Source organism: Castanea sativa, chromosome 11 (genome assembly GCF_040712315.1).
Source record: "Castanea sativa cultivar Marrone di Chiusa Pesio chromosome 11, ASM4071231v1".
NCBI classification, from domain to species: Eukaryota; Viridiplantae; Streptophyta; class Magnoliopsida; order Fagales; family Fagaceae; genus Castanea; species Castanea sativa.
In genome coordinates, this window is record NC_134023.1 from 21,464,209 (window position 1) to 21,534,553 (window position 70,345).

Genomic DNA, 70,345 nt, shown 5'->3' on the forward strand with positions numbered 1-70,345 from the left:
TAAAATCAAAAGTATTAGGGTTGTATCCTTTTCCACTCATCCCACAATTTCACATCTCTCTTGCGCATTCTGGCATTCCCACAATAAGCATGAAATATTATGTTCAAGACTCTCAGCTCCAAACTGAACCCCATCTCAAGAGGCTCATTACTTCCCCACCATATATTACCCTCCTCACAATGCCCTACAATCAACTGGGACCATAACAAGTCACAGCTCATTTCTTTTTGCTTGGACTAATAATTGTGCTTCTTCACAACTACTGTTCATACTAACAAAAAATTGTTCCAACTTCATATATTTGATGAATCAAAAAATAAATTAAAATAACGGCTCCATCGAACAAAACAACAAAGGGTGCACCATTCACTACTGTATCCTTTTTGTTCATTTAACTTAACAACTAATATCATTTTACTCAATATGTCAAAGTGCATATTTTCAATTGTCAACTAGTACTACATAACCATAAAAACAGAAATAAAAAAGAAGTATATGTCAGCATTCATTGAAAAAAAAAAATCCAGCACCAGTAACTCACAAAACATGGCAGAAAACAATCTAAAAGCACAAGAATCCTCAAAAACAAGGACATATGATAAATTATCATTAGTAAACAAAAGTTTAAGCTATTAGAAAACTGTAAATTTAATCATTTAACTATAATAAGACCATGTATAAAAAAATACATACCACAAGATCAACACCGCTGTGATCGTAATGCCTAAATGAATTGACCTTATTGACAACGAAAGAAACATGAACTGTCCCCATCATACTGTACATTATGTGACAAGCAATCTTCTCTGTCTATCACAAACCTTATGCCTTCTGTTCCTTTTGTTGTGAATAAACACAGCACCACTATGATCACCACTGCATACATGAAAGCCCACCATTCCATTTCTACTAAATATTTAGTTTCTAAGCTCTGGTTACTGATTTTATTACAGATAGAGAGACAGACACGAATGTTATGTTAGAATGTGCTTCTTTTGTATGAGAGTGACGATGACGAGTTCTGAGATAACTATGTGGTCAAACCGTACGATGTCGTTTGCCTTGGCTTTGTTTAAATCCGGCGTGGCATTTTATGATTGGGTGAGGCAACAGCCTTGACCAACGGAAATATCCCATGTTGAGATCGATCGTTACGTCTAATTAGTTGTCTTATAGATTTTTTTTTTTTTTTTAATTTTTAAAGGAGTGACCTTATACACTTGTTAAGGAAGCTTCAAAAGAATCTCATCTCTATTAAAAAATAGCAAAAGTTAATAAAAATTGTAGGGGTGCAGTCACTGGCGGAGCCAGAGGGGTGCCAGGGGGGGCACCTGCCCCCTGGCTCCTAATATTTTTTTTTTTTTTTTTTTGTATTAATAGTCACATGGAGGGAAAAAAAAAAAAAAAAGACTTCTACATGTTGAAACTTGAAAGACCAAACCACCTATTTCATTATTTTTTTTATCATTATTTACACCATTTTTACTATTTATGATACTTTTCACAGCATTTTATCTTTGAATAATGCTAGAGATATTACAAATTTTACTACTTATGTCTTACAAATTGGCATGTCACCAATCACAAAAAATAATTTCAAACATTTATTCATTATATTTTTTAAGTAACACTAATCATATTTTTACTTCATCAGTTTGTAAATCTTTTAGTGGCTATGAATTGATTGTTTTTGTTTATTTATTTTAATAATATGAAATATATTCATATTTGCTTACAATCGTTTATTTATTTCGTTATTATTGTTGATTAATGTTTTTTAGATAAATTTCACTTTTAATATCATCTTTTAATTTTGCTCCCTCTAGACTAAAATCCTAGCTCCGCCACTGGGTGCAGTCCACGACTGTGTGGTAATCGTTGTGCTAGGTCTCCCAATTAATATGTGTAATACTTAAGGTATAGCTCACAATTGGAGGTCCCAAGAAGAATTGGGTTGATAATTGGTGGTTAGGAATGGCTGTGTATTGTCAATTGGACTGCCTGAGGAGGTTCTCAGGTTGCCGAAATGCCCTTGAAGTATCTCGAGCTGGACTACTTCCCAAATATAATGTGATACCCTTTCGTTCACTCATGTTTTTCTCTTCAGAAAAAGTTCCAACCCCTTCTCTAATGAGCTTCTCCCCCCTTATACTACTTCGTTAGTAGATTGGTAATGATGAGAATATTTCACCTCTGTGTGGGTCCTGCTATTTGCAGGATATGAGTGGCCTTTTTGAATCTGACTCTAGACAATTGTTCCAGCATGTCTATCTCACATCAAGGGGTGGTTCCCTTAATTCTATCACTGTAATGATTCTCAAGTAACTTGAACCTAATATCAAGGTCCCTGCTCTGATGGCAGACTCCTCTAAAGAATTATTTCTCAACGGCATTATTTCACCTCCTAAGGAAGTAGGTGGGGTCTATTCAAATCCTAACATAGTCACTTGGTAACTAACGTGATGGTCCAGTTCGGACCTGGTACATGTGTATTAGGCTAAATGTTGATGGGCCTCAGCCCGAGTTTGGTTTGGGCCAAACTTTGTCCACCCACAAAAATATTAACTTTACTGCTTTAAGTTAAAATTGACTCGACCCATATAAAAAGTAACTCACTATGACATAAAATTTTACCTTACCTTGTGCTCACATAGCCTTTAATTTATCCATTTTTTGATGACCAACTTAGGATATTTGACCATTTGGATACGAAGGGTGCTCTATGGAGGGGATAATTGCGTCGTTTATCTTTTTGTGTTTTGTTTTTAGAGAAATGATAGGGATAATATAAAATTTGATGTGATAGTATATAAAATCATCCATGTTTATTAATGTTGTAATTCACTAAATCATTTAACCAAAGTTACGTGACTATTAAGTACATCATAGGACTAAAAGTATACTTTTATAATTTTTTGAGTAGTCACATAGTCCGGGAGTAACTTTCTACTAATCTGGTTTGGAGAAAAAATTTTGACTATTTTTTTAATATCTCTTAAAGATGACAAATTCTAAAATTTTAGCTCCCAGCTACTTGAAAATTTTCATATAACTAGGTGTGCTCTAATTTACGTATGATTAATAAGTTTGTTACAACAATGTAAAGTTGTAGAGTTGTATTGCTTTATATAAATTATATTTGGTCTTTACGATGAATGATAAAAAATTTTAAAAGTGAACCCTAACTGCATAAAATTTTCTTTAAATCAATTTGGAGGAAAATTCCTCCAATCCATACGTGACAATTTGAAAAACTATCAACTTATATTTTAGGTTATGTCACTTGTTTAAATATTGGAAATTGTTAAAGGTACTATAAATTTTATTACATACAACTTCCAAACTAATATGACAATAGATATGATTAGTGAGCCTTAACTATCTTATAACTGAATATTTAAATTGCCTCTGTATGGTGGATGACACAACAAATAATTTATCAATTTAATGATGTAGTAAATCCTATAGTACATGTAGCACTACTCATAAATAATTAAATGAATTTGATGATTTAATACATATAAATGGTCTTATAATAGTCATGTAATGAGTTAGAGAGTATTCCACCAACCCAATTTGAAGATGGAGTTTTTCCATATCTGCATGTACACAAAATTATGTAGTTGAAGCATAGTGACTTCAATGCTCAATTATGAACTAGTGCAGAGCATTTACGCTCAGAAACAACACTCCTATAGAGAGGTCAAATTATTGCTTTTTCCCCTGCAGATGCCAACCAGAGAAAGCAAAGTTAATGGTAACAGAACCAAATGCACTTCTAAGCGAATAGAGATCAGCACAATATATTCGACAGAATAATCCCGAGATAAAGATAGCTATGTTTGTCACAGGAGTGCAAACAAAGATCAAATACATGAGACCAATTCCTTAAAATTAGGTGTTTGTGAGGAGAAAGCTTTTAAACTCCCATGCAGGCAGTTGCCACAACAGAAGGGCAGTGATCTAAACAGACAAACTGTTTACAAAGCATCCTTGATTCTAATCTCAGGCATACAAGCTGTACTAACTACTGCTATGACAGATTTGTTTCACATGAAAACTCCAGATTTCTTTCCCTTCCTATTCTCTACAAAAATATGGCACCTGGGGTTGGGGAACACTGCTCAGATTAGTACGTAAAACCTGGAAAACCTTTTCTCTTTCCACCACGTACAGTTTAGTCACTTGCAAACATTCATTCTGCAAAAGGGAACACCGAGTGATCATAGACATATTCGTACTCCATTATAAGTTCAGCCAAGAGTATCCAGATATTAGCAATAGACAACTTAAAACAAATATATCAATGCACATCTTTGGATAGAAAATTGCTGAGTACATTTAGTTTCAAAAATTTGTACGCCAAAAACCCCATTTGTGAACAAGTACATTGGAGTCCGAAGGCAACTACATGTGCATAAGAGATGGTGCATGACAAACTAAGTGACTCATTTACATTGATGCCAGCCTAATCCGAAGCATATGAACAAAAAAACTGAATTTGAGCTCAGCAGTTACAGTGCTTGATATAGCTGCAAGATATTTTCAACATCCAAGTCTAGCTTCTCGCGCAGTCGCTTTTGATGATTAAAAAATTCCACAAATAAATCCTTTAGCAGCTTAGCCATCTTGTGTTCTTCAGTTCCAAAATGGACAACCTTTATTCCGTTGCTACTTCTAAAGCTCGTATTCTGTAATGTTCTCTGCAAATTGCAAATGCCAAATCAATTACTAATCTGAACACCCCCCACCCCACACACACACACACACACAAAAAATAATATAATGTTAAGTAGAGAATTAAATTTTGTAGTTACTGTTAAATTTAATCTTGCTTTTGTTGTTGGGGTGAGGAATCATTGTTAAGAACTAAAGAGGTCATGTAGCACAAATATGTACCCGAACCAACAAAAGGCTTGTAATTATCTACTCGAACCGAGTGCTCTTGCAGGTAAAAGGTGAGATTATATGCAGAGATTAGTCAAACATACTATAGTACAACTAATTGATAATGGGGCTGTATGCCACACACATGCTGCAAGCCTCTAGTGCTTCAGAGTGCAGCTTATCTTTCAATACCAATATAACTGGATATGATCTATCACTTGGCAATAACATATTCTACCATATAGGCCAAAATGCTGAAATGCAGTGCTTGCCTGAGATTGGATCCCAGTTGATGCTCTCAGTGGATTATGCCTTGTCATTTTCTCAACTATCACCCATGGCCTGCAGATTAAGTAATGAATACTAACTCTATAGAGATTAAACTAAATAAAATTAACCCAAAAAGCACGATAGCGGGAAACAGAAAAGGGAAAGGGATCAACAATGAACCATTTGACTAGCACAGGGCATTTATTTATTTGAAGCATGGAGTAGAGCACACTGTTATCATTTAATCAGCCAAAAAAAAAATGTGTCAATTAGATACAAAACTGCCTATGGGAAAAGAATTCAAGGAAGAAACAAAAAGACGTACCAACCTTGAAGCTACAAAGGTGCAACTATAATGCATATGACATTACATACCTTCCCCCTGACGACATGATGATGTGCTTGGGACTATCCAGGAAATCAGTTAACTTTTGAAATTCCTTTTTACTATCCAATGAAAGCACTCCCTGTGTTGATTTCTCTGAAGAAATATTTGGGAAAATGTATACTTCAGGAGATACAGAAGTTGCTCTTTGTATGAATTCTGCAATCATTGAGGGAGACGATCCTTTATCCAGATTCTCAAGTAGTATCACATACTCATTTCCTCCACCCCCAAAATCCATATCCAGTATACTACTATCCGAATGACTGCCAATCCTCTCTGCTTCAGACACACATATACACAAAAGAAAAATACAGGAAGAATCAAAATGGGGAACCGGTTTCTAAAACACTATTGCATACAATGGTAAACCAATGCAAATGACAAAAGGCAATTAATACTAAGGGACATTCATCTTGGACAGAATAGTCATATAAAATTAAAAACAATGAGTATGCTAGGAAAAATTCATAATTTAACTCATTTCAGTGTTATTAAAACATTCGGAAGGCCAAAGATACAAGTTACAAAGTCCTCTGTTTAAAGGAGGATATTGCCCTAGCTAAAGCTGAATAACAGGAAAAGACAAGACCAACGGAGCCCAAGTGTTTGGGATTTAGGACTCTTGCGATCAGTCTAGTGGAATCTCCATGGTGGAAAAGGACAAACCTTCAGACGAGCAGATTTTACTCACAGACAGCTTGGCACACCTTGTGTCCTACAAACAAGCATGTATTATGTCAATACTAAAAGATCATCCAAGCAATTGAGTATGCCGTACAATTCTAAGTAGTCTCATTAGTCATTTATCAGGTTAAGAAAGATTTCTTTGTGCTTTCTACACAAAATGAAAGAACTCCATACATTAAGTAACCTACCTGGTTGGCAAATTGAGGAAAACTTTGCTTGAGCTTGACGTTTGGGCTACTGTCATCTTTAGAAATCAAATCAGGGTCAGATGTCATTACTAATCTCTCCCCAGCTCTTTTAAGAAAACAATCCAACTTGGGATCTATTTGTTTACATGACTGGACTTGACAAATGTTTTCAATAGTAGTAGAAGTCAACTTCGCAGCATTTGGACCATGCATCCATATGAGGATAAAGTTACATAAGCACTCTTCTTCTCCTCCTTCTTTACGAGCATGCGCATGCTTTTCAACCTACTAAAACATGCCCATCAGATCACTTGTAAAATGACAACCCAAATAATATAATTCGAGATGCAGAGAATAGGATAACCGTAACTGATACAGGAAACTTAGTTCTCAACAATGACATGTTGTAACTGATAAAAGACAGCAAAACTGAATTGATATTTGTAGTACAATACTGTAAATCAGAAACTATGTGTAGGGAACCTAGCCTAACCCTATTATGATTTTAATAAAACTAGGCAACTTGTCCTACAAGTAAAGGTTTACAAATATGAGTTGACCTGCAAATACAGGCTGCAGATGGGATTGCAACAGATTTGGACCCAAGCGCCCTAATATATCTAATAGTAACCAACCAGCTAGAGAGACCCCAAGGGGCACCATTTAACCAAAAATGAACTACTAATATGAACTAATCAAGAGAAAACTCCCAGGCAAACTGTTTTGGAAAGTAATTGATTAAAAATACATATAACCAATACAAACAGTAAGTAAAGTTAACCCCCAAATTATGCAAATTCACCAGCCCAACTCTATAGGTGAAAGAGAAACATGGTCAATATAACAAAATAGATTAAAAGGCAATCCAACCCCATCTGATATATGACCCACATGAGATAATCTGAGATTGTTATACCATCAAACCACATGTTCATTGCAAGTAAATTAATATTTACATACCAGCCACAAACTAATCAAATGGATTTACCCTTTACTGTTGAGGTTAAAAGGAAAGAGCAATCTTTTCTTTGCCAATAATTCAAACCAATTTTTTTAATTTTTTTTTTACAAAATACAATAGAACCTTGAAACTTATAGTGTCCACTCTATGATGATTGCTCTAACCTTCATTCTAAGACACCAATTGGTTTCCTTTTTGTACATACGGGATTCGAATCTAGATCGCCTATTCAAGGATCATTCCAAGACACCAATTGGTTTCTTTTTTCTGTATACAGGATTCGAACCTAGTTCCTTATTCAAGGACAAGAAACTATAATAGTTGAACTAAGTGGAACCCATCAAACCAAAGTTGTATCACAATAAAGAGGTAAACATTCTCAAACTTGAATGCCGCAAAGACAAAGACCACAAAGAATACAAAGCTTCCTACCCATTAACTTCCTAAAAAATATAAATTACTAGTTAAGCTACCAAAGTTGTATCACAATAAAATGGTAAACTTTCTCAAAATTGGAATGCAGGAAAGACAAAGACCACACAAAATTCAATTATTTCTACCCATTACTTTCCTACAAAAGCCACACACACACACACAAAAAGTAATTTCCAAACCCCATTTCCAAAAATCACATATACAAGCCTAGTTAAGTTTCCATGGACTCATCTTTAAAAAGTAAATTCAAATATTCCAACCCATTTCTTCCCTTGGGAAAAAAAAGGTGATTTCCAAGCCCCATTTCAAAAATCATATATATAAGAAAGTTCTATCACAAAAAAGAAGTTAACTTTCTCAAAATTGAAGTCAGGAAAGACAAATACTACACCAAATTCAAATATTCCTTCCCATTACTTTCCTTAAAAAAAGTGTGATTCCCAAAACCCGATTTCCATAATCATAAATAAAAGCTCAGTTAAGTTTCCATGCATTCATCTTCAAAGTGCAAAAAAATATTTTTCTACCCATAACGTGACTAGTTGACCTACCAAAGTTATATCACAATAAAGAAATAAAATTTCTCAAAATCAAATGCAGAAAAGAAAAAGACCACACAAAATTCAAATATTCCTACCCCTTAATTTCCCATTACTTTACTAGTTGAGCTACCAAAGTTGTATCACAATAAAATTTCTCAAAAATGAATGCATGAAAAACAAAGAAATACCCATTAATTTCCTATAAAAGTACCCAAAAAAATAAAAAGTAATTTCCAAACCCCATTTCAAAAGTCATATCTACAAGCTCATTTCATGTATTCATCTTCAAAAGTGGAAACAAGTATTCCTACACATTACTTTCCTAAAAAAAAAAAACCAAACAAACAAAAGTAATTTTCAAAAAAAAAAGCTTGTTAGCAAAACAAGCTTTTGGCTTGAATGACTACTGTGCTTGGATGGAGGAATGTCCTTGCTTCTTAGAACAAGTCCTCATCCATGATGTTTCTTGTATTAATGAATAAAGTTTTAGTCTGTTCATCAAAAAAAAAAAAAAAAAACCCATTTCATAAAATCATATAATACAACCTCCCCAGCTAAGTTTCCATGCAATCATTCATATTTAAAATGTGAAATCAAATATCACAACCCGTTACTTTCCCACAAAAGCACCCCCCCAAAAAAAAAAAGTAATTTCCAAACCCCATTTCAAAAATCATACAATACAGCAATCTCAGTAAGTTTCCATACATTCATCATTAAAAACTGATAGCAAACATTCCTCCCCATTACTTTCCTTAAAAAACCCAAAAAAAAGAAAAAGAAAACATAAGTAATTCGCAAACCCCACTTCAAAAAATCATATAATACAACTACCCCAGCTAACTTTCCAGGCAATCATTCATATTTAAAAAGTGAAATCAAATATCACAACCCATTACTTTCCCCAAAAAGCACCCAAAAAAAAAAAAGTAATTTCCAAACCCCATTTCAAAAATCATACATTACAGCAATCTCAGTTAACTTTCCAAGCATTCATCATTAAAAACTGATAGCAAACATTCCCATTACTTTCCTTAAAAAACCCAAAAACATTAAAAAAAATAAGTAATTCCCAAACCCCATTTCAAAAAATCACAAAACACAACAATCCCAGCTAGAGAGAGAGAGAGAGAGAAGAAGACCCCATCAACGAGAGCATCATAGAAGCGAACGTCGTCTTCACGGAAACCAAAGGAGGCGCAAACGATGTCGCCTGCGGAGACTTTAGAGCAATCAGAGTCTTGGACCTGTACGGAAATGGGTCTGAAGCGCTCGCTCAAGTTGTGAATGTCTCTCTTGCTCTTCAACTCGCTTCCTCTCAGAACCTTGTCGAACTCCTCCGAGAATCCACAGAACTTCACCCTCAATACGTCGCCGTTTTCCTCCGCCACCACCCTCACGCTGTACCAAGCGTCGTCCACGTCCGCTCTGTACTCCATCTCCGCCTCCTCTAACCACGACGACATGTCGTTTTTCGACTCTTTCGTGTCGTTTTTTTTTTTTTTTCCCGAACTTTGACACCAACCAAATGGTAAAAAAAATTGTACTTTTTTCTCTTTCTTTTGAATTTTTTTTTTTTTTTTTATAGAAATGAAATGAACGACAGACGTGGTGTTTGTTGCAAAAAAAAATTGTAGCACCACAGAAAAAAAAAACACAATTTTTACTACAACTCTCCAAGTGGCTAAATGTGATTAAGGGTTTGTTTGGATACTATTTAATGTTGAAAATTGAAAATTTATTATTTGTAAACAATGCACGGGATTTAAGAAAAAAAAAAAAAAAAGCAAAACGCTCACGCCTGCCGCTACGAAAACGCACACTAAGAGAGAGAAAGTAATGGATACATTTGAAATTGACAAACAACTATACTTTTGTGTAAAAGTTGTGAGTTTATTTGTAGCAGTAGAAAAACTCCATTTATTGGTATAAGGGCTTTTTAAAGATAATTTCAACCTATGATGTCCGCTATTAATGATAGCTTTTATTCATTCATTAAAGATTTTATCAATTGAACTAACCTTTTTTTTTTTTCTTTTTTGAGAAAGACCAATTGAGCTAACTTTTTTTTTTTTTGAGAAACAATTGAGCTAACTTAAACCCACTATTGGCATGGAAATTGTTATTACTTTTACTCTAAGATTTTTCTTATACTCTCTCATTTATGGCACATTGGCATATATCTATTCACATTATGCTATTTTTTACTGACTGGTGGAAAAAAAAAAGAAAAAAAAAAGAAAAGGGTAATAAATCAATGTGAAAAAAACAGGACAACTACGTAAAATAGTTGTGACCATTAGGCTAGTTCATGGGCCGCTATATTCGCCACACGATAAACCCAGCTAAAGGAAACATAACCAAGATCGATAGGTATAGAGTTAATACTTAATAGCCGATACAAAACTAAGTTATCCCCAAGGAACTTGACCAATAGGAGCTCTTATAGAATCTATGCATATCTTGGAATCACTATCGACTACGAAATGGGAGGCATTCAACTTAGTAGTAATATTAACCGCCAATCCCTCGTGGACAACTTTGTTTCACACTTTCACCACATCCATATACGGTCAAGACTCAAAGCTCCAAACAAAAGGAACTTCTATTTTTAGCAAAAGCCATTATAATGATTTGCTCCTATATATTATTTTTTTTGCTTTAAAGTTTTGACTAAAGGACAAAACACAAATCTTTTAAGTGACTTAATTTACGTTTTCAAATTAAATTCATTAAATTCAACCATCTGGCTGTATAAACCAAAAAAAAACTATATGATTAAATTTAAGAGTCATGTTAATGGTTGCTTGTAAGATAATTCTTAACAAACCATTTTAGGAAAATTTTAACACAACTTTTATAGAAAATAGAAAAAACTGTCAAAACATTTTTTTTTTTTTTTTTGCCATAAAACCTTTCCTAAAATGGTTCCCTAACAAATGCCCTTAGAGCATTCATAAACATTTCCCTAAATTTAATTGCCACGAAGGAGATGTAATAGCATGATTTCCACAAAGGAGATGTAATAGCATGATTAAATTTCAATCGGCTAACCTAAGGTATAACAACTTAGGTACCACCCACAATACAAGGCAGACTTGATGTGTAATTTTAAAATATTGGGCATATCAAAGGCTGACTAGCCAAAGGGTAGACACGACATGATATTATATGGGTCTGTATGACTTCCTAGTGAATAATGATGAAGAGTATTTGGCATTTATGCTTGAGATAAGTTCTCGGTTGATTACAATAATGCGACTGTGACTCCGTGACATGTTGAAAATGCACTCAAGAGCATGTTTTGTACCATCAAAATGCTCTAAAAAATAATATAAAGACATTCCTTAAACAAACAAAACACACTAAGCGTTTTCATGTTCACTGATTTTAATTACATTTTAGCTTTTCCATTACACAAATGCAACTTCAAGCAAAATTTATAGGACAGCTAGACCACACATCCTTGCTTTATGCATAATCAACTTTAGTATCACAAATGCCACTGGCATTCTTTAGAGATACACGTTATTCTACTACACTTTTGGAAACTACATGGGGATACAGCCATGTGGGGGGGGGGGGGGGGTGGGTGTTAGGCAGAGACACAGAAACTTATGGTCACAAATGAATCTGCCACTTACAAAAAAGGGGTGTATAAAACATTCTAATTTGGACTCAAAGAGATATCTTTGCCAAAAAGTCCAGCTATTCCCTTCCCAGGGTCACTTTGTTTCACGATTGACTCTCCAACCAAAACCTGCAGAGGAACAATAACAATTTTCAGCTAATTTACCCAAGAAGGTTGTAGGATGAGGCATATTCAGCTAAATTAATGCATGAACGAGCTGTTACGTAGGTCAAAAGCCTTTTGGCTTAGTGACACCATCTGGTCTTCCCATGAAGAGAACCTGAGTTCAAATTCCCACCACTCTCCACTTGTTGTAAGCAAAAAACAAAAACAAAAATATTGAAACTTACTGCTCTAACACCAGCTTCTTGTACAAAAGCGATATCATCCGGCGTAAACAATCCAGATTCCCCAACTACCTGAAAAATCCAAAAAAGAAAAGAAGTCAACGAAATAATACAAAGTTTAACATCTATGTTTTAGTGAGTTGCCATGAATGGTAAATAGAGCACTTACCATTATGCCTTTGTCACGGATCCTTTTACCACGTTCTCCTTCGATAAGCCTCTTTGTAATACTTATATCAACCTCAAAAGTTTCTGCAGATAGGCAAAAATAAGAGTTGTTGGTCATTGGTATTGTGAGAATGTTTGAATAGTTATGCATGTAGGTCTGATTCTATAACCCCAAGTCTTACATATATGGCCAAGATGTCCTAGTGCCAATCAAATAACTAAACCTATAGCATATTAACCCTATCAGTTACTGCAGTTTTACGATGCTGATTCCCCATGCAGAAAACCGACATATAGTGGAAGCACACACACAGCCTTAGGCTATCATGACAATAGCTAGCAATATATATAATGTGTTTTACTTAATAATTGAAAATGTGTTAACTCTTACTTGACTGATGCAGACATAAGTGGTTCATTAGAAAAGCAGCAAAACAATTAATGTGTTTCTTGAAAATGAGGCCCAAAGCTATAGAACTTGGGTGTGGGTCTTTAGTCGAAATGTAATGGAAGGAATAAGGGGGCAGGGGCAGGGGCAGGGGTAATGAATCTTATCATGGAAAGTGACTCAACTGAAAGTTCAAGCACAAGTTCAAAATGACTTTATTCCCCCATATTTTGAGAAGCTAAAATTCAAATTAAACTTTAAAATAGTCATAGATTGACTTTCACTAAAAAAGAAAATGGGAGTAAATTACACTAACCTCTGTCAGATATATATATATAACCCCTTAAGACTAGGTTGAATTTTTTTTTTTTTTTTTTTTTTTTTTGAATATTGATAAAATGATTAAATTCATCATTTTTTAATAGCTTAAGGTGGTCCTAAATTCGAACCTTGTCTTTGCTCTACCTCCTACTTCAAAAAATTTCATGTGTTGGGTCCCATTTATTAAGGGGAAGTCAAGACGCACACCGAAGGGGGAATATTAGAATATTGGTTAAATGATTAAATTTATCATTTTCTAATGGTTTAAATTTTTTGGAGAATTGGTAATTTATTAGGACCATTTGCGTGTTACTACAAGTTGAGTTTATTCAATTTGAAATCTCATTCAAAAATATGTGTTTACTAACCAGCCTGGTAAAACGATAAGGACAATCATAAAAAATAAAATAAAAGTAATAACCTTAGGTGGCTAAGTGTCATTTCTAAGAATAGGAGGAGGTTTCTAACATTTCCCCAAACCTCGAAAAGGTGAGTGTAATTTACCCAGAAAAGATACTAGTATCAGATGTCATATATAACTTACAGAAGAAAAAAGTTAGACATGATATGTTTAACTAATAATTATATTAAAAACTGAGGAAAAAAAAAGAAGAAGAAAGAATAAGAATAAGAGAAGGAGTATGCCAAGTCACAATAGCTGAAAAAATTTACCGAGATTCCGGTTGTTGATGCCAATAAGCTCAATTCCTTCAATTTCAACAACGCGATCAATTTCTCTCTCATTGTGCACCTAAGGACAGACAACAGAAGCAACAATAGCATGTTCAATAATCCAATTTGTGAGGAAAAATGTTATCTTTATCACTTCAACAAAACTAATAAACTCAAAGTACTAGGAAGAAAAGAAAATAGGAAAACCAAAACCATCCCATTCCATAAATTCTTGCATTCAAGATAATGACAATGACAACTAACAGCATAAAAAAACTGTTGTGAAACCAAAACTATATTACAGTGACATTTTTTTTTTATAGTAAGCTTTAGCACCAAAGGGAGTGAGATGAGAAGATTTGACCTAGTGACCTCCACTTCATGAGGTCCAAAGCCGATTGTGCTACCCATTGGGAACAAACATTTAAACCAACAGTCAAGCATATGCAAAAGTTTGCCAAATCACGTTCATATAAAAACTAGTCTGGAATGGGTGTTACTTTCAAATAAAAAAATTGGTCATAAAAGAGCAACCTAGTCACAACTTGAATCGCATCTCTTTTTTTATAAATAAACCTTTATGTGATATAGAAGCTCATTATTAAGTCAAAGATTATGGTAATCATATGTTTTACCACATGAAAGGAGAAGACTACATCAAACATTTTCAATTACAAGAAAATTTGCAGAAATATAACAAAGAATAAGAAAGCACCATCTGTACCTCAACAAGTGTTGCCAAACCAAGCATCTTGCAAATCTTAGTCATGTATTTGATATCAAGATCTGGCAAAACAGCAGCAATTAAAAGGATGGCATCTGCGCCTTTTGCTCGAGCATTGTAGATCTGCCATGCATCTACAACAAATTCTTTGCACAAGAGAGGGCACTGCGTATTTTGCTAGTATTAGACACATAACTCATACCAATTACTAAATAACAGCTTGCACCCTATTTTAGACTAAGCAAAACAATTCCGGGAGCAAACCTTTACTCCAGCATGCCTTATCAACGCCAGATTTTCAAAGCTTCCCTACATTGAAAATTCAAAAGAAAGTATGAGGGTTTTTAAAAAAAATTAATTAATTCTTTTAGCTTCAAGAATACAAACTTCAAAAAATAAATTTATTCTGGAAACTTTCAAGTCATAAGAATCCCCAGAAAGATTAAAATAGATTTATTTACCTTAAAATACTTTTCATCTGTCAAAACACTGAGACATGCTGCTCCACCTCGCTCATAAGCTTGGGCAATTTCAACCTATCATGAGAAAAATGACATAAAATTTGACAATCACAGAAAGATACAAATAAATATAACCTCGAATTCTGCACTGGTACATTTCTTGAAGGACTTATCAGGCTAAGAGATGGAAGAACTATAAGACTAATTAATCTTACTCAGAAAATCAAGAATCTGGCCATCTCTATAGTGCCTTAGTTTCAGATAATTCATTCTCCTTTAGAACTAATACCATTTTACATTTACAGATATAGGACTTACCTAAGCAGGAACTGCTGTCCCAAAGCAGCACTGCATTCAAATTCCTAGACAAGTAAACTTTTAGTACGTGATCAAGGGATGGACTTTTTATCACTTGAACCAAGCTAGCAGAAACTCTTAACCATTTTAAATAGCATTCAGCAAGTAAGGGTGTGAAGTTCAATAACAATAAAATCCAAGCAATATATTTGTTAGAAATTTCATGTATGGTAAAATCCTAGCAAAACAACTGTGGCCTTCAACAGTACCATTTCAAACAACTTGGGTGGAACAGATGATGATGATAAAAAAGGCATGAAAAAAAAAATCAGGAGTTGTATTCTTACAAACATGACATCAATAAAGGATCTTGTAACAGATACCTCCAAGCACATCGATAAAATTCAAGAAAAGACAAAGAAAGGATGTAGGCTCACTGGATTAAAGTCCTCTCTTAGAATTCCTCTGCTTGGAGAAGCCTTTTTCACTTCAGCAATCAATCCAGGCAGTCCAGTTCGTAGATTTGCTTCCCTAAGAGCTCCAATAAAGTCTCTAGGAGGAGGAGCATTCTCAAGTTCTTTCTTCAGTGCTAAGAGAGGCCTTCTCTCTCTTAACTGAAAATGTTAGCTATTGACATTAGAGGGAACTCATCAAAATATTAAAAACTGGGAAAAAAAAAACATTTTATATACAAGTCAAAGAAATTACTCTTGCGACTTCCGTGTCCTTGTGCCAAATGATTTCTTCCAAAATGTTGCGAGGAGTATTGCCCTCATTCTGCAACCGAAACTCGAAAGGTCCCACATAGTGCAAAGGGGGTCCAGTTGGTGGCCTCCTCCTAATCCTTATACCCTGACTAGCAGCTACTTCATTTTGGAACATCCCCACTTCCCACTCCTTGACTTTAAGAGCTTCTTCAGGTACAGGTACTGGTGCAACGGTGGCAGAACCATCCTTGGACTCTATCTAAACAACATTAAGAACATAATTCAATCCCAAAAGAATTGTACATTTTAATATCCAAATACAAAAGGACTTCAACAATCACAAAGATCTTTTTCAATCCCAAATATTTGCAGCTCAAGGAATTCTCTATTGCTCAGATACAGTTACTGCCTTACTGGTGGAACTGTAGCAGAACCAATCCTTGAACTCCTATCTAAACAACATTAAGAACACAATTCAATCCCAAAAGAATTGTACATTTTAATATCCAAATACAAAAGGACTTCAACAATCACAAAGACCTTTTTCAATCCCAAAAATTTTCAGGCTCAAGTAATTCTCTATTGCTCAGCATATGATATCCAAAGAAGCTAACATATTAGACATAATCCAAGTATATTCTAACTTGGCCCAATTTTTCTCAAAAAACAAACAAACTATTCACGTTCTTCAGCTCAGAACTAAATAAAACTCACCATAAAGAAGATAACTTTAGAAACCCATTACAGAAAACTCAAACACCCACATGAAAACAAGCTTATATACCACACGCATTTCACTATAAACATTGAATTATCCAAAACCCAGAAAGGAATTGAAGGGAAAAGTAACTATAATGAAAACAAAACAAACAAAAAAAGCATAAAATCACAGAGAAACTGAAATATAATCCAACCCCATTACTCAGAATTGAAGCATTTACACAAAACCAGTTTTAAAAAATTAAAATAAAAACTTTTGAAAACCTGCTGAGCTCTAATGGAGGAGGAAGAAGAAGCAACAGAAACCGAATTTCTTGTAGGCAAATCCATTGAAATGGACTTTCTCACAGATAATTTGTTGGGTCTGTGAGTTAGAGAAGGAACTGTTGCTCTCAGAGAAACCAAAGCCTCCATTTGTGTTTTTGGTTGAATTTTCAGATTGATTGAATTAAAAAGTGTCGATCTATATACTAGTGGCGTGTGTAAATTTTTTTCTTTTTTTTATAGGATTTCTAAGGTCGAGACTATGGACTTATTACGTCGAAAAAAAGAGTCCAGATTGTTGTTATAAGTTATGCGTTATGGAAGATATTTGTTGCGGCGCCTATGAGATTTGTAGAGACTATGTGTGGTCACACTAGATAACAAAAATATTTAAACTTCTGTAACCATTTCATGGGTTTTTGAAGTATATCACTTACTTTTATGCAACAAAAAGTGTCTGACGTAGGTAGTGATGTTTGAACTTTTGATTTTTGATTTTTTTATTTAAGGGAATCTTTTGATTTAAGTAATACCCAGAACATTAGATTTGACAAATTAAACTTTTTTTATTAGTTTTTTTAAAAAAAAAATCTAAGTGATTTTAAAGTGTATTTAATTTTTTTTCACATTATCATCTAATTATTAGTATAATATATGCATATCATAATATCATATGACTAAATCAGTTAGATTTTAATGAAAAAACTCTCACAAAATGTTTAATTTGTTGCGTACCTAGTGTTCAAATGACAAAGTGTGCTTTTGAAAATAGCTTTTAAATTGGCATTTAGCTTATTTTATACATTATTTGAGAGTTTTTACGCAAGTACTTAAAAAAAAGATTTATTTCAAACTTGAGTTAGCTTATTTCTACCCACTATTGTGGGTTCCACTTAAGCTTGTTTTTTTTATCAAAAAGTCACTATTTTGCAGTGTGATTAGATAAGACTTGTATAATTTGGTGACATTATCCAATTACGAAGGCAAACAACATGGTCATAAAAAAAAAAAAAAAAAAGGCAAACAACACAATATTCAATATTTATATTATTATGATTGTTGTTAGTTTCAGTTAATTCAATTGGTAAGATTTTTTATGGTTGAATAATAGATTTACAGTTCAATCTCCGTCTATACTAAAAATCAATTGATGTCTTAATTTGATAATAAGTTATCATTAACAACAAACACCGTAAATTAAAACTCTAAAAAAAATTATTATGGTTGTTATGGTGATGACATCATAGATGGTATAAAGTTGTAACGGCCCAAACTTCTGATTTGACAATTGTCAACACGTGTGAACTCTATAATGAACTTTCTGTAAAAGAAAAAATAAGAAGAAATGTTAAAACCTGTTGAGCTCTAATTGAGGAAGAAGCAAAAGACACTGACTTCCTTGTATGCAAGTCCATTGTGGGTCCTGGAACTGACCTTCTGATTGAGAATTTGTTGGGTCTATGAGTGAAAGATGGCAGTGTTACTTTCAGAGAAACCAAACCCTCCATTTTTATTTTTATTTTAATTGAAGTTCAGATTGTTAGAGGCCTTCACAGTCTGATTTTGATGAGAGAAAAGGCAGACTGAGAGCCTGTTATATGGGAGGGTAAAATATGTATGTGAGTGTGGTAAAATTGATGTACAGAATAGTTTTTGGTTGTGCTTCAACATAATCTTCCATACTGGGCAAGAATTTCATAGTTGGTTCTCTTTATTGGATTGTGGTAGGTGGTCAATATTTTGCTATTATATTTATGATTAAAGGAAAGTGATAATATTAGACATGGCAACTACTCGTCCCAATAAGACTACAATCAAGTATAAAAATAAAATAAAAAAATTTAAAAATGTAATCTGTATGCCGCATCTGTTAGGTAATGAAAATGTGATTTTTGGTGGATTGGACTACTCAAATGAAATTTAGAATCCATGTGACTTTCATTTATCACATGCAGATGTATGTGCTGATTGTTTGGCCAAAGAAAATGAATCTTCTGAAAGGGACAAGTTGTATTATGATTTTTATGGGGTGGTATAGCTCAGCTTCTTTGTATAACTTTCTATGATAACGAACTTCCTCAAAAAGAAAGAAATTAAAAAAGAGGGGGAGGGAAGTGTCAAAGAATACAGGGAAAAAACTATATATGGAAACGAATCTATCTCCCTGAATGCACCTACTTTTTTCTTTTTTTTTTTGCGGAAGAAAATGTACCTACCCTTTGAAACATGGAATTTGAACATTTAAAAACCCTTTTATTTTGCAAAGGTTGTCCTATGTGGAAAACATGTTTCACACTACTTCAGCAACTACTAAAGTCTTGTGGACAAATACGATAGAATTTCAACTTCTAGTGTCCTCTCCAATGCCAAGCAATGTTACAAGTAGGAGAAAAATTGTGGTTTCAAATTGGGAGAAGTCTGTTGATAATTCAAGGTCATTCTTACCCCCCCCCCCCCCCCCAAACAAAAATCTTCGTTCTTATACTTCTGTATAACAAGGAAGTGGTAGTCCAATTGCATACTAAGTCAAATAACAAGCTTGATGCTCTAATTTCAGTGATTTCTCAAATTTTAACAGTGGAAGTTGGTTGTGCAACATCAAATAGAACTTACATGAGAAAATTAACAGAAACATTAGGCTCCAGGGTTTTTTTTACCTTATATTTTGGCAGCACATATAAAAAAAATAATCTCATTTAAACATAGTTAATAGCCCCCTCCAAAAGTGTGCTGATCTTTGAAACTGTTGCTTGAGGTAACATGAGAAACCTGCCAGGTATTAATTGAGCCAAATCCCATTGCCACATGGTCCCAAAAACATTCATCAGAACAGCCGGAACAGACTGCATTTGGAAATTCCCTCATTTGAATAGCTTCCTCAACCCATCAAAGAGTCTTAGAGCTCTCAATTCACCACTCCTTATATCCCTCAATCTCCTCCTCAGTATCTGGAGCCAGAAATAAAAAAGCAAAGTTAAACAGGAACCTCATATAAGTGATGCACCATAATTGAGTTATTAGGGCAGATGAATGGTATTGTACTCATATGAAACCATATCAATTCGTAAAATGTTTGTGCAATGGGCATTGTGTTACTCAAGGATTCTTCTCTTCTTTTCCATTGGTTCAAAGGGATTAGAGAAACCATACAACATGCAAATTCTCATAAACCACATATCATCAAAACGTGAGGCTTATATTAATGTCCTAGCTTCATTAATCCAACTTATCCCCATACTTTGATGTCTGATTACCAGCCACATCAGAGCACAACACCAGAATGAACAAATTAACTTCTTGAGCTAGAGGATTGCCCATAGACTCCCTCACTTTAGTTGAAGTGTCATGGCTTATATACTATTACACGGGCATTGTTATTGAAAATTCAGTCAAAACAAGAGAATCATTAACAAGAGAGAAGCTATGGCCTAACTTCTTTATATGTCTCCAATAGCAAACTATTGATAGAGCTTCAAGTGGAATGAATATCAGACAAAGCTTTAGCCAATAATTGACAATGTGCTTCATACTTTTTGTGTACAATGAAAAACATTTGGCAGAAGGTGAAATGGTTTTCTCTTACATATTGTGCACGAAATAGTATTCTCCGCTCGCTAGTACACAAATCCACTGCTAACTGTTTCAGAAACAGCCGTCGGTTAAGTTGCTTTGGAGATGTCACATCCAAATCCATTGATCCACTTGCCTGTCAGGATATATATAATGTATATATAGGCTGATTCATGAGGAATCATAACAAACTTTGGTAACCATACTATACATTATTGAACAAAATAATCCTCACCTGCAAGAATCTGTTGTACTTTGATATGCTAGATTCACAACAGTCCAATACGAATTGCAGTGCTTGTTCCTCTATTTCAGGGTATCTTAGATCCTTCTTGGTGGTATTTTTATTTGATGCTGCAGCAGCCATCTGGAATAAATATGTTTGAGACAGGTTATGCAAAACTGAAATTTTGATTTATAATTATGAAAGTTAAACAGTCAAACCTCTTCAAACTGTCTGCTCATACTTGGAGGGCTGACTGCTAAAAAGGCATATGCCATTAACTCCCTTGGCCAACCAGTTATTTGTATAGGAAAACACTGAGATCTGTTAAAAACATATACACTTTATTGAAGTAAGAAGAATATCATAAACATAAGTAGGAACTACAAGTTGAGTAATCATGCCCAAGAATTCAAATGCTATCATTATATTAGAAGAGGGCACAATCACTTACAAATGTCTAATTTCAGTTGTAACAGAAGATTACCAAATAAACATAACAAAAAGGTTTTCAATAGTCATGTCAAAATTTGACAAATTTTTTTATGTTATCTAAACTGATAAATCAGGTATTCCGGCAACATAATCCCATTAGGTGAGTCCCACTACCATTAGCATCTCTTTTAGTGCTTGAGCTAATCCCTCATTGTTTTCGTCCATCAAGCTTAGGAAATGCTTGAGAATGACTATACTAAAGAAAGATTTTTTTTTTTTTTAAAAGGACTGGAAACATTTCCATTGACCTATAAGGCACTTACCCTGATAATTCATACTTCCTCAGAGCTTCCAGCTTCTCCTTATAACATTTGTCTGATTTTTTAAGTGACAGTGACAATTCAACTGAATCACTTGGGTTGGTACCCTCTTTCGGCACAAATCCATATGAAAGCAATAGCTCTCCATTAGACTTCTTGCCATATGAAATGAAAACCTGCAGAAAGTGATAGAAGGATTCAAACATATGATTCCTGCTTTAGATGGCATATATCAACTATTACAGGTCTAAAAGATTATTTAGAAATTCACAACTAACACTGCGCTTGGGCTATGTGAACACATTTCCCCATGAGAGAATTCATTTGACTTTGTGGCAGATAACATGCTGTTACTGTGGTTATTTTCAATGAACAAAAAATGACATAACCCATTTGGTTGGTTTTTTCCCACCTTGATGTCCCAGAGTAAATCCAAGTATCAAAAAAAAAAGTCCTAAACTTTCTTATCAAGTCATTAAACAAAACCAAAAAACAACAGGACTTATTTTTCTTCTAACCTTCCCCTCATATGGACATTATGAGAGGATTCTTAATTACAAATGCATCAGAATTTTTGGTTTGTGGTCCAAGCAGTTCCTACCTAAGAAAGGGTTTGCCATTGGTGGGATTACATAAAGCTTGTTTACCTGCTCACCTGGCTGATATGGCCGATCTGTTGTAAAGACAACTCCCTTTGACGACTTATCGTAATCTAAAAAGGTTTCCACCTAGAACAGTCAATAAAAGATGCACTTGATTAGAGTTTAAATCAAGATAGTTATATATCTAATAACAATGTCTCACAAAGTGGGAGCTTTGTGCAATGGGTACAACCTTTTAACATTACTTCACAAAGTGGTAGATTAGTTTTTTCTGTGTAAGAAGGGTGGAGAGATTGTAGATCATAGACTGCTGCACTGTGATTACACTAGGGAGTTATGGTCTCTTATTGTGTGTTTATTTGGAGTGCACTGGATCGTGCCTCACTGGGTTGTTGATTTATTGGCATGTTGGACAGGGCAGTTTGCAAAGTATTGGATTGGAAATAGTTGGAAGACTGTCCCGTTGTATCTCGTGTGGACCATTTGACATGAGAATAAATAGCAGAGAATTTGAGGGCCTCAAAAGATTTACAACAGAGCTTAACAAGCTTTTATTATGTTCTTTGTATGATTGGATGGCAATTTTACCAGGTCATCCTAGTGCCCATCTTTTAGAGTTTTTTAGACTCTTGTAATTTCTTATGATTTTGCTATTCTAGTACACACCTTGCATAGTGGCTGATGTCTTTTCTTCTTAATAAAAAATTTTCTCATCAAAAAATCATACCTCACAACTGTGATTCAGCATATCCGCCCACGGAACCAAGGCAACCCTTCCATCCATTGAGGGTAACCGTACCTGTGCTTCAGAGAATAAGGAAGTCTAAGAGATTCATTCATATAAACCACTGCATGGCTTTTGAGCTTCATAAGGAAGATCAAAATATCAAGCTTCGATCTCAATGACATTTATTTATCAAAGATATGGTAAAAATACAAGACAATAGTTGAAAGGTGTTTGGACAACATAAACAAAAAAATTGAATATGTCCATACACCTTATCATAGTCTTCTTTCAGTGGATTGGGCAGAAAATTTCAAAGGTCTCATAATTAAATTTACTTACCAAGCGTGAGAAAAGAATGCCAAATGACCATTTGAAGGTTTCAATATTGAATACCTGTAAAATCATTCATGCTGATAGGTCAGGCAACATGCTGAAAAGTCAAAATAAGTTATGTGTTAAATATACAGTAACAATAAATATGCATATAAGGAGATCCAGATACAACTAGTAGTTTGGAATGTTCTTATCTTTTAAGCCCAACTTAATACCAAAGACAGTTTTACTTAAATCCTGATTCTTTATGCAAATGGAAATATTGAAGTACAAGTAAACTAGTCAATCATTAGAGTTATAAGAAGGAAAAGGCCAGATAAAATGAAAAGATGAATAAGCCTTCACACATGCTTACAATGAAATCATCAAGCCATTAAATTAGATGTCAAATTTCACATAGAGATTCAAAAATATGAAATGAATACCTCCTCAGGGAATAGATGAGGGTATTTGGAAAATATCCTGAGCCTTAAGTCATTGTATCTGCACAAGAGATGGAATAGATATTTGACTTAGTACAGCCCAAATTGTTTACTCAGCAAAACATAGGCACTAGGCTAAGAATATATATCAACAAAGGCAAATGAAAGAAAAACCAAGTTTAGCAGAAGCATCATACGTTCCAATGACATTTGTAACCCTCTCAATTGCCCGCTCTCTAATCTGTGATGCTTCCAAATATCGATCCAGTTCTTCGCGTGTCCTGAAATAATACAGAGAAGCTGTAGGGAAAAAAACTGAGAGTAGACCCTTTCCATAATAGAAGAAAGACTCGTAAAGACTCCACTTGGAACAAGTAATTAACAGTAGAATTTACCAGTACAGAAGTGAATAGGGCTGTCGAGGTAAGGCTGAAATATAATTGCTCCATCTCGAAGATTCCATGAAGTTTGCTTCACTGATCAGGTAAGTTGCAATCAGTGGCCAATCTGGTACAGAATTCTGTTTTAGCACTTCACCAGCTTCTGTGCAGCTCCACTCCTAGCATCCAAAACACACATATACACAGACAAGAATAAATATTGCAGGTAAATGTGACAGTTAAATCAATTTAGTGAAGAAAAATTACAGGTCTCATAGAAGACCAGAAGATAACAATAATTCGGAAATGCAGATTGAAGAAGCATGAAAAAGGCTGATATATATATACAGAATTTGGCATTCCAAAATATTTATGCACGGGACAACAAGCTAGCCATGTTAAATGCTGCAATCTGCAATGGCACAAAAAGAATTTGGTATCTTCTTTTTGACTGTTTCCTTCATTGATTTGTCTGATTGTCAACATTTGTGGTTTGTGAGCTAGCTTATGCTTTGGATTAAGCATGGGATTTCTCTCGGTGGTCAATGAATTCTATCACTCACTCAACCTTCAAAGTTAGATAAACTTAAGAACTTTGATGTAGAATGAACAACACAGACTTTTCTTGAATAGAAAAGTACCAGCATAAATTGTCGAAGCCAAAGACAGAATCGCATGAAATTTGGCGGCTTGAAGGGAATCATAGTGAAGATCAAAACACATCTTCATTGGTGGCGACCTACACTGCTTCAGGAAAGTTCCTTTGTTTAGGCTCTTGTTTAGTTTAGTTTGTTATATATGATAATTTTTCCTTTTATTTTAGTTATCCATTTAAAAGTTAGACTAAGGTCCCATCAGTTTTGGGACGTTTCCTAAAGCCCATAAGATTTGATTTTGTAATGTTGTAAATTTTCCTTTCTTTTTTTTTAGCCTTATTTTGTTCTTAACAAGAATCAAGGTTTTCTAGGATTTCCCAAGGGTCTCTTACCCGCCCTAGGATTTCTTTCCTATAAATTAGTGGTTGTGGAATACTGAGTATTCTTACTTTTCCTATTAAAATTGATAAATTACAAGTTGTCCTAAAAGCTTAAGCTTCTAGAAAATAGTAAATTTAATTATTTAACCATTATTCTAATATAAGTTTTTCAGAGAGGTTTTCTCCTTTAATTTTTCCAATGGATTTCAGGAATTCTCTTTTGTCTATTTATGGAACCCCTAATGGGTTCAAGGGTTATGGTTTTACTTTTAAGAAAGACATTTATGTTTTTTGTGGCCTTTTAACTTTCATCTGTGTCAAACTTTTTCTCATCTCAGTCTTGTATAAAGCATACATTTGGACTAATCAAACAAATGTAGCACACCTACATAATGAATATATGTTCCAATTCCAACTAAGTCCAAAAACATTATGGAAGCACTCTTGTATCACTTGGTTTTCAACTACATGCATAAAAGTTCAAGCATATACAGTTATAAAACGCAGATAATTTTACAGAAACACACAATTAAGCAACTTTCCTACAAACTTTCTGTCAAGGAAATCTTACCGAGTCTGCAGTGATGCACAGTGAAGGAGGCACAAACAGCAAATTTTCACCCTTCCTTATATTCTTCAAAGCAACAAGTCCTCTTTCTCCAACTTCCACTCTTTGTATGGCCATTTTCTGGGGTGGGAGACCTGACTCAGACAACCATTTCTGCAAAGCTGACGCATTTTCCAAAGAATCGATATCACATCCCCAAGGGACTTTCTGGGTCACTGTGGCTTTTGTAGTGTCACTTGTAGAAACTGAGCAGTTAATTGGGCGCTTATGAAAGATTATTGGGGGAGACTGAGAGTATGAGTAAGGCTTGGTTTTGTGGAGTGGATTGAAACTTGGTATCAGTGTGGTGTGAAAGAGTCTTGTAGCTTCAGCCATGGCTGTGCAGAGAGAGAGAGAGCTACCTTATCTGCTGTCTGTTAAGGTTGTGGATGGGTTACGGTAGTTGTGGCAGTTGTTTGGTTAGTTTTATTATTTTATTTTATTATGGTAAATAGGCTTTATATTTTTGGCCGACTTCTATTTTGGCCACTTTATTTCCCACTTATAGTCCCAAAATAATTTAAAAAAAAAAAAAAACCATTCTCATTTTAATCTCTATCGTCTCACTAACAAAAATAAAATAAAATACGTGATAGATGAAGTGCATAGTTGGCACATATAGCGCCTACGTGGTCATTAAAATAATAATAATAAATTTTAATTAACATTAAAAAGTTCAATGTTAGCATTTAAAATGAGTTTAAAATCAAAAATTTTAAAAAATAGAAAAAATAAATAAATATGAACATTCTTAGATTTTTCTTGCGCTTTCTTAACAACCAAACAAGATCACAAAATCACAATCTCTTTTATTTTTCGGATTTCGCTTACTTCTAATACTTTTTTAAAATGAATTTCCTTTTATTTTAATGAGAGACTGTTATATCACCCATTAATTAAATAAAAGGTGGGAATTAAAACTCACTACTACTTGTCATTGTATATTTAAAACAAAATGACTAGTCTAGTTAAAAATGTATTGAAAGTAAGCTAAACTCTAATTTCTCTCAATCAAACCCAAACACACACACACACACACACTCTCTCTCTCTCTCTCTCTCGATAAAACCCTATGGCCAAAGCTCCCCCATTTCCACCATTCATCTCAGCCATTTGACACCGCCGCCGCCACCATTCATCCTACAAAACCCCCCTCTCAATATTCACTTATTTGTTGTTTATCTTTGTTGTTATATTTGATTTTTCTAAAGTAGGTGTCTTTCCTTCTTTCTTCTAAGGTTGTCAGTGTGACATGAGTCCACGGCTAGTGATGGAGGTTATTGATTGCTATTGTTGGAGTAGTGTGGGATCGGCAATTGGGTTCGCATGTGGTGGGTCGGTATTTTTGCTATGGTCGTTCTCACCTAAGTAGGTAGGGTATTTTGGTTTTGGCCAGGTAGATCTGAAGGCCCATGTTTTCCTCTCCCTCCTCACTTTCTCATCTCACTCTCTCTATCTTTGGATTGAATTTGAGATGGGTGGATTTGCTATATTTGTTTTAGGTTTTTGAAAAATTTGAAAAACTCGTTAATTAAAGCCCCTCATTTGTTGTATTTAAGATTAATTTTCTAAGCGTTGGGAATTGATATTATGAGTTTGTGAAAGGGAATTTTTTGGGTTTGTGAAAGGGGATTTTCTAGATTACCAAGTAGGAGAAATAAATGTTTAGGTCATGAGATTGACATACATTTGGGTGCCAAGAAAATGCTTAATAAAATGTTATTTTGTTTACCTATTATTGATCTAACTTTTGATGTGTTTGGTTATAAAGAAAGTACAAGAAAGACAAAGAAAAGAAAAGAAAATATGGATTAATTATGAAAAACATGAACACGAACAATCATGTTCTAGGGAAGAACACAAAGAATATGAACATGTTTTCCTTAAAAAAATAATAACGCAAAAGGTTTATCTCTAAACTTGTCCTATATCTTTTTATTCAATAAACTTATTTTTTATGTATAATTTTTTACCACAAAAACTTTATATTTAAATTTTGATAGTTGATCTTTTTGAAGTTTTGCAAACATGAAAAATATAATAAGAACATGTATTGAGATCAAATTTGAGAACCTTTGCTCATACTGATATCATGGGTAGTATTGAGAACACCAAGAGATTAGTGGTACATCCACAAATTGTTAACACGTCTTAAAATGGTTAATGCATTCAAGATAGTAGCACCACTTAAGCCTTTTTTTTTTTTTGTTTTTGTTTTAGAAGGAGGTATAGCCGTATAGGTATTAATTAGTTAGTTATTTCTATTTTTCAAGATCTCTTTGTGTCGACTTAATTGTTAAGAGGGAATTATGAAGAAGTATAACCTTTGAAAATTTTAACACCAAATTTTAACTATATTTACCATAAACAAATTAACTAAATTTATTGTTAAAAAATTATGAACCAATGCCCCACCCCCCCTTGATCCACAAGTAATTTCAACCCTAATTTTATTAGTGATTTCCAACTTTTCTCTACTCTGATACTAGTTAGAATATAAATACTCCCGGACAAAGATTTCAAATAAAACCATTTCACAAATATGATAGTTTAATTGACAAAATTGAAAACATAACTTAATCTAAAATATAATGTAGGCTTTGGGTCCTAGGTTGCCTTGTCTATTTTTGTATGGCAGTGATTGTTTGAGGTCCAATAGTGTTTGTATTATTTTACATCATGTTCGCATTCTTTATATCATGTATAAAATATGAATATTTGATGTAAAAGCGTGGACACTATGTAAAACACTTCACATCCAAAGTATGAAAACTATTTTCCCATTTTGTCTTGGTGTGGAGAAGCATTTTGTAAAATTGTATCTTGAGCCTCACATGTACATAGGTTGGGTTAGGTGGTTTTTTCAAGCCACTACAACCCAACATAAATTGGGCTGGGTTGGGTTAAGTCGGTAAGTTGTATTTACATATGTAATGCATGTAAAATATTAAACTCTCATGCATTATCCAATTACTTTTTATAAGTAATTATTATAAATTACTTAATATGCTTAAATTATCATTATAATGCAAAATTATAAATTTATCAACAATAATTCATAAATTACAAAAATAAATCAAACAAAAAAATTTAAATAAAGTAATAAAATTCAAACTCAACCCAATCCCACTGCACGAAAATCAACTTAAGGCAATGGATTAAATTTGGGTGGAGTCAATTTTATTAGATTGATAGATTGAATGCACACCTTACTTTAGAAAAAATTATTTTATAGGGTTTCTCTTTCACAATATACATGGTCTCACAACATACCTTGTCATCATATGCATATTTTTATGTATAGCTTTTTATTTATTTATTATTGTTATTTGCTGTTTTTGTTTTCAAGGTGAATTCTATTCTATAGATCACTTTAAAAGGGCAAAATTTGCCAAACAGTATAATTCTGAAAAAAATTTAGGCCGATGGCATGCGTTCAAACTTTATTAGTTAGTCGGACTCTTTTTTGAAAATCGAGTACAGTAAAATCGACTTTCAGCCAAAATCGCCAAAATCGAGTTTAATATACTCGACTTCCTATCGAAAATTAGCTCTAAGATGGATAAAAAAGGAAGTCGAGTATAGTAAACTCGATTTTGGCTGGAATTTTAGCTGGAAGTCAATTTTGCTGTACTCGATTTCCAAAAAACAGTCCAACTAACTAATAAATTTTGAACGCATGCCATCTGCCTAAAATTTTTCCAATATTATGCTGTGGGGCAAATTTTGCCCTTTAAAAGCTACAAACAGTCCGCGGTTCGATTGGAACATCTTTCAAATAGCCTCATATCTTCAACATGTTAGCTAATGCCAACATTATCTCCTGCAACTTTTCGTCCTTCACATCTTCTACTCTCAATGACCCAAAACTCAGGACTTCACTGCAAAGCCAAAACCTTAAACCCAGAATCTCATTTCTCAAACCAAAATTAAAATTTTCAGCTTTTCTCAAACCCCATAATCATGCAAGTTCCATCTTGGAATATCAGAGAAAGGGTCTTGTTCAAATTTGTCATGGTAACTTAACAAATCAGAACTCAGAAGACCCAGCTGTTGAGAAAGGAGATTCCTTGGAAGGTCGGGTTGGTGGGAGTGGAAATGGAGGAGAGGGATGGAACTGGTCAACCTCAATTTTGCTCTTGGTGTTGTGGGGAGCACTCATGTACTATGTTTTCAATCTCACACCAAATCAGACTCCGGTATTATTGAAAAAAAAAATTTATTTATTTATATTATCAAATTCATAATATTTGGTTTGCCTTGTTATAATATCTTCGTTGCTTGTGTACATGTGGTTCATTCCAATTAGTCTCTTGAGGATGCATAGCCAACTCCAAAGTTTTGGGACTAAGGCTTTCTCTTCTTTTGCTTGGTGTTGATGACAGCGTTTCTAGTGTTGATTTTGTATGTTTTGGCTTGTTATGTGTAAAATGCTAATGCCCATTTCTTACTAGTGTTTTTCAATCATATCTTCTACCGGATTGAAACAAATAAATAGAATTTAAAAAATGAAGTGATATGTATTCAAAGTTAGCATAGCAAAGTCAATATTTTTTAAACAATCTTAATCAAAATAACCCGTTTCTGTTTGTTCATATTGTTGTTATAAGCAGAATAGTCAATAGCCATTTTCATTTTATTCTTAACATATTGTCTTTTAACTGTATTCAGTCTAGGGACATGTATTTCTTGCAAAAACTACTGAATTTAAAGGGAGATGATGGATTCAGGATGAATGAAGTGCTTGTGTCTCTGTGGTACATAATGGGTCTGTGGCCTTTGGTTTATAGCATGCTGCTGCTGCCAACAGGTAGAAGGTACCTGCCATTCCTTAGCTTAGTCAATCAACGATCTCAAGTACCTTTTCTCCTGCACATACTTTTTCTTATGTGTTACTAGAAACAGTAAGGTTGGTTAGAAACTTAGAAATAGAATAGGCCAATATCTAGCCAAGGAGTCCACCAATGCTTATTCCTCAAATTATTTTTATTCCTGTAGAAAAAGAATTCTGTGGCCAATATGACAAAGTGACTCATAAGTAATTAAAATTCTACTTGGTTGCATTCTTTGTCATAGATTTTGGTTTGCCAAATGATGCGAATAAATGGAATAATAGAAGTGTTAACATGTCAAGTATATCTGATGATTCATGCAAGCTAATAAGCTACATTTAAGGTGGCCTGGATGTGGTTGAGATGAAGGGAACTCACAAGCATTTAGCTATGTTTTTAAATTTCTTGACCATTAGTGTTTTGCAGCTGATTTTTTATTTTATTATTTTTTTTTTGTATCTGCAGCTCAAAAAGCAAAATTCCAGTCTGGCCATTCCTAATACTTTCATGCTTTGGCGGGGCATATGCTCTTCTTCCCTATTTTGGACTTTGGAAACCACCACCACCTCCTGTTGAAGAAACTGAGATCAGAAGATGGCCTCTGAATTTTCTGGAATCAAAATTAACTGCGGGGGTGAGAAATCTGTTTAACTTTAAAAAACTCAAACTAACTCTCTTGATAACATATCTGAAAGTATATTTATATAATTGTTTTGTGAGCTTTTGAAATTTGTTACAAGTAGCTAACAAGAAGACTAAAGATATAAGACTAAACCATGCACATATCAAAACCATAGTCCTGTTATGAATGTGATACCAAAATATTAAACAGTCTTTGGAAGCCAAAAAAAATAGTGGATGCTGCTTCAAATCTGCACAGTATCCTATCAATGTCTGAATTATTTGATTGAAGATTACCTGTAGATATTGACCTCTAAATCTTTCTCCTGATAAAGGCATGGAAGCAAAACAAGTGAATATGAAATTCTACCTTTTTTTTTAAGGGGTGTGGGGGGGAGGGGGTTATTTGATGCAGGATGGAATCACTTAACAGGCTTTGATACCAAATTTGATGTAGGATCTTTAATAATTCAGAACTAAATTATATATCTTAATCAGATCTTGAAGGGTTCTTAAATAAGGATTGGTTTTTAAGAGGTTATGTAAAAAAATACTAAATCTTGAATATGTTGATGGCTGTTTGGAGTTAAAATAAGAATAGAACAAGAATAATACTAGATAGAACAGTAGCTTAAAATAAGCTGCTTTAATTTTTTTTGAATCTCTCACAATCAATTTTATTGACTACAAAATACCTTTATATAGGCTATTGTTAAATCATTTCCTAGGAGGACTAGAACTCTAAATAACCTATTCCTAGAATGATTAGGATTATAAATAACAAACAAAAATACTTAAGAACTTCTAAACTAAATAGGGAGAGGACTCATAATATAAAATAAGACTCATGATCCCTTGGGCAGCCCATTCCAGAAAATTTGAAAATTACCAAACTACTATTTTATTAAAACTTTACTATAATTAAACCAGCAACTTTCTAACCTAAGAACTTATACCAACACTCAATGATAACTAAAATAATGTATGAAATGTTCCAATAAAGCCCCACATCAAAACTAGACCAAAAATATTGAATCTTTTGGTATTTAATCTTGTTTTTCCTCAAACTCTCTGTTATCCACATCAGTAGTTTTCACCTTGTTAGTTTCAATTTGATTTTAATTGAATCAGGCAGCCATTTTACTGACAGCTTTTAATGATTAAGCCTTTAGGCTGGTTGAGAGCGAAGCATTGTGTTGAACTCAAATAAAAGTCATTTTTGTTTTCCCATATATTTTTTTTCTTCAAAAACTAAAATGGTTATTATACACTGACTTTTGGTCTAGTGGTGGCACCTCTTCCATGTAAGTAGGACATGCCTTGATCAATCCTGTGTATGAAGTGTTACCCTTTGTTGGCAATTAGTTTAGTTTCTTAATTTTATATTGGAATTGCAAGTTAACTCCATTACACATCAGATATCACTTGCTGCAGGACTAGGTATAATTGTTTATGCAGGTTTGGCTAATTGGGATGACTGGAAGGAATTCGCCCAGTACTTCAGGGAAAGCAAATTTGTAAGTGTTGTGTGAAGCATTTATCCATTCATATCATAGATATTCCTATAGTTTGGAGAAAACCATGCCCATTTTGATAATAGGATACCAAGTCATGTTGAATAGTGAGTTGGTTTTCCATGACAACTAATTTCAGTGGAGGCTTTGAACCTTCAGTAGCAGTCTCAAAATTTTTAATCATAAAAGTTTTGCCCATTGATGAAACTGATTCAAGTCCAGAATGCAAGTCCAGGTGTCATGTGCACCTTCCTCTTCTTCTTTTTTCTTTTCCTTGAGGAAGTACCTTATGTACGATCTATTAGGTCAATTTTAGACAAAAACTTACCATATACTTTTTTTCATTGGTAATTTTGTATGGTTGTTTAGTCATGAATCATGATATTTGCATTCTCATAAACCTACAAAAACTTACCAGCAGCACTGGACCTTTATGCTGCAGATCCATCTCACATCCCTTGATTTCACTCTACTATCTGCATTTGCTCCATTTTGGGTCTACAACGATATGACTGCCAGGAAATGGTGAGCTTCTGGAAACTCTTGAGTGCTTCTTTCTCATTTTGAAATCCTCTTTTGGACGAGTTTATGTAGCATAACATTCACACGCTTATCACAGGTTTGACAAAGGTTCTTGGCTTCTTCCCTTATCAGTGGTACCATTTTTAGGTCCGGCGTTGTACCTTGTCCTAAGGCCATCACTAACAACAATGCCTATTTCACTCAACCCCACTACATCCAAGTCTGAATGAGAATCACATTCTTTGATTCACATAAGACATTCACATTCTTTGTGCTAATGTCAATCGCTTCGCTTGGTGACTTTATCATTGTATGAAGAATGAAGCATAGCCTGTGTTTAATATGTAAAATCAGCCTTTATGGGAAAAAAATTGAAATGCCATAATTGATACGTGCCTGAAATGTTTACAACTGGTTTAGGAGGGAGGAATGGAATAAAATGGATTCATAAAGAATATTTCATATATTCTTTTGTGTTTGAGAGTTTTGTGAGAAGGAATGGAATCCCCATTCTATTTCGCATTTTCCCTATGTTTGTCGTTCCTCCCAAAAGTAAATGAAATGATCAAATCCCCAAATTTATTGAGATGAAATTACATTTTTATCCATATTTCTTTAAAACGTCAATAAAATTTAATTAACGTAATAGAGAAAGAAAATATATTTGCTTCATATACTTTCCTTCTTTTAGTCTTTAATGCTCAATGTCGAGTTATTTTCCACATTGTTGAATGCTAGATGTTCTCAAGTAAGGATGGTTACAAAACGCAATAACTCTAATAACAAAACAAATTTCACAATGCTTTTCATGTTAATTTTTGTTGCAGACACTTAGTTATACACTGATATACGCACACGAGTTGAAATCGTGTTTTTACAATTTCAGTTGTGTCTTGTGCATAGTGTAATTTTATCTTCTTTTTTTTTTTTTTTCATAATAGTTGAGGTAACAAATTATGATCGGTGAACAATAAAAGTGATGTTAACTGTAGTTACATGAAGTGAAGTTGCACTAGTTATTCAATAAAAAAAATGTTTCACTAATCATAGTTTATCACCTAAACAAATTGTAACAAAAAAAAAAAGTGAAATATATTATGTATGTGACAACAAAAAGAAATAAAGAAAAAAAAAGTTGGCTTCCCATTGAGGCACGCTGCCTTTATAACTTCAGAAGCCTTTGATTAAATGTTTTGAGATGACAATATCATCTTAATAACTTCACTTTGCAGTCTATAATGCTATTAAAAGAAAAGCAAGGATTAAAAAAAAAAAAAAAAATCAATGGTCACACTAATAAAAATGTGGTGTTTAAGTGCCCGTTTGGTTGGGCTTTTAGGGGCTAAAACGCAGCTTTTACATAAAGTTGGGTTTCTTTGGGCGTTTGGTGAAGCAAAAACGCAACTTTTGGGTAAAAGTTGCGTTTTAGGCCAAGGCGAAAATGCTGAATCTGTTTATGGAGGTCTGGAGGTCCATAAGCAAAACGTCCATCAACATTTTCAGCTATCCATTGGGTTGAGTCCTAAAATTACCGAATCACCCTCTCATCTCATCTCTTCTCTCTGCTCAACTGAAATCCCTGACCCTCATTCCTCTCATCTCTTCTCTGCTCTGCCCTCTTCGTGCTGCTATCAATCTCTCTATGGTAAGTCATCCGTGACTTCTTCTTCTTCTTCCTCTTCTGCTTTCTTCTTCCTCTTCTTCTTCTTCCTCTTCTGCTTTCTTCGTTTTCTCTGATCTGTAATTTAAAAAAAAAAATTATTTACGAGACTTTCTGATCTGAGAAAGTCTTTTTGAAGGTACGCATTTGATCAAAAAAGCACCAAGCAAGACTAATCTGCTACCGAAAACCACCAGGTACCAACAGTGATCTGAAATTTTTCTACTTTTTTTTTTACCGAGTGTGGGAAAAAAAATTTCAGATCTGAACAAACAGGGTATATTTGATCTACTTACCAAAAATTTCTTGTATTTTGTATTTAATCTTTTATCTACTTACCAAAAATGTATTTGATCTTTTGTCCTGACCACTATCTACAATTTCAAAACTTTATACATTTTGGATTCCATATTTATTAGTCATATACCTTCACAGGTTTGAACTTTTCTTAATTATTATATGGCACTGAATGTGTATGAAAGTCTTTACGCTAGCTATCACATGAATTGAAAGGGTTGAACCAACAAACCTAAACTAAGATTATATATATATTAATGTTGGCATAATCGTATATGTTAGGTTTATAAATTCAGAAAGCTTGTGTTCTTTTCTGCATCACATGTCTGAATCAGTATTCTTTTCTGATAGCTTGTGTTTCAATCATGATTGTGTCTCTGATCTTAAGTAAATATCCATGTTTAAGATGTGCAAGCTAGATCAACAAGTGCACATCAAGACCTAAAAGTAACAAAATTCATAAAAAGGAAACCTTGATGTATGATAATTCAACAAAGAATAGCCTTTGAGCTGTGTAATCCTGAGTTATTTGTTGTGAATTTTGCGTTTTATGTGTTGCTAGCTTTCTCTTTAATTCTCTAGTTTTGTGCAATATAGGAGCTTTTTGATTGTAAAGCTGTGAATTATATATTGTTTTAGGCACTGGGTTTCTTTCTGTTTTCACTATTGCATAGAAAAAAAAAAAGCCTTGAACTTTCAGTACTTGAAGTTGAAAGTTTTGTTGAAATTATTATGTGAGAAATTTAGGGAATATAAGAAAAAAGTTGTCCATGGTTTTCCTCCTTTGTCTCTTTGGGTCAAAAAAGAGAACAGATGAGTATTTCAAAAATTGTTCTCATTTGTTGTTTGACTGACTTGGTTCCAGCCTACGCCGGCATTTGCATCGGCTCTTCTTCTGCTGGGCATGCCCCATGATGCGGCAGTGATCTGCTTCTTCTTCTTGGGGCATGCCCCATTAGCGACGATGGCAGTTGCATCGACGATAGCGATGGCAGTGGCTTGGGGCATTCCAATAAATTGTTTCATAAATAACTTTTATAACAATATGTGTGTGTGCATATATATATATATATATATATATATATATATATATTCCTTTTATATACATAATTAGTGCACAACTTATAGGTAATAAATAGATGGACATAAATGTACTTCCCTCATTAACACATAAAAATGAGTCAACAGATTGACATAAATATCAAGTTTGATGACTTTTTTTGTTTTTTTGTTTTTTTTTTGGAGAAGAATCAAGTTTGATGACTTATAAGATTAAATGAAGATAATTCACTCTCCTTCTCTAGGAATGCACTGCATAATAAAAAATATGAACTAGTTACTTGAGCAAATTGACACATATTTAATTATTTTCACTCATTTAAGTGTAAACTTATTTTTTATGTTATTGATTGTGCGTTTTTTGCATTTTTTGCAATCTTCTATTTTTTGCATTTCTTATGGTTGGTTAACTTTATAGATGGGTAAAAAGACCACTTCCAACCCCGAGGTAAAAAAGGCTAGAGCAGATTGGGATATTAATCCAACGTGGACAACTACTTTTTGTAACCTTTGCGTGGAACAAATTCAAGCCGGGAATAGAACAAAAGGTGCTGGCTTTAGTACCAAAGGTTGGTTCAATTTGGTGACCAAATTTTGTGATGAGACCAGTCAAAACTATGATAAGGACCAATTAAAAAGTAGGTGGGATGTATTAAAAGGTGATTGGAGAGTGTGGGAAAAATTGAGGAATCTTGACATAAGTTTAGGTTGGGATGCAGTGAAGGGAACGATTGATGCTCCTGATTATTGGTGGGACTTGAAGTTGAAGGTGAGTTGAGTATTTTATTAATATGTAGTTAGTTGGAGATAGTTTTTTTTTAATATTATTCTTATATGAGTTAAATTACAATTACATTTTGTAGGAATTACCCAAAGCTAAAAAATTTCGAGAGAAAGGTCCACAGAATCTAGAACAACTTGAAATAATGTTTAGGGATGTTGTAGCAACTGGGGTAGCTGCATGGACCCCTTCTTCAGGTACATTACCTCCAACAATGCCAAAAGAGGGTGCTGGTGATTCAGATGGTAGCTCCAAATTTAAGGATAACCAATGTGACATGAGTTTAGACATTGATAGTTTGCAACAAGGACATACTAGTCAATCACGTAGTTCAGGACAAAAGTGAGCTAGTGAATCAATACCCTCACAGAAGAAAAAGAAGAAGATAGGAGGAGCTGCAATGTTGGACAATCATATTAGTCAATTAATAACTGTATGTCAGAATAGGTCTGAAGGTACTTCTCGAGAGTCACCAAGTTCAATTGATAATGTAATGGCGATTGTGAGAGCACTTCCTAGAGTGGAAAGTACGTTTGTGGTTCAAGCTTCCATTATCTTACTAAAAAAGTCACGTAGGAAGATGTTCCTAACTTTCAAGGACCCAAAGTCACAGTTGGAGTGGCTACAAGCAATGATTTATAACCAAAAGAAGTGACTAACCTTATGTGGTATTAACTATGTTGTATTAACTTTAAACTAAGTTAGCTATGTTGTATTAACTATGTTGTATTTGCTATGTTGTATTAACTATGTTGTATTTGCTATGTTGTATTAACTTTAAACTAAGTTATGTGATATTTAGTATTAGCTTTGGACTAATATATGTGTAATGTAAACATATTTGAAATTTACATTACAATGTTATGTACTTGATGTTGTGAATTGTCTTGGTATGTTGTGAATTGTCTTGATTGAGTATTTGTTACTTTGTTGTGTAGCTTAAACCAATATGGATGATTATAATGGTACTCATGAGAGTGACCATTTTATGGAACTATTAATGGATGGGGATTACAGAAATTATTGTGATGATCATGATGGTGGTGATTATAACAATGCTGACAATAATAATGATGGTGCAGACAATAATAATGATGGTGATGATGATGGTGAAAGTAGTGACAGTGATGATGACAGTGACGGTGATTCTGATGATGATGATAGTAATGACGATTCTGACGAGGAGTTTTACCAGCTTGTGACAGTTACCTGTGAAGCAGTTGTGACGTATTTCAATAAGTACATTAATAAGACTCCTTGTTATGATTCTGAACAAACAGGGTGGGATTGGTTGAGACGTTGTATGGAAGGTAATGAGAATTTGTGTTCAAATATGTTTAGAATGAGAAAGGAGGTGTTTCATAATTTGTGTCAATTTTTACAACATGACTTTGGACTTCAACATTCAAGGAATATAAGGTTAGAAGAGCTAGTGGCAATCTGTTTAGTGATACTTGGTCATGGAACATGTAACCGAATGGTTCAAGAATTATTTCAGCATTCGGGTGAAACCATAAGTAGACATTTTGAGAAGATGATCACTCTGTTGGGTGCTCGCTTTGCAGCTGCATATGTAAAGCCTTCGGATCCAACTTTTAGTGAAGTTCCAACCAAAATACAAGACCATCCAATTTATTGGCCACATTTCAAAGTATGTGTACTATTGTATATTTGAATAAGTGTTATTGTCTACAAGATAATACAATGCATGTGGAATTGAAAACTATTAATGTTTTTATTAGGATTGCATCGGTGCGATTGATGGCACACATGTGATAGTGATTGTACCTACTGAGAAGTCCATTCCATACTTTGGAAGAAAGGGATATCCAACCCAAAATGTGATGGCTGCATGTGACTTTGATATGTTATTCACATTTGTTTTGCCTGGATGGGAAGGTGCAGCACACGGCACCCACATTTTTCTTGATACTATTCTTAAACAAAGTAACAACTTTCCGCACCCACCACCAGGTTTGTAATTGGTTAATCAATTGTTCATTATAATGACATATTGTGTGTGTGTGTTAATACAATTGAATTTTTTTGTCTAGGGAAATATTATGTAGTTGATTCTGGATACCCAATGATGAAAGGCTATTTGGCACCATACAAAGGGATATCATACCATCTTCAGGACTTTCGAATGAGAGGTGGAAGCCCTAGAACTAGACATGAAAAATTTAATCATGCTCACTCATCTCTTCGATGTGTGATTGAGCGCACTTTTGGTGTGTGGAAGAATAAATGGAGAATTGTTAGAAACATACCATCTTTTCCATTCCATATCCAAATACTTATTGTATCTGCTACTATGGCTCTTCATAATTTTGTTAGACTAAATGATAGGGATGATAGGGAGTTCATAAATGCCAATCAAGATTCAATTTCTAGAAGAGAATGTAATAGTGAAGCAGGTAGCAGTTATGAGTAGAACTCAGAATCTTTAACAGATCCTGCAATGGTGGTTCTTCGTAATTCCATTTCAAATTCCATTTGGGGGGGTAATAATTAGTAGTTGTATTTTTTTTTTATAATATCATGTAGTACAATTTATATTTGGGTTATTGGTATGTATTTTATATCTTTTTACATTTTTATATAGCACAATTTAAACTCAGATTATTGGTGTATATTTTATCATCTTTTCACATTTTCATTTTGTGCTTCATGATGATGAAAATTATTTAGATTTAATTAATATTAATAAGACGTCATTAATGGTAATAACAAATAATTATGACACTAAAAAAGAATAATTGCCCAAACATTATTAAAATAATACCAATAATATAAAATTTTTATTATTATTATTATTATTATTATTATTATTATTATTTAGTAAGTATATGAAGTAGTTGATTTAAGTATGAAATAAACTCCCTTATATATACATTGTCCTTTTTGGTAATTTATCCCTCAAACTGCAACTTTTATAGTTTTAGCCAAACACTCAGCTTTTTCAAAAAGCGCTTTTTAACAATTTTTACTAAATACTCAACTTTTTGAAAAATCATTTTTTCATTATGCACTTTTTGAAAACTCAACTTTTTCATTATGCACTTTTTCAAAAAACCCAACCAAACTCACCCTAAATTGGCACAATTAAAAATACTTAAATATATAATAATTTAATTTGTCACAACTATAAAGCTACACGTTTTCTTTTTTTAAATAAATCTTTTCCTAGGAATCTGTTAGGTCTTATAGTGTTGGCTAATTCCATGACAAATTTAATTGTATTTTGGGTTTCAAATTTCCATCATGTGTATGTAATTTTGTGAGCTTTAATTGAATGGGGCTTGTGATTTGAAGAGGTATAAAGTGCAAAAAAAAGTGGAAGTCTGATGCAGTGGAGCTCGTCCCTTCGATTGCATGTGTATGAGGCGAAGATGGTACAAAGTTCAAGTTTGAAAAAATGTTGGTCAGTGAGTTCGCCTCATGCTCAACTCCTTCTCGCTCTTACTAATTTTGCAGAACCTGAGACAACTCATTTATGTTTTTGTCTGCAGTAGTGGCTCTTTTGTCTACCTATATAATTCTCATTTCCCACAAACACTAGGCCCCATATTGATGAGCTAGAGAGAGACCTAAAACCTTCTCATACTCTCTACCTTTTCCCTCTCCAATTGCCAAACTCTGTGAGAGGAGATTATATCCAATACACACACAAAGAAACCTTCAAAGTTCTTAGTGTTATTTGGTTCTTGGGAATCATTGGAGCTGTGCCAAATCTTGAAGAGGCCTTTGAGTGGTCAAGGAGACTTGATCGTGTGATTGACTGCTATATCTTGATGCTAGAATAGAGAAAGGACATAAGGAGTTGATTGCTAGTAGGGTTTGGAGGACTCGAGTATGATTTTGCTACATTACTTAGAGGATTCTGTGAGTATATTGTACTGCAACTATTTATTTTAGTGGATTGTTTCTAGCATTAAGACCATAGAGGTTTTTACGCCTAGGACTTGGGTTTTCCTTGTCCCTTGTCAATAACACATAGATCATAGGTGTGTTATCTTGTGCTTGATTTTCTATGGATTGTTCATTATACATGTTTTATATGTTTATGCATGCTTGTATAGATGTCCATGCTTATATTGATTGGTTAATCGCATTAAATTGGGTGTTAATTGATAGATTAACCTAAAGCTGATTAAGCCATAATTAAAAGGTGAAACTATACTATTGATTCCTGGAGTTTATCTTATAAATGAAATTGGTCTCAAGTTTCAAGTGAGCATTACTAGTCCATCAAGTTTAAAAAATGAGTGCTACTAATCATTCTATTAACTGCCATTAGTGTTAATACTTACGTAGCTAATAAATTAAAGACTTGAGATATTCTTATATTTCACAATTGATCGGCTTGTCAAAACTGGTCCATCCAACATTTTTGTTCAATTCAAATCTATCCAAAACTATACAAAATTGACAATGGTGCTTGTATTAAATTGTAAAAAGGCACCGAAAAAGTGATTGTGCTATACAATCTTCACCACTAAACCATATCCTTCAAACATATTTGTGTCTGAATTAAAAATACTCAAAGCATTTTTACGACCCTGCAACACAGCTGCCCTGTCCAAATAATCTGGATTAAAGCCCAGATCAAGCATTTTAATTAGTGTTTGCGCAACATCATCGTAATGTCCTCCTTTAACATAACCTCTCAATGTTAGTGAAGGGGATAAAAATAGGAGACGGGTATTCCCATAAAACTTGAAGGGACGGAGAGAATGAAGACGGATCGACACCATAGGTGACACGACTATGACGGTTAGATTTGCTGAGTATCCGTCATGTATGAATTAATTGCAGATTCCGGGTTGCATGTCATTTGGTATGTTTCAAATGGGCTTTTGCTTTATCCCTACGCAAACGTGCATACTTGGACTTCTTGCGACACACGTTTGGGAAGACTCCTATATGGAAAGGAACTTGAGAAGGAAGTTGTATCCTAAAAGAAAGGTAATTCCACTCAATATAAATACCCTAGAAACCCTAGATACGAAGGTATGCATAATATTCGTTACTCTGGCACTCTAGGGTAAAAGACACAAGATTCTAACTTGACCTTCGGAGGGTTTTTGGCCGGCACCACACCGGTGCTCTCTTTAGGTCCATTATTTTCTTTTTGCAGGTATAGCTTTAGGCGGAGGGGTGCTTGCAACTCACTGGTGATATTTTCGGCATCATCAGTTAGGAACCTAGTGGTTCTTAGTAGAGATGGGTAGGAAGTGTAGGGAAATTAACTTAATTTGAGATAGTTACCATCCATAAAGCAATATTAACAGAGAGGAAATGCACTAAGCAATGAGATGGTTATTCTTCATTGATATCTAATATTGAATTACAATTATGTATTTATAAGAGATTAGCTCTAATTCCATTGGCCCACATGATTCAAGATAGTTGGTTAGTTAATTCAATATGTGCTCTATAAATCAAGTCATGTGTTAAATCAGCTACATGTACTCAAATCCTAACTAACTCATTATAATCTCAACTAACTAACTAATTAAAGGGATTACAACAACTATGAGGAGATTGCAAGGCATATGACATAATTTGGAGTTCCTATGATTCAACAACCATGATAGGCTTTTCTTCTCACATAAAGAGTGTGCAACCTCAATTCTAGTTATCAACCATAACCGAAGTCGCTAAGTGGCTGGAGCCACCAATCTCAGTTTGTTTTGGGTTTTGGGTTTCCTAGACCAACTGAAAATCTCTCTCTCTCTCTCTCTCTTAATTTTCAAGTTAGGGTAGGGATTTTGGTGGTGGGTTCTTTTTTTTTTTTTTAGGGGCAAGGGACTACAACATATAGGCTTCTTTTTTTTTTTTTAATTTCTGGATTTTTTTAAATTAATGTTTTTTTTATAATTTAAGAAATAAAAGAACTAAATATTAAATTAATGGCAAAACGGTGTTGTTTTGGGGATTTAATGGCATAACGGATGACTGAATTAAGGAGTTTTGAAACTTAAAGTACTGAAATGAAAGAATACAAACTTAGAGGATTGAAATGAAAAGTAGTGAAACTTAGAGGGTGGGTTTTGGAATCCCCCCCCGCCCCCCCCAAAAAAAAAAAAAATTCTCCAAAAACTTAGGATCTCTTTCATTCTACAACTCGAGACTACTAACACATGATATCTAAGAATTTCATGAATAAGTGTTATTCTAAGGCTACAAGAAATTTGTGATGAAGTTTTTTATGATTGTATTGATGGCATTCTGAGCTTTTATTGGAAGCACACAAGGGCTATGAGCTTGTTGCTACCTGATCACTCTTATTTTTGTTAATTAGTTGGAGAATATCTAGTTTGGGATCCTAAACAGATCGTTGAGAGGATCCTGAAGATCAAATCATAGGATTAGAGCAAGGATCGTAAGATTCTAGTTTTTGTAAAAGAATAGAGTGAAAAAGCATCAATAATGATGATATATGTTAAGACCATTGAAAAAAATAAGTAAATTTGACACAAATTAAGGTAATAATTACTAAAACATTACCAATACATTAACTACAGGGGAAAAGGCCAAGAATAGTAAGTAAAAAGGATAAATTGATAAACTAAAACATATTGACAATCTCAGCGTAAGTACAGTCTACTTGATTATCAAAAAAGAAAAAAAAAGAAAAAAAGCACACTCTACTCTATAAGCTAAATTTCATTAAGTTTTCATTTGTACTTAAGAGTCAAAGCCAGACCCATAACAACAAAATAGCTTGAAAAGAAACTAAAATGTTTCAACTTGAAAGAGTTTTTCTTTCTTTCTTTTTAATATGTAATTTGCATGCCCATCAACAATAGATATTTGAAAACATCGCTCATTGGACAATTAAAAGAAGGGGAATCATCAATCAAAGGTAGGTTTGATCTATATTTTCACCATTAATATAAAAGTTAAAGCTCAAATATACTTACATAATAGCATGGTATCTACACCATAATAGATACGGTTTTCGACACGACACATGCCTTAAATGAAAATTTTTTAGTGCACCAACTTAGCAAAAATAGATTGAGAATTGACAGAAATGGGGTTTTCTTTTAAAGCATTTAAATTTATTTTATGGGCTTTAGATCAATTGGTGCTTTTTTTTTTTTAAAAAAAAAAAATTATGAACAATGCTTGCTTTTGTACGAGACAAAAAATTCCTTTTATTTTGGGCTTATATTAAAGGACTAATAACGAGAATAAGCATAATTAAAGTAGATGTGGTAAAATTGTATAAAATCGTTGTGGGAACGCGATTTTGTATGATCCTATGATCTGACTCGCGATCCCATTCTAATTTTTCTTTACAAATGATCCCAATACAATCCAAATCAAATTCTATACAATAGGATTGTAGGATTTTACAATCTTGCTATCTTAGATTGTGCTCTTGACAACCATGGACCAAAATGAAAGTATAAACTATAATGTATGTTGCTCCTCCACAAGAAGAATGAGTTTGGTTATAGCCTTGACATTGACAATAACATATGAAATGCATGAATAGAGTATTTTAATGTACTAATAATTGGAGGTCATTTGATGTTCAATGTTTTGGTTGATTCTCTCTCTCTCTCTCTCTCTCTCTCTCAAATCAACACTAAATGGGATGAAAATACCTCCACCATTACCGAGACACAACTCTCATATCTCGATGAGAGTAAGGTTAACAAAAGGGGAATAATGGATTAGCTGGCAAAGGAAGGTCAACCACACAATTGTTGTCATCGATGGTTGCCCCTCTCTCTCTGAAACCAAGTCAAACACCCAATACCCATCGAGAATCATGAAATTAAAACTACATGAAAACTGTTGGACTACTTGCCCAAAGCAAAGGGGTCTGAGTTGGGATAGCCTTAGAACTCTCCCAGTCTCCCCCACTTTCAAAATGGCTCAAGCTTGAAAGGTGTGGGGGCAAGGGTCAGGATTTAAGTTTCTATAAGAGAGCTTCTTCACACACATGTACACTTAAATTATGTTAGAGTAAAATTATATCTTAGAGCAACAAAAAGAAAAAGAAAAAAGAATTGGGCTTGAAAAACATTTAGGGTAATGCATAGCCCACCCTTAGTTTTACTCGAGCCCATTGATGGGGGCATTGGCCTCAAGAAAGTTCAGATTGAAACACATTTAGGTCCAAGATATTTCCATCACCAGGCTAGCCCAATGGGTCATCATCTTGATTATTAAAATTACTTACCACTTTGCTAGGGGGGGGGGGGGGGTTGGGTCCAATGTCTAATGGCACTGGACCTGTTGGGATTGTGACATGTGTCCATTTTTAGACACGTGTCACCATCCGACTAGGTCCAGTGCACTAGAAGCACTGGATCTAATTTGGATCCCTTTGCTAGCATATGGCACCCATTCCGTGTATTTAATACTGACCAAAGCTATTTGAATTCTATTGAAATGTGTATGCCATATCACCCGCTCTGAACGTAGCAAACTATTTGGAATGGTTCTTAATACTACCTCACCAATATTACTTAACAATTGCAATGTTGTCTTCCTGCCCAAAAAACACTGATCTCATGCCCCTCTCAAAAATTGAATGGAAAAACTAATAGTTGGATTTTTTTTAATTTATTAATGCAAAACATTAATGTACTATGTAAGACTAAATTAATTTATTAATTTAATTTAGTGGTCCACATGATAAGGCACATGTGATAAGTTAGAGGTTTAACGGGGATATAAACGCATATTAGTTAGTGTCTTATCTTTTTTATTTATTTTTTATTTATTTAGGATTAGTGTCTTATCTGATTGGTTAATTAGAGAAATTTTTTCCTAAACGCAACTCCAACTTTGATGGTGAAGTGAAGATTAAAGTAAACTAGAAAATTGGTACTCTCTCTAACATTAAGTTATTCAGTTTTTTCTCAACATAGACTGAATCTGACCAAACTGAGTGTATATAGGGTGAAGAGAGAAAAACCAATCCTACAGGGAATTTTTATTATTTACTGGATCTCAAGAGAATTGCATCAATGGATCTAGGTAAGTCTCACGACTATTTTATTGTGGTCATTTTATTGTGTTTTATATTAGTGTGAAATACAAAATAAGTTCTACATCCGGAAGTTAAAAGTTTTTGTTGAATGCTTTAATAACATAAAGGATTAAGCTTACATACTATACCTATAATATTGTATCTAAGTTAGAGTAAGTTGAACATATTATTTGATAGGCCAAGAATGTATTGACCCATTGGGTAAATTAACTAATTAATTAACCAAGTCAATTAATTAAGTCAATTTAACATGGAATACGCATGGTAGCATAAACAAATCACCAAATAACTAAATGCAGCGGAAATTAAATTTGATACAGGTGATTTGTTTATGAATGGGGAAAACCACCGAGGCAAAATCCCACCGGGTGAATTTAAGGTCACTACTCCTAAGAATCCACTATTATCAAAACAAGCGGCTACAAGTAAAGGAATCCCACTACCTTATACTAACCTACAGTTGAACCCTTACCCCAATACACAATTGGACTTGCATTGTAGTGACAATTTCTCCTTTCAATGCATGACTTCCAGTACGTGACTAACGAATCAATGCGCGGATCCCAGTGCACGGCTTACTCCTTTGTACGAATCCAAATACATGACTAACACACCAATTTGAGAAAGATGTTGGCTGCAAAGTTCTTCAATTCATCCACATGATGAAGATCAAGAAGCTCATTGGTTACAAAACCATACGGCGTACAAACGCAGCAGCTTTTTCAAGAGAAAGATGAACTAGGGCAAATTGTCTCTAGTCACAATTTGAGTGAATAATCACTTTGCATCACCTTAGAAAACTCTTAAAATAATCTTTATATATGTCTAGAGTTGTGAGAAAAGAAACTCTATACAAATACCTTGGATATTGGTAAAATACAAATCTGGAAATATGATTTTCGTAATCCTTGATAGATAGTGTAAGTGCACGATTTGTACCCGGTCCAATCACTAGATAGACTCAGGCTCAAAGAGCCTTATACAATGAAATTTGTAGAGTATGGGTTTGAAACCTAGGCTTATGGATATTGGACAAATAGAAAACAGGCCAGATTGCCGCTATCAACGCAATCAATAGACAAAAATAACAAAAAACTCTCCTTGGACATTAATCAAGGACCACTTGTATTGCCTTTCTTTCTTTAAGCCAAAGATTACAATGGAAGTCCCAGTCCCCCCTTTCTTCCTTCTCTCGTTCTCTCACCAAACACTATGACGTGTCATACAATTTTTACTGGACTCTACCGAGGAGATGCCCCTCCTCGGACAACACCACCAACCTTTCCAGCAAGAGCTAGCTTGTGGGCCTCAAAGGCTCTTCTCGGACAGGCTTATTTCTCCAATATCAGGCCCAAGACCCAAACACGTGTTTTGACCCTTTCACCCCCAAAATAGCCCCTCAAAACTTCACTTTTCTCCTCATCCGAGGAGAGAAATGAAGTTTTGAACCCACGCCACAGTCCTCACACGCTTCACGAATTGTCACACGTGAAAGGGTCACTTTTCTTCTTTAAACCACTTTTGACGCTTCGAAATTCGTAACGCCCGCATTAATGGTTGTAAGTTACACCTTGCTTCCCACGTTCTATGATGAGATGTGCATTCTACAGTTCGGATTCTTTCTCAAATTTAGGCGGGATAACTCCCATTCAATGCCGCCTCCCACACGCCTAAACACCTAGGAAACCGAAATTCAACCTCTCACTTCAGAAATCAATCAAATCTCAAAATTTCCTAACCTCTTTCCTCTCAAGAAGCTCGCGAAGAAGTATCTGCCTCTTTACCGTAAGTTCTCAATTATTTTAACTCATTTCTCCTCGGCCATTGTCCTTGGCCATTATTTATATCCTTCCCCTCACTAAATTTTCACTCCTACCTCCAACAAATGGGTAGATTCAAGTGTCTGGTAAATACTGATGCTGGTATGGAGGGTTTTAGGGCCAAATACCGTATTCCCCAAGACGTAGGTTTGAGATATTGTTCCCCTGAAGCCATAGCCAACGATAGGAAAGAAGGAGAAGTTGTCATTCCCATTATCGCCTTTTTGGAGGGTGGGATGACACTTCCCATGAAAAACGTAACCAGTGAATACCTTTGTAACCATAGGTTATGCCCAGATCAATGCATACCTAACATATTTAGGGTCTTAGGCTGTGTCGATGCTCTAAATGAGTAAATGGGCCTGAATCTCACATGGCACGACGTCGTCTACATGTACGAGTGTCATAAACTTAAGGATGTAGGATACTACTTGAAATCTAGGTCTAGCGTTGTGAGGCTCATATCTTGCCTTCCCAAATCCAATAAAGGCATGAAGGACGACTACCTTATTGCTTCTGGAATGTGGTACAACGGTCCTCATTGCCCCGTTGAATGGGGAGACCCAGGTGTGACTCCATAGGAGTTAGATTCCCTAACCTGTGACTTGATTCTATTAACTTTAATCATTTCTAGTTAAATAGCCTGTTCTTACTTCTTTATTTAGTATTCTTCGTTGATCTAACCATGCTTGTATTCTCGGATATTTTTGCAGACAAACAACACATCCGGCCCCGTCTAAGCCACTGCAGCATCGCAGACCTTAATTGCGTTCTACGATCTGAGGTGTTTATGAGCGGAGACCTATAAGTGAGGGCAGGCCACCTCATATTGGGATATGATCCTCTGTCCGAGGACTTTCAAGACATTGGCAACGCGATCATTATGGGTGACAAGAGGCACAGAAGGATAAATATTTCGAGACCAGGCTTCCTTGATAAACACGAACTACCGGACGATCCTTCCATTATCTTATACACATGCCCCATCCTCGCAGCCCCTATTTCGGTACACTCTCAAGCATCAACCATTTGAGAAGAACCAACATCCTCCCAACACTCGCTTGAAGAGGAAATTGATCAGTTTTGCCTCGAGGAAGCTGAAAAACCTTAAGAGGATCACCTCGTCATCCTCTCGGACAAAGAACACGAACCTGCGAACGCTTCTGGCATAAAGGGCTTAATAGTAGCACAGGGTGATTCCAGTTCCGAGGAAGACGAGATGTCTAGCTTAAAATTGCTGATGACCAAGAGGGGCACACAAGTTCCCAAAAAGGACATAGTCGGGTCCCAACCCCCTTTCAAGCTGCCACCACCTCCTCCTCCTCCTTCTGACCCCAAGTCTCACGCCCCTGACCTTAAAAAGAAAAGGAAAAACAAGGCCGAGGAGGTTGAAACAGCGAAGCAGAAGAAACTTAAGCAACAACAACAACAACAAAACGTTGCCAAAGGTAGAACGCGCGTCCCTTCCGTAGAGAGTAGGGAAAGCCATGACCTAGCCGAGGCGCCGTGCGCAGGCCAATTGGTCTCTTGCACTAGAACTAGATGGGGCTCCCATTCCCTGCCAGTCCAGCATCAGGGCGTTCCAGTAAGGACATGCCCACCACCTGGCTAATGCTTTGGAGCAGCCTATTCTCCTGCCAAAGGACATGGAGGCTCTAGACAAGATGACTCAACCACACCTCTTCCTTTCCCTAAAAAGGGACCTGGCTTTGGTGAGTGTCTTCAAATTACTTCTATCTCACTATTTTCATTGTCCTTCTACGTAAAGTCTTTCATATGTGTTTTGATGTTGTTTCAACCATAATGCGTTTGTTCAACATTTCAACACAGGCCATTCAAGAGGTATTTGCTGCAGAGAAATGGGTGAAGGACTCTCGAAAAAAGGCTACAGCCGAACTCCAAGTTAGAGTTGAGACTAAGCAGGCTTTGGGCCGCGCCATGGCGGAGAATGAGGATCTGACCAAAAATTTGGCAGATGAGAAGAGAGAAAGAAACAGTGCCGAGGCCAGCCTAAAAACCACCAAGGCTCAAGTGGAGGGGCAACGCAAACTCCCGCGCTAAAAAGACGAGGACCTGTCCAAAGCTCAGCAAGAAAACTTTGATTTAAAAAAGGAGCTTGCTCAAGCCAAGGAAGAGGCTCATACTCTTAAGGAATCCATGGAGGCTGCCGCGAAGGCTGCTTATAATGAAGGGGTTGAGGCAACGAAAACCCGTTTGACCGAGGAGCTAGCAGAACTGTGTAGGGAATACTATCAACAGGTTTGGGCCGAAGCCTTAAACGTGGTAGGAGTTCCAACTGATTCTGAGTTGAGGTAGTCCAAGAGCATTTGGATTCCACAGGATATCCGAGGTAGTTCCTTCAGCACAGCCATTTCCAATTCGAGAACCTTTTCCATCTCTTAAAGAACTTACTAGTTCTGACAAAGAGAATGAACAAGGTGATGGGGCCGGGAAGCGCATAAGCGAGCATGCCGAGCCAAATGTTCCTCCACTAGTGGCAAAGGACAAAGGGAAACAAGTTCAAACCTCGTTCGAAGCGGAGCTTAAGCAAACAGAGGAGGAAGTCAAAACAAAAGAAGCTGCCAACAAGTCCCGACAGGATCCTCCCACAAAACTCTTGGCATAGGGCCATTTAGGACATTTTTTCCTTTATGTAATTCCCTTTTTTTTTTTTTGTTTTAGAAATTTTATTTTGATCCTTGTTTGAACTTCATTCCCAATGTACCCACTGACAGAATTAATGACAAATTCAAAAGATTGTTCCTTAGTTCATTGCCAATCTCGTTCACTGAAATATTTAACTCTTTTACCTTAGTGTAAATTACATGCGCAGCATAACTGACTTAATACCCCGACATACAAAGAAATCTTATTAATGTCTCAGCCAATATTAATAATCTGAAATGAATTTATGCTAACTTCATCAACTTAAATTATCAACAGATAAAATACGTATTAAAATTGCAACATCTAAGTGCAGTAGGATACAGTTAAATACGTATGGATATATCTAAACTCAAGGCAGGAGAAATACAGTCAAAGGCTTGATTCGATGCTTAACTTGGATATAAAACAAACTAGTAGACTTATGATGGTGTATGGCCCAAGAAACAAGGCTTACTCAAATCTCTGTCGGACACGTAAAAAAATAAAGCAAAATGTTAATTTTCCCAAGGTAGATGGTCCGAGAACTAGACATAACTAAGGTTCTGTTTAACACTTGATAATATATCAATTTCCACAAGGTATGTGGTCCGAGGAGCCATGCATGACCAAGTTTCTGTTTGATACTTATAAAAATGAACCGTGATGTTAATTTCCCCAAAGTAGAAGGTCCAAGGACCCGACGTAACTAAGGTTCAGTTTAACATTTGATAATATATCAATTTCCACAAGGTATGTGGTCCGAGGAGCCATGCATGACCAAGTTTCTGTTTGAGACTTATAAAAATGAACCGTGATGTTAATTTCCCCAAAGTAGAAGGTCCGAGGACCCGACGTAACTAAGGTTCTATTTAACATTTGATAATATATCAATTTCCACAAGGTATGTGGTCCGAGGAGCCATGCATGACCAAGTTTCTATTTGATACTTATAAGAAAAAATTAATTGAAATAATGAATTGAAGCGCAACACAAGGACAATAGAACCAAAACGGCAGAAGTGCATTTTATTAATAGTAATACATTCGTAGGTATTTACATTCCATGGACGTTGTACAACCTTTTCATCTAAGTCTACTAAACAATATGCCCCTATGCCAGCAACAGAAATGATTCAATATGGTCCCTCCCAAGTAGGTCCTAGCTTTCCCCATGCTGGGTTCTTGGCATTACCTAAGACCTTCCTTAACACCAAGTCTCCGGGTGCAAGTGGCCTTAGCTTCACATGAGCGTCATATCCACGTTTGAGCTTATGCTGATAATAAGCTAGCTGAACCGTTGCATTCTCCCTTCATTCCTCAATCAGGTCCAGGCTTTTCTCTAGTAAGCCATTGTTATTATCAGGGTTGAAAGAGCTTGTCCTTAACGTCGGAAACCCAGTTTCCAAAGGTATCACGGCCTCAGCCCCATAAGTCAGGGAGAAGGGCGTTTCTCCTGTGGATCTTCGTGGTGTAGTTTGATATGTCCACAAAACATGTGGCAATTCTTCTACCTATCTACCCTTTGCATCATCCAGCCTCTTCTTGAGTCCACTAACTATAACTTTGTTAACAGCCTCGGCCTGCCCATTTCCCTGAGGATAAGCTGGGGTGGAGTATTTACTCGTGATGCCCAAGTCACCACAATACTTTCTAAAAGCTGTACTATCAAACTGCAAACCATTGTTTGAAACAAGAGTGTGAGGTATCCCAAACGTTGTGACAATGTTCTTCCAAACGAACCTTTTCGCGTCTACGTCCCTAATATTCGACAATGGCTCAGACTCGACCCACTTGGTGAAGTAATCAGTTCCCATAAGTAACCACCTTTTATTTCCCTTAGCCCTTGGGAAAGGACCTACTATATCCAATCCCCATTAGGCGAACGGCCAGGGACTAGACAAAGGATTAAGTACACCACCAGATTAATGGATGTTAGGAGCAAATCTCTAGCACTGGTCACATTTTCTCGCGTAGTCCTGAGCCTCTCTCTGCATATTGGGCCACCAATATCCCTAGGTCAGAGCTCTATGGGCTAAGGACCTTCCTCCAGTATGACTTCCATAAATCCCTTCGTGCAATTCTTCCAAAGGTGTCTCCGTTGCTTCAGGGTATACACATAGCAAGTATGGTCCTGAAAAGGAGTGTTTATACAGCTTCTAATCCTTGGACAACCAGAATCGAGGTGCCTTTCGACGAACTTTATCTGCTTCAGACTTCTCCTCGGGCAAAACATTGCTTTTAAGAAAAGAAACTACAGGGTCCATGTTCGAGCCTAATCTGGTGAATACGGATGGCACTTGCAATTGTCCGAGCAGGTTTCAACAAGTCTTCAACGAGGATGATCCTAGGCAAACCTTGAGCCGAGGATGTTGCCAGAGTGGCCAATGAATCAGCATGTGTGTTTCCACTTCTAGAAACATGCGTCAGGATAAAAGAATCAAACATGGATTGTAAATATTTGACCTTGGTCAGATATTCTTGCATTCTCGAATCTTTAGGCTCTACTATCCCTATCATTTGGCCCACGACTAATTGAGAATTCGAGAACATGTGAACTGACTTTCCCCTCATTTTCTGGACCATATCCATCCTAACCAACATAGCTTCATACTCAGCCTCATTATTAGTGGCCGAGAACCCCAATCTTAACGATTTCTCAAAAATAATTCCTTCAGGGGATACCAAAACAAGTCCGACACCTGACCCTCTCTGGTTCGCCGCCCCATCAACATACACTTTTCAAACCGGAGGGCTCTTTGCACATGATCATGCCAACTGATTTTTCATCCATGTGCAACTCCTTTGCAGTTTCTTCTAACGAAGGTTCGGCAAGTTCTGCCACCAAATCAGCAAGGACTCGGCCCTTCACAGAGGTGCGAGGCATATATCTAATATCGAAAGCTCCCAAGATAGTTCCCCACTTGGCTATCCTCCCTAAGTAGTCAGCACTTTGCAATACCGACTTGAGAGGAAGTTGAGTCAAAACCACAACAGTGTGGGATTGAAAATAATGAGGAAGTTTATGCATACCATGCACTACGACCAGAATCGCTTTCTCCAATGGTAAATAACGCACCTCAGCCTCATGCAAAGATTTGCTAACGTAGTAGACTGGTCTCTGTACACCATTATCGCCCCATAATAAAACCAAACTGACGGCATGGACGGCTACCGCTACATATGCAAGCAGGACTTCATCCATCTCTGGCCGAGACATGATGGGTGGTCGAGAGAGATACTCCTTAAGTTGTTGAAAAGCTAAAGCACACTTCTCGGTTCATTCAAATCCTCTCCACTTATTTAGTAGCTGGAAGAAAGGTCTACATCTATCAGCCGATCGAGAAATAAACCTAGTGAGAGCAGCAGTCATTCCTGTTAGCTTCTGAACCTCATTTGGATTCCGAGGAGGTTGCAGGCTGTTAATTACCCTGACTTGTGCAAGATTCACTTCTATTCCTCTATGAGTCACCATGTAACCTAAAAGTTTGCCAGAGCCTACACCAAAAGAGCACTTAGAGGCATTAAGGCATAACTTATACTTCCTCAGAGTCTGAAAAGTGTTATTCACATCTTTCACATGTATGGACACACTCTTGCTCTTCACCACCATGTCATCCACATATACTTCAATAGTTTTCCCCAGCTGCGACTCGAACATTCTGGTCATCATCCTTTGATAGGCAGCCCTTGCGTTTTTCAAACCAAATGGCATCACCATGTAATGGTAATTCCCTGTAGGAGTAATGAAGGTTGTCTTCTCCTGATCACCCTAGGCTAAAGGTATCTGATGATAGCCTTGGAAAGCGTCCAAAAAACTCATGCGAGGGTGTCCGACCGTAGCATCCACTAACTGATCTATGCGAGGCATTGGAAATGAATCTTTAGGATAAGCCTTGTTCAGATCAATGAAGTCCACACACACTCTCCACTTTCCGTTCTTCTTCTTCACCACCACTGTGTGCGCTAACCACTCCGGATAAAAAACTTCTTTAATAGCCCCTACCCTTTTGAGCTTGAGCACCTCTTCCTTGACAGCCTCAGCATGTTCTCTAGAAGAACGCCAAGATGGTTGCCTCCTCGGGACAACAACAGGATTGACGTTCAAATGATGGCAAATAAAGCTCGGATCAACCCTAGGGGCCTCGTAGGGATCCCATGCAAACACGTCAATGTTGTTTTTCAAAAACACAACCAATTCCATCTTCTCCTAGTCTGGTAGCTGAATACCGACCTGAAAGAACTTTTCAGGATCATCACTTACAAGAAATATTTCTAACTTTTCACATGTCGCTTCCTCTGCTACTACCTTATTAGGCGCATCCAGAGACGTTAATTGCTATTAGTCCTCCGCAGTGGAGGCCGAGGACTTTGGTTCGGTCTAATGCAATATTGCAGCCGATATGCATTACCTTGCTATTGATTGGCTCCCAAGAATTTCTTCAATTAGTCCACCCGAGGAAAACTTCACCTTAACATGTAAAGTCGAGGAAATAGCACCCAGAGCATGCAGCTAAGGCTTTGCGACGATGGCCGTGTATGAGGAATAAGCATCAACCACAATGAAATCTACATCAACTGTTTCCGGACCTGACTGCACAGGCAAGCGAATTTGTCGCTTCGGTATGACATCCTTCCCCTCAAAACTTATTAGTGGTGAATCATAAGCCAATAGATCCTTGAGTTTTAAATTAAGCCCTTTAAACAAATCAGGGTACATAATATCAGCACCACTACCTTGATTAACCATCACCCTCTTCACATCATATCCCCCAATCCTAAGTGTAACCACCAGGGCGTCAACATGAGGTTGGATGGTCCCAACTTTATCTTTGTCCGAGAAGCCTAAGATAGGCGGAGTAGCTCCTTTAATTCTTTTCAGCCTGGAGCCAGACTCCTCGGCAAGAATATGTGATACGGACATCACCCTAGTAGGATAGGAACTGGTCCTACCTAGAGCAGCGAGGCTGACATTAATCGTTTCCAAGGGAGGCCGAGATGAATTATTCCTTTGGTTATTCGAACCTAAATGGCTTCCTTGCCCATTGGGCTGATACAAATGTTGCTTCAATTTTCCTTCACTAACCAGCTGCTCTAAATGGTTCCACAGTGTTCGGCAGTTCTCGGTAGTATGACCTACATCCTGATGATATTGGCAAATAAGGTTCTCGTTCCGCTTCGTAGGATCCCTAGCCATCTTACTAGGCCACTTGAAGTAGGGTTCCTTGTGGGTGCTCTCTAGCAACTGATGTACTGGTTCTCAGAATACAGTGTTGACTACTTATGGAGTGGCCGGACCAGACTGCCCAGAGAAATCTCTCCTCGTCCTGTTGTTATTGTACCTATCTGACCTGAAATCCCTCCTCTCCTGAAGGATAACCTTCGCCTTACCCTTACCCTGTTGCATATCTTCCTCAACTCTCTCGTACTCGTCAATATGATCCATGAGCCGACGTACACTCTATACGGGCTTTTTAGTCAGAGATTTCCTTAAGTTGTGATCAGTTGGGAGGCCCACCTTGAAAGTGTTAATCGCCACCTCATCAAAATCACCATCGATTTCATTAAACATTTTCCAGTATCTGTCAGAATACGTTTTCAAGGTCTCTCCCTCCCTTATGGCCATGGATAACAGTGAATCCAAAGGCCGAGGAACTTTACTGTAGGTAATGAACTGAGATGCAAATGCCCTAGTGAGTTCCATAAAAAAGTCAACAGAACCCGCCTTCAGGCCGTTAAACCATCTCATAGCAACAGGTCCCAAGCTAGAGGGGAAGACTTTGCATATTAAGGTTTCGTTCTAAGAATATACCGCCATCCTCTGATTGAAATGGCTCACGTGCTCGACTGGGTCTATCCTGCCATTATAAATGGTGAAGGTAGGCTGAGTAAACCATCGTGGAAGTTTTCCCTTCTCGATCCTGCGTGAGAAAGGTGACTTGGAGATCTGGTGTAACGCCTTACTCATAGCGTCGTTTCCCAAGCCCCTGGAGGAAGACTTCTTATGCCTACAACCCAGAAGATCGTCTTTCTTGTACGAGAATGTTTCACTAGGAGGAGTCCAGGACCTTAGCCTGTAACTACTCCCCTAGGAGCCTTCGGAAGAAGGATAAAAAAGAGATGGTGTCCGCCTCCATCTCGCACGGCATAACTTTTTCTTAAGGTGGTCAATTTCCTTCTGCATGGCCATAGCATCATCCTCATGGGGGGCTCTGCTTCCACCACGCGAATGACTTCCACCAGGGTGCACCGTATGCACACTTCCCTCTCGATCCCTCTCACGTTCAAGACGTTCGAAATGATCTTCACGCTGGGACCCCTGAGATTCTTCATGATGCGAATTTGAGCCTGCCATAGTGCTCCAATTCCTTAAGCACAAGATTCCCATAGACGACGCCAATTGTAAGTGCACAATTTGTACCCGGTCCAATCACTAGATAGACTCAAGCCCAAAGAGCCTTATACAATGAAATTTGTAGAGTATGAGTTTGAAACCTAGGCTTATGGATATTGGACAAATAGAAAACAGGCCAGATTTCCACTATCAACGCAATCAATAGACAAAAATAACAAAAAACTCTCGTCGAACGTTAACTGAGAATCACTTGTATTGCCTTTCTTTCTTTAAGCCAAAGATTACAATGGAAGTCCTAGTCCCCCCTTTCTTCCTCCTCTCTTTCTCTTATATCTATCTTCTTTTTCCTTTTCTTCGTCCACGTGTAGCACAGATCTTTCAAATAGATACTTGTCCCATCCACCACCTTCTAGAAATCTTCAAACAATAGCTGGAAGGCTGAACAATTCTGTTCAGAGGTCATTTCTCCATTAATGCAGCCAGAGAGGTAGGTGCAGGGTCTTTAATACGGTGGTAGCAGCTTCTCCCTTGATCTGCTTCGTATATTCTTCCTTCTGGTAACCATATAATACATATCTTTATCCACCGAACCTTCCAGAATTCTCTCACCAAACATCATGACGTGTCATACAATTTTTACTGGACTCCGCTGAGGAGATGCCCCTCCTTGGACAACACCACCAACCTTTCCAGCAAGAGCTAGCTTGTGGGCCTCAAAGGCTTTTCTCGGACAGGCTTATTTCTCCAATATCAGGCCCAAGGCCCAAACACGTGTTTTGACCCTTTTACCCCCACAGATAGGTTATCTGTCGAGCTGTTGTCAAGCACTAAGCTAAAAACTCCTTTTAAATCTCGATAGATACAATCTGTTAAGCTTTAAAATACAGCACTTCTTCACTTGATTCTTGAACAGATTTGCATGGTTTTAACTCTTGACTTGAACAATATGTTGCTTGAAGACTTAAACCATCCTAGATCTACCCAATTACAAGTAAAGTGCGTTTTTTCAAAGGATTAGCTAATTCTATATGACATATGTTCATAACAAGTTCTACATATGTCCTAACATTGTTCTTATCCAGCGTTGCCACAAATCCTCCATAAGATTTGAGAGATTATTAGGTCCGATAGCTAAAGTCTACCATACTTTTTTTTTTCTTTTTTTCCCCCTAAATCATATGCACCCCTTATTAACACAAAACTAACATGTAATCCATGCAAACACATGTATTCATTTAAAATTAAACACATTTTTTATTATATTATAAATAATTATTCAAATTATTTTTTAAAAAATAGCATGTAAAACATTTATACATATAGATATATTTAAAATTAAACACAATTTTAATTTTAAATCTGTCTAGGTTGGGACCGGTTTATGAGGACATTCGCTGCATTGCAATAGGTCCTTGGAGTGTAGCTATTAGTTGTGTTCCTCGTAGTGCCAACTTAGTAGGTCTTTGGAGTGTAGCTATTTGTTATGCTAGTCAAATAGATAATGACATTGTATGGATGGAAGAGTCACCACCACCAGCCCTTGTGGCTTTGTATTTGGATTCTAGTTTTTTTAATGAATAAATGAATCTTGTTTCATTCAAAAAAAAATTAAATACAATTTTTATCATAAAAATATAAATAATTAATCAATTTTTTTTAAGTAAACGTAATTAGTCACATACTAAAATGCTTACCTAAATTTAATACTAATTATGATAATTTTTTTTCTAGTTTTTAATAAAATAGAACATGTGATGATCTTTGTTGTATAGTGATTTTTATTGAGTCTATGTGATTGGTTTTTTATTTTGAATTTTTTTTAATATTTTATAGTTTATTAATATTAGATTCTTAGTATTTTGCACTCATTAACTCACTTGGCACAAAGATTAAAAAAATTAAGTAGACACATGACATAAACTTAAGTGGATAATTATGGTGTGGTTCCCACATAAATTTAGACACATGACGCAAAATTTAATTCTAATTTTAAACTCTAATTGAATTTTCTTTAAGTTTTTACCTATTAATACACACACACACACACAACAACAACAACAACAACCATACACAAATATCTGCCACAAAGTCAATAGTAAATGAAGACATTAATTAGGAATTCAATCCAAGGACATTAGAAAGCACAATGCCTGTTCTACATAGGGGCGTTGAATGGGTGGGTTTGGGGTGGTCAAAATTAGGTTGGGTACATAAAACACATTTATCCATTTATTAGTTATTACCCATTTAACTAATTACTTATAACCCAAACTCAACCCAACCCAATTATTATGGGTAAACCCCAACCTACCATATTACTCAATAATCAAAATTACTAAAATGCCCCTAAAACTTGAAAAGTGACCAAAGTACTCTTAAAATCCTTCAAAATTACTAAAATACCCCTAAACCTAAAAAAGATGAAATATGATTAAAATAAAATTACTAAAATACCCCTAATACCTAAAAATGACCAAAATACCCTTGAAACTTAAAAATTGACCAAAATACCCCATAAAGCTAAAGATGACCAAAATACTCTCGAAACTTAAAAATTACCAAAATACCATCTAAACCTAAAAAATGATCGAAATACCTCTAAACCTATAAAATGACCAAAACACCCTCAAAACCTATAAGATGACTAAAACCCTCAAACCTATAAAATGATGAAAGTACCCTTAAACCTTTCAAATGACCCATATATTCCCAAAACCTCTCAAATAACCAAAAATAACCCGAAACCTCTAACATTACCAAAAATACCCTAAAACCTCTAAAACAACCAAAATGACCCTCAAAATATCTAAAATGACCAAAATACCACTAATCCTATAAGATAAATAAAATACACCTGAAGCCTCTAAAATTACCAAAATAAAGGTTTGGGGTATTTTAGATGCTTCGAGGGTATTTTCATCAAATTAAAGGTTCTAAGAGTAATTCAATCATTTTGTAGGTTTCGAGGGAATGTCACTAATTTTTTAGGTTTGAGGGGTGTTTCGTTAATTTTTAGATTTTGGGGCTATTTTGGTAATTTTTCTAGGTTTTGGAGATCTTTTAGTCATTTTTTAGGCTTTGGGGATATTTCGATAATTTTTTAGGTTTCAGGGATATTTAGTCATTCTTTAGGTTTAGGGTATATTTTTAATCGTCTTATAGGTTTAAGGGGCATTTTTGTCATTTTATAGGTTTCGGAGTATTTTGGTCATTTTTTAGGTTTCAGGGATATTTTGGACATTTTTTAGATTTACGGGTTATTTTGGTCATTTTTAGGTTTTGAAGGTATTTCAGTCATTTTTTAGATTTTAGGGATATTTTGGTTTTTTTTTTTTTTTTTTTGAGGGTATTGCAATCATTTTGTAAGTTTAGGAGATATTTTGGTCAATTTTTATTTTTAAGGTTAAGGGGTAATTTGGTCAGTTTTTAGGTTTAGGGAGTATTTCGATCATTTTTTAGGTTTAGGGGGTATTTTGGTAATTTCTAGGTTTCGAGAGTATTTTGGTCATTTTTTAGGTTTAGGGGTACTTTGGTCAATTTTTTAGGTTTTGGGGTTATTTTGGTCATTTTCAGGTTTTGAAGGTATTTTGGTCATTTTTTAGGTTTAAGTGGTATTTTCGATTTCGCGGGTATTTCGGTCATTTTTTAGGTTTAGGGGGGTATTTTGGCAATTTTTAGGTTTCAGGAGTATTTTGGTTATTTTTTAGGTTTAAGGGATATTTTGGTCATTTTTTAGGTTAAGGGATATTATTGTCACTTTTTAGGTTTTAGGGATATTTTGGTCATTTTTTAGGTTTTGGGGATATTTTGGAAATTTTTGGGTTCAGGGGTATTTTGATTTTTTTTTTTTTTTTTTTTTTAAGGTTTTAGGGGTATTTTGGTCATTTTTAGGTTTTGGGGGTATTTTGGAAATTTTTTAGGTTTTATAGAAATGGGTCATTTTATAGAAATGATACTTGGATCATAATTGAATCTAATTTGGTACCCAATTAAAATCCAATAAACATTAATATTAATTGGGTTTAACTGGGTTTAATTTGGTTAATACCCATTTAACCCAATTAATAATAGAGTAGGTTTGGATATATATATATATATATATATTGATGAGAGGTTTGGATCTTATTTATGTGGGTAGGTTTAGGTGCGTAAATGAGTCTAGGTTGATTTTGTCACCCCTAAATTTTATTTCTACCTAAAGTTCTGGGACTACGTAGCACAACAACAATTCCAATTGAACAAAGTTTACTTACGTTTCAGTTTTGTAATAGCAAAACTCACAAATTTTCTAGGCTAAACTTTATGCTTCTACATCTCAGCGAAAATGGGCTTTTGCCCTTTTCAGAAAAAAAAAATAAAAAAATAAAAAAATTAACATGTTGCCCAATTTCCCAAACTAATCAAGGAAATGCCCCTATTTTGAAACTCGATTTTCTCAAAATCGAGTTAAGCCCTATAGCGACGTTTTAAGGAGCCTATAGCAGCGTTTTGGAACTCGAGCTTCATGAAATCGAGTTATAGGTATAAAAAAAAAAAAAATTACCTATAACTTGATTTCATGGAGCTCAAGTTACAAAACGCCGCTATAGGTCCTTAAAACGTTGTTATAGGCTTCTTAAAACGTCACTATACGGCTTTAGAAATTTTTTTTTTTGAAACTCGATTTTGAGAAAATCGAGTTCTAAAATAGGGACATTTTTCTAATTAGTTTGAGAAAGAGGACAACATGCTGATTTTTTTTTTGTGAAAATGGCAAAAGCCCATTTTCCCCTCTACATCTCTAATAATCCATCAACATCATATTATAAACCCCCAGCCAACAAATATGTCACTAGATTTTTTCGGGCAATAGTTTGATTTTGTCAGAGCAATATGGTCCACTTTTTTCTTCCCTTAATTTAAATATCAATATGGTCTCTCCCTTTTGCCCAAATGCCACAAAAAATGTAATTATGGTTTGATGCAACCAAATTTCTTGATTAAAATAAATTAAACAAGTAAAATAGTGTTACAAATATGAATTTGTATTGATGAATGTGTGGTACAATTCTCTGTGATTACAAAAGAGTAATCCTCTGATTCAATCTCCTTGAAAGATTTGTTGATTGAAATTGTGGTAATGTGATTTTGATTCGAACACAAGATATCCTTCAATTTGGCTGAGGAATGGATCGAAGATCTTTAAAATGGAATTACAATGAATCTCTGGTTATGAACTTGTTAGAAATTCTTTGTTCTTCACGTTCTTCGTGTTCTTCACGAGTTTTTCTTTTTTGAAGGTTTGTGATAGAAGTTCTTCGGTGCTTTAGAGGCTTGAATCTGTAAAGTTTCACTAATTTATGGTTTGTTAAGGATTCTAAAGGCTTTTGAGCTTGATTCCAGTAAACTTTGAGATCTAGGAATATGATTTGGATGATTCCTCTTCGAATGTTCTTCATATTCAAAGTTTTGTGGTGGAAGTTCTTCAGGGCTTTGGAGGCTTAAATCTGTTGAGCTTCACCAATTTGTAGTTTATTGGAGTTTCTGGAGGCTATTGAACTTGATTCTAGTGACCTTTGAAATCTAGGAAGATGTTTTGGATGATTTCTCTTTGAATGTTCTTCGTATTCACAGTTGAAATTCTTGAAGTTCCTGGAGGCTTCAGAGCTTTGTTCCAACAAAACTTCTGTACTTCTGAATCTTGGTGTCTTCCAAGATGTGTTGGTCTATTAGTCTCTTCCAAGATCTCTTGGTGTAAAAATGCCTTAGAAATGCTTCTATTTATAAGAGTTTGGAAGTGGATGAGCGACACGTGACAAAGCTTAATTGATGACATGTCACAGTCTGATTGAAAGAGCTTTAAGACTTTTTCTCCAAGACACGTGGCTTCTTTTGATTGGCCGAAATGTTTTGATTTTCAAAGTGACACATGTCAACACCCGATTGGATTGCCTGTGTCATCGCTTACACTCACCAACTGCTTTTGTCATTGATTACACGTGTCAATGTGTGATTAGTTCTTGCATGTATTTTATGTTCCTATTTCAACGACACTTGACAAATTTTTGTTGGTTTCTAAATAGTGATAGCAAAATCTAATAGCAGTACATGGACTTTGTAATTGACCGTATTTCGTAGACTTGGTAATATAATGTGTCAGCTTATGATAAGTCGAAAATTTTACCTCTCCACGTATGGCAAGCAGCATGAAATGAAATTTTAATTATGAACATTACTACCATGCTGTCGGAATATATTCTTTACCGGAAAATTTTGAAAATTGAGAAAAACATTATTGCGTATCTTGAAAATATAGCAGAAATGCACAACAGTGGAAAATACATACACCAAATACATATTTCACCCATATAATTTTTGAAGCTCATCTTTAAACTTGTCCTTCAGTTGTTCTCTCTTTATCTTGAAAGCAGCCGTGACTAATCCAGACTCGGGGGTCCATGCTTCAGGCAGCAACTTAATCTTTGCAGGAGTTTCAAACTTATCCAATTTTGCTGTTTTTGCAGCCTGCAGACATTTAAAAAATCGAAGAAAAAGTTCATCACCCCTCTGTGCATATTATGACATACTAATAACAGGGATGAATGCAAGAAAATTCATGAAGATGGTGGAATATAGTATTATTTTCACATATGCGGATTGGTTTGGTTCAAAGGAAACAAAAGAATCAGTGAATATACAATGCAAATGGCATTATGATGCGAGGACCTAGTATGACTTTGCTAGTCTCTCACTCTCTTAAGTGCATAATGGCATTTTTTTTTGTGTGAGTGCATGAATTTGGAAGTGGATTGGCAACATGCACAGTGATGGCACAAAATTGAGAGAGAGACCATCCAAACCAGACTACCTAACGCTCACAGAATTGACTTCCCCTCGCCCACCACCAAATGCAAGTGTATCTGTATCTCTCAACAATGAAACCTATATACCTCCTAAATTTGTCTTCTGAGCGCTGGCAGCAGTAGTGATATAACAAATATGACTTTGTCAACATAGTTTTGGATAAGTCTTCAGGAGATAAACAAAAACACACAAACCTTAGAAAGGGATTGCTGGACCTCACTGACAGTTTCAGCCTTGTCACACAGCTCAGAAAAATCTCTGTAGTTGATGCCAGCTTGTTGTGCCCACTTCTCTAGACTTTGATGTGAAGGAACAACTAGTGCTACACAATAATTATGGAAGGGATCTGCATGTAACATGATATTATCCACATAATTACTTGTCGAGAGAGCTGCCTCAACCTGCAATAATTAATGCAGCCACTAATCCAATCAGCACCAAGCAAAAGTTCTTCTCCAAGGCTTAGTCTATCAAGAATAAAAGGCAAAATGTTTAATGCACCTTTCCAAGGGAGACATATTCTCCATGTTGAAGTTTCACAATATCCTTCTTCCTGTCAATAATTTCAAGGCATCCATCAGGGTGAAATTGTCCAATGTCACCGGTATAAAACCAGCGCATGCCCTTTTCATCAACCTGTAGCATGTAACAGATCATGAGTAGCAGTATATACAGACTGCAAGATCAAGTTGCAGCATATGTGGAAAGTAAATAGAAGTAAGACACATAGACACAGCTTGGAAATTACCTTGTACACCTCATTAGTTTTTTCTTGATTTTTATAGTAACCAGCAGTTACACTGGATCCCCCTACTACAATCTCCCCTCGAGGCATTGGTTTGTCCGTTGACTTATATCCACCTTCTTCCCAAGAAACAAGCTACAGTAACAAATAATAGGAACTTATTAATACCAGTGCTAGTAAAAGTGTGAAGCGGACTTAAGCACACAGGGATTTTGGAGCCTAGGTGCAAAGTGCAAAGTGCAAGAGTGCATCTAATTGAAGTAAAACATGCATTTTTTTAAAAACAATATATAATAACCTCTAATAGAAGATTCATAACATTTAATTAAAAGTTTAATAAATCAAAATTGTAATATTTTGTCTATAAGCTAAAATAGAGAGTACAATCACACAAAGTTTAGAAGTTCGAATTTTTCATAAGCTCTTCCAATTTCTTAAAATGTTTATAAAGTAATTTTGAAAACAATTATCAATGGACAGTATGATAATAATCTAGTCACGGAAAGTTTAGGGTTTGTTCGGTTAGAGGAGTGGAAAAATGAGAGGATGAAAAATTGTGGGAGGATGAAAAATATTTAGTTTTCTCTCTTGTGTGTTCAGTTGGAGGGGTGAAAAAGTGGGAGGGTGGAAAACTCTTTTGTTTGGTTGGAGAGAAAAAGGAAAGAATGGAAAATGTAATTTATATAAATTGACTATTATACCATTGTTACATAATATGTAAGAAATAGATTTATTTGTACTCATTACATAATATAAAATTTATCACATCATATATATAAATTTATATTATTATAATGTAAAAATTATAATAGTGTACATATAAATTTAATTGGGCAAAGGATTTTGTTACCAGTAAAAAGGTGGTTACAAAATCAAGTCATGTTGAAAAAAAAAAAAAAAAAAAAGGAGAAGAGAACGTTGAATAGATCAGGTCACATTGAAAAAAAAAAAAAAACGTTGAAAAAAAAAAATGGGAAGAGGGCATTTTTGTAAAAGTGCTACTATAGCACTTTTCTCCCTAGATTTTCCTTTCGATTTGGGAGGGAAAAAAATGTGGGCCCGGAGAGAACTTTCTTCCGGATTTTCTCTCCTTCCTATTTTCCTTCCCCAAACGAAGAGTGGAAAATAGTATTTTCCACCCTATTTTCCTCTCTCTATTTTCCATCCTCCTATTTTCACCCCAAACGGACGGACCCTTAAACATAATATTTATATAATCCTCTTGTGCTTATAAAAAACATAACTGTGATAGCTATGATTAAAAGAAGTATATGGTTTAATGAAAATATATCCAAAAGCCAAAGAACAAAAAAGACGAAAAGCAAATTATCATGGTTCAAGGCATTTTATACGTAAACAATTCTTTTTTGTGTGTAATATAGCACCTTAAGAATAGTGTTCTTACAATAAATCAATGGTCCATGTCATATCCTTCAAGATTGAGCAATTAATTTTAATGATTCATAATTTTTTTAACAAAAAACACACACAACACCTAGGCATCCTTTGTGTTTCTTCAAAAAGCACCAGAAAAGTATATGCCCAAGACATACTTTAATACCCAATTGAAAAGTATTCTACCTAGTACACCTAATACGCTTATTATCATGAATTTTTAATGGAATGTACAAGTCATGTCTTATTCAACGAAATAGAAAAGAATTGTACTTCCACAGAAAAACAAACTTGTGATCGTTACTGTCAGTTGGAAGCACTTACCAAAGCTAAGCCACTATGAGCTGATTTGGGCCCTCCACAGTACAATTTACATGATTCTGTAAAAAAATTTCATTAAGAGGTAGAGGCATACCTTAATGTAGCAACAAGGAAGAGGTGGCCCAACACGTCCCACTGTTGTGTCATCAAACTCAGAAAAAGTAGCTCCAGCAAATGTTTCAGTCAAGCCATATGCTTGACCAATAGGAGCCCTGAAAAAGGGAAATGCGTTCAGAAAATCATCTTAAACTTGAAAACAAAGCACAAGAAAGAAAATTTTATGAGCAATTTAGGCACACCGACCCATTGTAAGCCATGGAGCATCTAGCATGGAATTGAACTTGAACTTCTGAGGTAGTTTAGACCATTTTAAACTTTCGATTCTAAACTAAAAAAAATACCAATAATATATGATTGAAAATCCAATTACCCCATGCAGATGTTGATAAACCGCTGTGAATCCGCAGATAAAGGAGCTCCACCACATAGCATGAATCGGATGCCTCCTCCAAGTATAGCGCGTATTCTTTTAAAGACAAGGACATCCCACAACATTCTTTCCAAGCCCCAAGCCCCAAGCCAACTTCCTTCTACAGCAGATAATCGTCGCTTATATGCAATGTTGAATAGATTCTTTGCTAACCCCCCTTTCTCTTCAACCTAGATTACGTCATAATAGATAGCAAAGCAGAGAGCTGACTATTTGCCTCAACCACCAATAAGCACTAATCACAAATGCAGTACAACAATATATATTTAACTCAAACCTTTTTTAGAACTCCATCTCGAACACGATCGAAAATAGCTGGAACGGCTGTCATGATGGTGGGCTTTAACACAGAAGCATCTCCCTTGGTTCCTTTCTTAATTTTATTAGAAGTATCAGTTAAAGTTGATGCTGAACCATAGCCCATTGAACAACCTGCAGCCAACATCACAGACTGGACAACCACAATCATGTTAAACAATCTCAACCAATTAATGTTGAAAATAAGAATGCGATCAAGAAGATACCTCAGCTGCCAGTTCAAAAACATGAGCTAAGGGCAAGTATGCTAAGTATATATCACTTCTACGAATATTTGGGACCACCATCATAACAGCTGCAGCAGTCGCTACAATGTTTCCATGAGTAATCATGACTCCCTACATTAATACAGACCATACCATATTAAAAATAAAAATAAAAATTGAGTAAGGATACAAAGCTTTCAACAAACACAAACAAAAAAAAGAGAGAAACACAATTGGGAAAGTGTTTATCAGGATTCAAGCACTTAGAAAATCTCCGGGTACTAGAGTAGAACTTGCAAACATAAATTTTAACACCTTTAATGTCAAGGAACATAAGTTATAGAATGACAAATTACTGGGGTTTCTGGACCACATTCAAACTGGGCATCTGCAACCCAGAAAATGAAACCAAAAAAAAAAAAAAAAAACCTCCAAGTTCTTTGACTTCCAGTGCTGGCAATTGGGAAAGAGTTATGAAGCACGATTCTTCTTTATCCTCTTGCTGGCATATGCAGCAAAGAACAATTGAACAACATAAGGAATTAAAAGCAGGAACAAACCTTTGGTAGACCTGTACTGCCGCTTGTATACATGACAACAGCATTACCATTTTTGGAAGGCAGGCTTGGATGAACAGGACTTGTTTTCCCAAGTTTCTCAACATCAGAAAAAGCTGAGGCCGTCCAGTTGCTCATGCTTCCAGAAACACTAATATCATTTTCAGTTCCATCATCTTCAAAGTATATGATATTTTGGATACTATTAAGGCCTGAGCTTATCGCAGCCAACTTCTTCAATTGCTTGGATTCGCAGATAAGTGTTGATACTTGGGTCTGTCAAAATTTTACAGTTCGGACTTAGGACTATACATAACCTGTGTTTTTAGCTATTTAATATTATATGGATTTGCACATAGTTAATCATCCATATCCTAGAAAATATAATCTCCTAAGTATACAAGAGCAGCGATTACCAACCTCATTAAGTGAGTGGATCAGGGCATCCTCGCCCAGGGAAGCATAAATAGTAACAACAGTGATATTTTGTCGAAAGCATCCCTAGAATCAAAAAATGAAACTCTTTTAGCATCTCCTGCATCTACAAATATAAATCAAAGGAAAATAAAAAGAAATTACCAACCCCCAACCCCAAAAAACAGAAAGAGATCTATGAAATTTACTTGTGATGAAAAGGCTACCTGAAGGGCAATGAACCACTCTGGCCGAGTATCAGAAAAAATGGCAGCTCGGCTGTCCAAATTATGGCCTAATCTGACAAGCCCAGATGCAAAGTTACAAGCACGATCAAATATCTCTCCATAAGTTTGCCATTCATAATCGCCCAAGTGTAGCTTCTCAAACTTCCTACCATCACTAGCTGGGATGAATTCCTTGCTAATTAGCTTTCTTTTACCAAGAAAGTTATATTGTGAATACTTTTTACAAGATTGCTCAAACAGAGCTGCCACAGTTGTGGCTCCTTCCCAAGGAACTTCAACCAACTCACTTGCCTGAGCATTACGAACTGCATAACCTGCCTCACCACCAACTTGCACTGGCACACCTCTTTGCTTTTCCTTTTTCTTTCCCATGAACATAGAAGAAAGTACTATAGGTATGAGTATACCAACAACAACAGCACCCACAATTCCATATACCCCATAGCCTTTCCAAACTGACAAGTAGTCACCAGCACCCAATTTTTCCACTAGTGGTGGTGAGTTCAACAAGTCTCCCTCAGAGTCCCCCATTTTCAATGTTTATTTTACAAAAATTCTTCCCCACAACACATCAACTGATAACCTAAAATAGATGACAAGGATTAGAAACATAATCCACTTTTGACTTACAATGAACTAACCAATAACACTAAAGTTCATCCACGACAGGTATTGAATAGGACTAAAATAGGTTCAAACTGGGTAATTTGTGTACTAAATACCCAATGGCACTACGGCAGGTGTTCTAAAAACTAAGAATTTTCTAGTTATGTAGGTAACATGTACTGCATAACATCCAAAGTAGACCAACAGCAACAAAGAAATCCAGAACATTTCATAAAAAATCACTTAAACAAAATTTGGCAACTTTGGCAGTTCTGGTACAAATAATAAGCAACCTCCAATGTTTGGCAATCAAAAGGTAGAAAGAGAAGACTGTGTTGCAAGAATTCCAGAAGTCTGATTCCTAAGAAACCAGGGGCTACAAATATAAAGGGTTTTCAACCCATAAGTTTAATTGGGAGCATGTATAAGTTGAGCTCTAAAGTGTTGGCTAATCGGTTGAAAATTTTATTGGGAACGAAATTTATGATACTCATAATGCTTTTGTTAGGGGGAGACAAATCACAGATTCTGTGCTATTAGCAAATGAATGCCTAGACAGTAGGTTGAGATCATGTATTCCGACTGTCATATGTAAGCTTGACATTGAGAAGGCCTATGAGGCTATGACCACATGAATTGGGAGTGCTTGCTATTCATATTCAGCACCATAGAGTTGCCATGGTGTGGCACACCTTGCCCTCGTACATCATGTGGAATATATGGTTTGAAAGAAACAGACAGGGTTTGATGGCATCAAATTTCCTGCCCATATCAACTAAAAACGTGTTTTGCAGATATTGTTTGATTGGATTCATGCTCTAGGAAGCTCCCCCTTTAATGTCTTTTGTTGATTTTACTGAAACTCTTTCATTTTGAATTGTTTTCTTTGAATTTGGCTCGTACACATCCTTTGTGTCTTTCCCTTTTCCTTTTCTAATATAATTCTATTAAAAAACAAACCTTTGGTCAATCTTGGTTGCATTTGAACTATTATGATCAGACACTGTTGTTTTCACTTCATAACTAATCAATCATCACAAACTATGAAATTTCCTACCTAAACAAAAAGAACTATATCAAACCCAAAACCCAGATGGCAGATGTAAAAAAGAAAAGAAGAAAAAGATTTAATGTGATCAAATGCTCAATTTGCTACATGCTCACTCATATAGAATTGACAACAAAGCTCATAATCTCAAACATCAACTGGGTACATAAAATTAAATCAAATCTCCATAATCCCAAATAAAAACCCAGTAATCCCAAACTCAGAACAGATCTACCAAACAATAAAGCTGATTCTGACAACTACATCTCCAAAAAAAAAAAATTAGGAAAAACAATCTCACCAAGACAAGAATGAAACAAGCATGGATGAAACTTAAAATATGAAAATGAAAGTGAAAATGAAAATGAAAATTCTCACC

At 35.5% G+C, this 70,345-nt stretch overlaps 7 protein-coding genes and 1 pseudogene across 12 annotated transcripts in view; 2 read left to right on the plus strand and 6 right to left on the minus strand.

Annotated features, from left to right (window-relative positions):
• LOC142614833 (transmembrane emp24 domain-containing protein p24beta2) overlaps positions 1-904 on the minus strand; it is a 2,202-nt gene extending 1,298 nt beyond the window's left edge. Inside the window, 2 exon segments of the mRNA XM_075787471.1 lie at positions 694-766; positions 768-904. Of these exon segments, the coding sequence (XP_075643586.1) occupies positions 694-766; positions 768-904 (210 nt within the window).
• A 3,220-nt stretch (positions 905-4,124) lies between these two features.
• On the minus strand, positions 4,125-9,952 carry LOC142615458 (uncharacterized). 4 transcript variants are annotated; one of them, XR_012840763.1, is made up of 7 exons: positions 9,501-9,951; positions 6,421-6,705; positions 6,212-6,260; positions 5,533-5,824; positions 5,160-5,229; positions 4,457-4,703; positions 4,125-4,200 (listed from the first exon to the last, which is right to left on the minus strand). XR_012840763.1 is itself a non-coding variant. In XM_075788196.1 (6 exons), the coding sequence occupies exons 1-6, from the start codon at positions 9,822-9,824 to the stop codon at positions 4,515-4,517; spliced, it is 1,209 nt and encodes a 402-aa protein (XP_075644311.1). In that variant the 5' UTR covers positions 9,825-9,950; the 3' UTR covers positions 4,221-4,514. The 4 variants fall into 4 exon arrangements, 3 of the variants coding, with proteins under 3 accessions (XP_075644311.1, XP_075644312.1, XP_075644313.1); XM_075788196.1 differs by lacking the exon at positions 4,125-4,200 and having other exon boundaries at positions 4,221-4,703; positions 9,501-9,950; XM_075788197.1 differs by lacking the exon at positions 4,125-4,200 and having other exon boundaries at positions 4,221-4,703; positions 5,533-5,821; positions 9,501-9,947.
• A 1,724-nt stretch (positions 9,953-11,676) lies between these two features.
• On the minus strand, positions 11,677-17,238 carry LOC142617963 (indole-3-glycerol phosphate synthase, chloroplastic-like). Its single transcript, XM_075790938.1, has 10 exons — positions 17,059-17,238; positions 16,076-16,333; positions 15,805-15,981; positions 15,071-15,145; positions 14,874-14,918; positions 14,610-14,774; positions 13,886-13,964; positions 12,506-12,588; positions 12,340-12,408; positions 11,677-12,118 (listed from the first exon to the last, which is right to left on the minus strand). Exons 1-10 carry the CDS (start codon positions 17,206-17,208, stop codon positions 12,026-12,028), a joined length of 1,194 nt encoding a protein of 397 aa, XP_075647053.1. The 5' UTR covers positions 17,209-17,238; the 3' UTR covers positions 11,677-12,025.
• Positions 17,239-19,561: 2,323 nt separating this feature from the next.
• On the minus strand, positions 19,562-26,069 carry LOC142614601 (ribulose-1,5 bisphosphate carboxylase/oxygenase large subunit N-methyltransferase, chloroplastic). Of its 2 annotated transcripts, XM_075787154.1 has the most exons (12): positions 25,618-26,069; positions 24,086-24,249; positions 23,888-23,971; positions 23,694-23,751; positions 23,275-23,328; positions 22,936-23,007; positions 22,254-22,334; positions 21,610-21,782; positions 21,073-21,175; positions 20,864-20,995; positions 20,642-20,764; positions 19,562-20,006 (listed from the first exon to the last, which is right to left on the minus strand). In XM_075787154.1, the coding sequence occupies exons 1-12, from the start codon at positions 25,987-25,989 to the stop codon at positions 19,920-19,922; spliced, it is 1,503 nt and encodes a 500-aa protein (XP_075643269.1). In that variant the 5' UTR covers positions 25,990-26,069; the 3' UTR covers positions 19,562-19,919. The 2 variants fall into 2 exon arrangements, with proteins under 2 accessions (XP_075643269.1, XP_075643271.1); XM_075787156.1 differs by lacking the exon at positions 22,254-22,334 and having other exon boundaries at positions 25,618-26,063.
• Positions 26,070-29,400: 3,331 nt separating this feature from the next.
• LOC142614900 (uncharacterized) lies at positions 29,401-33,735 on the plus strand. Its single transcript, XM_075787539.1, has 6 exons — positions 29,401-29,852; positions 30,325-30,470; positions 30,951-31,119; positions 32,525-32,623; positions 33,063-33,145; positions 33,240-33,735. The coding sequence occupies exons 1-6, from the start codon at positions 29,451-29,453 to the stop codon at positions 33,370-33,372; spliced, it is 1,032 nt and encodes a 343-aa protein (XP_075643654.1). The 5' UTR covers positions 29,401-29,450; the 3' UTR covers positions 33,373-33,735.
• A 2,841-nt stretch (positions 33,736-36,576) lies between these two features.
• On the plus strand, positions 36,577-37,594 carry LOC142615429 (uncharacterized; annotated as a pseudogene).
• A 17,339-nt stretch (positions 37,595-54,933) lies between these two features.
• LOC142616218 (uncharacterized) lies at positions 54,934-55,617 on the minus strand. The gene is made up of 2 exons (XM_075789103.1): positions 55,168-55,617; positions 54,934-55,098 (listed from the first exon to the last, which is right to left on the minus strand). Exons 1-2 carry the CDS (start codon positions 55,615-55,617, stop codon positions 54,934-54,936), a joined length of 615 nt encoding a protein of 204 aa, XP_075645218.1.
• Positions 55,618-62,947: 7,330 nt separating this feature from the next.
• Positions 62,948-70,345, minus strand: part of LOC142615654 (long chain acyl-CoA synthetase 8) — a 7,539-nt gene continuing 141 nt past the window's right edge. The window contains exons 1-12 of one of the 2 annotated variants that reach the window (XM_075788393.1): position 70,345; positions 68,292-68,895; positions 68,071-68,151; positions 67,654-67,926; positions 67,094-67,225; positions 66,847-67,020; positions 66,510-66,739; positions 66,174-66,291; positions 64,367-64,498; positions 64,120-64,254; positions 63,813-64,019; positions 62,948-63,279 (exon numbers count right to left, since the gene is read on the minus strand). The exon at position 70,345 is cut by the window's right edge and continues 141 nt beyond it. In XM_075788393.1, the coding sequence (XP_075644508.1) occupies positions 63,115-63,279; positions 63,813-64,019; positions 64,120-64,254; positions 64,367-64,498; positions 66,174-66,291; positions 66,510-66,739; positions 66,847-67,020; positions 67,094-67,225; positions 67,654-67,926; positions 68,071-68,151; positions 68,292-68,843 (2,199 nt within the window). In that variant the 5' untranslated portion in view covers positions 68,844-68,895; position 70,345 and the 3' untranslated portion in view covers positions 62,948-63,114. The remainder of the gene's footprint in view (positions 63,280-63,812; positions 64,020-64,119; positions 64,255-64,366; positions 64,499-66,173; positions 66,292-66,509; positions 66,740-66,846; positions 67,021-67,093; positions 67,226-67,653; positions 67,927-68,070; positions 68,152-68,291; positions 68,896-70,344) is intronic. The other variant, XM_075788394.1, reaches the window with a different exon arrangement.

Bases quoted from the DNA above. Each gene is read 5' to 3' on its own strand.
- LOC142616218 (XM_075789103.1), bottom strand. From the start codon at position 55,617: ATGGCTAGGGATCCTACGAAGCGGAACGAGAACCTTATTTGCCAATAT. The intron at 55,099-55,167 runs GTTAATCAAGGT...TTAAAACTCAAG, and splicing joins ATGATGTGAAGAGGGTGATG to GATCTATTGGCTTATGATTC.
- LOC142617963 (XM_075790938.1), bottom strand. From the start codon at position 17,208: ATGGAGGCTTTGGTTTCTCTGAGAGCAACAGTTCCTTCTCTAACTCAC. The intron at 14,919-15,070 runs GTAAATAAATCT...TTTTCAATGTAG, and splicing joins CAGATGAAAAGTATTTTAAG to GGAAGCTTTGAAAATCTGGC. The intron at 12,119-12,339 runs GTAAGTTTCAAT...GTTCCTCTGCAG, and splicing joins AAGAAGCTGGTGTTAGAGCA to GTTTTGGTTGGAGAGTCAAT.
- LOC142614900 (XM_075787539.1), top strand. From the start codon at position 29,451: ATGTTAGCTAATGCCAACATTATCTCCTGCAACTTTTCGTCCTTCACA. The intron at 29,853-30,324 runs GTATTATTGAAA...AACTGTATTCAG, and splicing joins TCACACCAAATCAGACTCCG to TCTAGGGACATGTATTTCTT. The intron at 31,120-32,524 runs GTGAGAAATCTG...ATTACACATCAG, and splicing joins AATCAAAATTAACTGCGGGG to ATATCACTTGCTGCAGGACT.
- LOC142614601 (XM_075787154.1), bottom strand. From the start codon at position 25,989: ATGGCTGAAGCTACAAGACTCTTTCACACCACACTGATACCAAGTTTC. The intron at 23,752-23,887 runs GTATGATGCTTC...TCTCTTGTGCAG, and splicing joins GTTACAAATGTCATTGGAAC to ATACAATGACTTAAGGCTCA. The intron at 23,329-23,693 runs GTATTCATTTCA...ATGATTTTACAG, and splicing joins CTCATCTATTCCCTGAGGAG to GTATTCAATATTGAAACCTT.
- LOC142615458 (XM_075788196.1), bottom strand. From the start codon at position 9,824: ATGTCGTCGTGGTTAGAGGAGGCGGAGATGGAGTACAGAGCGGACGTG. The intron at 5,825-6,211 runs GTTTGTCCTTTT...GTGTGTCTGAAG, and splicing joins TAAAATCTGCTCGTCTGAAG to CAGAGAGGATTGGCAGTCAT. The intron at 4,704-5,159 runs GCAAGCACTGCA...TGCAATTTGCAG, and splicing joins CAACTGGGATCCAATCTCAG to AGAACATTACAGAATACGAG.